Source organism: Tiliqua scincoides, chromosome 5 (genome assembly GCF_035046505.1).
Source record: "Tiliqua scincoides isolate rTilSci1 chromosome 5, rTilSci1.hap2, whole genome shotgun sequence".
Taxonomy (NCBI): Eukaryota; Metazoa; Chordata; class Lepidosauria; order Squamata; family Scincidae; genus Tiliqua; species Tiliqua scincoides.
In genome coordinates this window covers 82510574-82582662 of record NC_089825.1, presented here as the reverse complement: position 1 = coordinate 82582662, position 72089 = coordinate 82510574, and the positions used below count along the sequence as shown (strand labels likewise).

General features: G+C 46.2%; 1 protein-coding gene across 1 annotated transcript; it reads right to left on the bottom strand.

The window, feature by feature from the left end:
• Positions 1-12796: 12796 nt before the first annotated feature.
• ORMDL3 (ORMDL sphingolipid biosynthesis regulator 3) lies at positions 12797-44656 on the bottom strand. The gene is made up of 4 exons (XM_066628292.1): positions 44556-44656; positions 22175-22366; positions 16530-16681; positions 12797-15698 (listed from the first exon to the last, which is right to left on the bottom strand). Exons 2-4 carry the CDS (start codon positions 22346-22348, stop codon positions 15563-15565), a joined length of 462 nt encoding a protein of 153 aa, XP_066484389.1. The 5' UTR covers positions 22349-22366; positions 44556-44656; the 3' UTR covers positions 12797-15562.
• Positions 44657-72089: the final 27433 nt, after the last annotated feature.

Below are 72089 nucleotides of genomic sequence, written 5' to 3'. Positions count from 1 at the left end.
TTTTCCATATTACATAATTTAGCGGCCAAAGCTGCATGGTCAGGTAGACCTGGGCTCCACATCAAGAAGCCTGGTAGACCTGGGCTCTAAAGAGTATTTAGGCTGTCAGCACCTTCCCCCTACCCTATTTTGCCCCCTGTTCTGTCTGCCTCCATTGCCCCCTCCTCCTTTGGGAAGGGGCCCAAAAAAAACTTTGTACCCCCGGATAAAACATCTCTCAGAGGTCCAGATTTCAGGAAACCCATTTCTTTTGTGGTAACTAACTATTTAGGCTGCAATTCTATCCACACTTTCCTGGGAGTAAGTTCCATTGACTATAATGGGACTTACTTCTGAGTAGACAGGCATAGGATTGGGATCTTATTTATTACAGTATTTATATATTGCCTTTCTTGCAGACTTGAGTCTCACAGACTTGAGGCGGTTTTCATAGGCAGGCCGATTATAAAACCCCTTTTTTTAAAAAAAAAATGGGTTTTTACAAGTGTTATTCTGGGAATAAAATTCACAGGATCCTCCATTACACCAGATGCTTCTCTTCATGGTGCAATCGTTCTGGGTGCACAGCTCATGCACTTTCCATGCTTCCACAGGCTTTGCTTGTAGGGTTGCCAACTTTTTTGCTGGCCTGGGACCTGTGCCAACTTGGTATGAAGCAATCTAGCAGGTGAAGATTTTCCAGGACCAAAGGTGAAGACATTGTCTGTTTAACTGTTTACCTGCTGTTAAAGGAACAAAGGCAGAGCCAGTAGAAATAGTTGAAACTGCCTTCTTGTACCCCACGCATATCACTAGGCCCCAGATGGGCACCTAGAGCAGTGTATCTCAACATTTCTCCTCCACTGTACCACTTCACATGGTCTACCTATTCGAAGTATCTGTGGAAGTAACTGGCAATGACATCATCACCAGTTACTTCTGGGTTGGAAGGCCAGATGCGATGCGACAAACACCAGTAAGAGGCTCAGCGTGGATGGGAAGGCTTTTCTGAGCATGGAAAAGTATGCTTTGGAGCTCTGTCCACTAAGCCTAGCCTTAGAGCCTAGCCTTCTACTGCTGTTTGGTGGGTCACTTTCCTGGTCTTGCTGCCAGGTGTCAGAGGACCTGGGGTACCACCAAGTACCTCAAGTATCACTGGTGGTACCCATACCACTGGTTAAGAAACACTGACCTAGGGTGCAGTCCTAACCCCTTATGTCAGTGCTTTCCAGCACTGACATAAGGGCAGTGCAGCTCTTAGGTAAGGGAATAAACATTCGCTTACTTTGAGGAGGCCTCTATGAGTGACACCCAACTGCAGGATGCAGCACGTGTCCCATTGGCACCACTATGCCAGTGCTGGAAAGCACTGACATAGGGGGTTAGGCTTGTGCTCCTAGAGTGACAAGATCAACGTCTATGTACAGGGCACCCTGTGTTATCCATGGGGGTTCCATTCCAGGACCCCCTGCAGATAAGAAAACCCACGGATGATGAAATCTGTGGGTTTTGGGGGCTCTGTAATCTTCCAGAGGTGATGGGAGCTGTGCTTTTCCTGGCCCTCTGAAGGTTTTTTAAGCAAGGCCTAGGAGAGAGGTAAAGGGGGTAATTTGCTGCTGGGCCCAGGGTCAGAAAGGGGGCCCAGGAGTCAAAGGAGGGGATCCGGAAAGTTTCTGGGATCTGACATTTTCCTATCTTACCTGAACTCACTGCCTGTGCATGATGCTGGGGCACAACCACATGCATGCAGTGTTAACTGCTGCTGCAAGCCATGCACACCAGGCCCAGGAATGCATCCATGACCCTCCTCAACACAGTGTCAAATCTGGAAGGAAACTGGCCTGCCACAATAGCTCTTTGACTTGTGGATCCCATAACCATGAAGGAGCATATAGAAGCTCAGGGACCCAGCTGTGGGGCTATAGCTGCTGCAGAAGTTCATTTTGGTCCATTCTAGTGTGAGCCTAAATACGATGATGCTATTTTTCTGCAATGGATTTTCTATATTTCAAAGATTTTAGAGAGACTTAGGAGTGTGTTTGGTTTTCAATATTACTTTATCTAGCTGCCAAAGCCACATGGACTTGGGCTCTGCATCAAGAAGCCTAGCAGACCTGGGTTCCAAAAACTTTTGTAGCTGTCAGCACCTTTCCTCTGCACTATTTTGCCCCCCCCCATCTACCTGCTCCCATTGCCCCCCTCCCCCTTTGAAAAGTGGCCCAAAAGAAACTTTGTACCCCCTGATAAAATTCCTCTCATAGGCCTTGCTTTTAAGGCCTTTAAATGTCACCTGGTTTTTCCCAAAAACTGGAAGTGACCTTCTAAGGCCTTCAGGAGGCCTTAGAACACCTTCATGCGCAGCTCCAGTCACCTCTGGAGTGTCCAAGTGGGGCCATCCCCGCAGGTTCAGGACTGGTGTATAGTGAAATCTGCAGGTTCCAAATCTTCAGATGCAGTGGGCTCACTGTATTTAGTCAAAAAACGACAGTTGATGCTTTAGATGCCTTGTGCATACATGGTTGCCACAACAATGGTGTTCCAAGGAAACTCAACTCTTTGTGAAGATGCCTGCTGGCTTTCACCTGGCTCCTTGATTTTCTGGATTTTGCTATTGGCAAAGCACCTTTGGGTCTGTTCTGCTGGTGATTCCTGATTGCGCCAATGTTCCCGCTGGTTTGCCTGAGCTGCATTACTGCTTTTGTCTTGGTAGCTGTGGAGCACTTCAGAGTAAGCATAAACCACCCTGAATGGTTATCAGAATTCTAGGCCCTTGAAGCTGTTTTATCATGTTGAGATAATCCAAATGGATTTTAGTCACAGCAGATTTTTGTGAAAACTCTGACAGTTTCCCCTATCATTCTGCCCCTGATCTCCTCACTCGCATTCAATGCCTGAACAACACCCCCCACACTTCAATACCAGGACCCTCTTCACAAAGGAATGGGGGGGCAGAGCTTGCAAGCACCTCTTGTTTTTTCATTGAATGCATGGAGGGATAGCCAGCCTTATCTGAAATGACTTTTCATGGTGGTACAACGAAGACGTACCTCCACACTTGAGAAGAACCAGTGCAAGAGAAAAAAGGCAAAGCTTTCTACATAGAATGGCAGTCAGCCACCTGCAATGGCTAGCAGGTTCCTGAGAAGGATGTGAAACTAAGGGTGCAATCCTGAGAATGAGTTGGGTTGGTGCAAGCCGCTCCGCTTGCCTCAGACTTGTGCCACCTCAGGAGGTGGCACAAATCCTGGAGAACCGTTGGGGCCAGGGCACCTTACCCAGGGGTAAAGGGAAAAGTTTCCCCTTGCCTCTGGCTGAGCTGCCTTGGGTCCCTATCCTGCACTGGATATAGCGCAAGCCTCTTGGCTTGCCTGTTCCAGCGCAGGGTAGGATTGCACCCTAAAGTTCTCATGACTAATCCCTCTGACAGACATTACTGTGGCATGTGCTGCTTGGCACACTGTTGAAGTCTGCTCCCTCCCCATATGATTTTCACACTTCCAGTATTTAGATTAGAGGTAAAGCGCAAAACTTTCCTCAGTGGGAACACCTGTGAGTTCAGTCAAAGTATAACATATTAAATGAAGAATGACACTTTTGGATGTGATCAAAGAGGTGTGCTTTGGAGGAGGACCAAACTAATGAGACTGGGAGTGCATTGTTTTCTGTTTCCACTTAGCTTTGGCTGCCACATTTGGGAGGGGCAAAAAGAAATTTTTCTCCCAGCTTATTTTGGAAGGTACTGAATTTTGTCTCCAGAAGCTGCAGCAGTATGGAACACATCAGACTAACCACACATCTCAAATTCAGGCCTAGCTGGTGCCAGTGTCACACAGCACCTGCTCAGCACCTGATTATATGGGTCTCCTTTGCTGGACAGCTTCCAGGCCTGTTAAACTTGTTTGTTTGCCTTTCTCCTGCTGAGCCTCTATTGTAGGCTTTCTTTCATTTGCTTGCATTCATCTCTTCTGGTGTTGCTTCTGTGTATTGCATGCTTTGTTTATTGTTCTATGTCCTTCAGATGTATTTGAGGGACACGAAATAAATGGTGGGATATAACATAGGAAGAAATAATTTATTGTTATTAAATTGTACAGCACAACATTAGAGGTGACTCTTGAAGTTGATAATTCTCATGTTTCTGTTTTGATTTACTTACCATGCTTGAGATCAGTAGGTTTGAGCCCAAGTATCTCTTAAGGAAACTCTGCAGGAACATGATCACCTTCCCTTTTCACCCTCCCTCCAGACTGGCCACTAAGTTGGACCAAAATGCATGCTGTAATTTTTGAAAAATTGAATGCTGCATATTGAAATCAAGTTATACTAATTTAATTTATACAGGTCACAGAAGATGGCTTTATTTTTTAAGGATGAAAATGATCTCAGATAAACCGGGCTTTAACCTCATGCCCAGATTCAGAATCATGTAATAGCAATTGGTCTGGGATCACTCAAATGTGTGTACTAGTTGAATCTGATGGATGTGGTGCAGATGATCATTGTTTGTTTCCCAGATGATTAAGCAGGTATTCTAAGCAGGTTCAGCCCAAACCACCCAGCACCTGAGACAGTGTCAGAATCATGTGCCACCATTTTTAAAGCCTTGGATTCCATTTTGAACCTCTGTTCAATACTTGATTAATTTATGATGCCTATGCTTTTGTTATATTATTAATCAGTTGATTGATAACACAGGCCAAAACACATTTTGCTTCCTTAAACATTACACCAATTCCTGGGTATATTTGGGGTTCTGATTCCAAAAATGGCATCCATTTTGCCCTATCATGTCTAGTTTTGGAGACACGGCATAGCCTCTGTAGTGAATGGTTCAAGCGGCTTCCTTGTGAGGAAGGCTACACCATGGCTTCCTCATGAGGAAGCTGCTTGAACCATTCACTAATGAGGCTAAACTATATCTCCAAAACTATTCGTGATAGGGCATAACAAATGCCATTTTTGGAAACAGAACCCCAAATTCATATCAAACCACCATGAAGTTTGGGAAAAACTTTTCTGACCCTCAATTTTGTAGGCCTGTGTAATCAGAATGCCCTATTTTGAGACAGTCTTCAACCTCCATTTTTTGGTTTAATATAAGAAGAGCCCTGCTGGATCAGGTCAAGGGCCCATCTAATCCAGCTTCCTGTATCTCACAGTGGCCCACCAAATGCTTGAGGGAGCACACAAGACAACAGACACAACCTGCGTCCTGGCGCCCTCCCCTGCATCTGGCAATCAGAGGCAGCTTGCCCCTAAAACCAAGAGCTTACACATATCCACTATGACTTGTAACCTGTAATGAACTTTTCCTTCAGAAATTTGTCCAATCCCCTCTTAAAGGCATCCAGGCAAGATGCCATCACTACATCCTATGGCAAGGAGTTCCTTGTGTGTAAACTAATTACACACTGGGTAAAGAAATATTTTCTTCTGTCTGTTCCAACTCTCCCACCACTCAACTTTCGTGGATGTCCCCTGGTTCTGGTGTTATGTGAGAGGGAGAAGAGCGTCTCTCTATCCACTCTGTCCATCCCCTGCATGATTTTGTATGTCTCAATCATGGCCCCCCCGGCACCTCTTTTCTAGAGTGAAGAGGCCCAAACGTTGTAGCCTTTCCTCATAAGGAAGGTGTCCCAGACCAGTAATCATTTTGGTTGCTCTCTTTTGCACCTTTTCCATCTCCACTATATCCTTTTTGAGATGCAGCGACCAGAACTGGACACAATACTCCAGGTGTGGCCTTACCATTGATTTGTACAACAGCATTACAATATTAGCTGTCTTATTCTCAATGCCTTTCCTAATGATCCCAAGCATGGAATTAGCCCTCTTCACTTCCACCGCACACTGGGTCGACACTTTCATCAAGCTGTCCACCAGCACCCCAAGATCTCTCTCCTGATCTGTCACAGACAGCTCAGAACCCATTAGCCTATATGTAAAGTTTTGATTCTTTGCCCCAATGTGCATGACTTTACACTTACTTACATTGAAACACATGTGCCATTTTGCTGCCCAGTCTCCCAGTTTGGAGAGATCCTTCTGGAGCGCTTCATAATCTCTTCTGATCTTCACCACTTGGAAAAGTTTGGTGTCATCTGCAAACTTGGCCACCTTGCTGGTCAACCCTACGATACATCTACTTTTGTGTTGTATTTAGTGAATAATCTAGTCTTCCTCCTTAGAATGTTTGCTAGAGAGGGAAATGTCTTCTCACTGTCAGAATGCCTGTTAGTATACAACAGAATGTATTAATGACCTTTAAAAAGAGCTGCCACATTTACAAAAGTAGATACGTAGACATTTGTCCCCTTCTCTCAGAAGCATCTGGCTGGCCACTGCCAAATAGGATAGTGGAGTAGATGGAGTTCTGTTTAGATGCCAGCAAGGGTCTTTTCACAACCCCAGGCTCAAGATGCACACATACCAAGGTGTTACATGAATACTGACTTTTTATTTGTTTGTCTTGGAATACTGTAGAAAGGACTCATAAAAATAATATTCACACTTTGTCTTAGAAAGTTCTCCAGATGAAAGTTGTACACATCACAAAACAAGGAGCAAATCAGGAAATGAAAAAAACAAGAAAGAAACCAAACAACTGAGATTCTGTGCCCAAAACATGGAAGTTCCATATGAAACAGATGAAGCTCATTGAAAATGACATTCACACACATGTCCTAAAAAAAATTAAATAGATTTCACAGATAATGTTAAATTGGTACAACAGGTTACTTCACTACAATTAAAGAACAATCCATAGCCATGTCATAAAATTCAGTTTCTGATAGCAACTCTGCTGCCTTGCCCTCCTAAAGAGCGTACAGTACCACCATACTCGTTACATAGTTGGCTTATTTTAGTTTTTAAAATTAAACCCTTGTGAAGTAAGTTATGTAAAAAGAAAATCTAGACCCCACCAGCCAATCAAGGGATGCCAAGTTAACTGGTTAATGATTAAACCCACAGGCATCGGCTTCGACAGTAAACACAGCACCTTGCATGGGTGTTAGCTAAGTCACAATTACAGCTTGGCAGTTTTTCCTGTTGACAACCACCCATCAAGCACTGTTTATCCATCAGATTGTTCCCTGTGCAGTCAGATGGGTGAGGCCGGCCTAGATTAGACTGCTTTGCCTGGGACGTGTCCCTCCGTTTTGGTAGTGGGAATGCCATTCATAGCCTTACAACAGTTTGCCAATTGCGTCTACACTGGTCATCCAAGGGAATTCTTGAGAAGCCATTGGTCTTCCTGCCCAGGTTTGTTCGCTGCCTCAAAGAGTAACGAAGTACAAGCAGCGTGTTGTGTCATGAAAATACACTGGCCAAGGCAAAGTAGCCCCGGTACCCAAAATCAACCAAGCCAAGCAGGTTCACTCCACAGATTTTGCTGGGGACATCCCACTCTCTCCAACACCACTTTGGATTTGTGGCATGGAGATAGCTTGCCAAAAGGCACACTCCATCTGAAACTTCCCTTCCAAATTAACAAGGGAGGGGGGAGGAGTTCAGGCTTGAAGTATACCAGAGGAAACCTGATTTTGGCCCATATTTGCTTTAGGAGAAAAAGTCAGCTCCATTACCTTAAATGTGACCACTGAGGTCAGAAAGGAATTTGGGGCTCAAATATGTCCCAGAGTCCAATGTCACTCTTCTCTTCTCCTTCTAGGACTCATCCTCTCTTTGCCCCCAGTTGTTGAGGGGTTGCATTTAGGGCTCTGAATCTGCAAGCCAAAGGGTGGGTGCATTGTCTCTCAGCTTAACTGTGTTGGTGACAGCTCAGCCGACATGGTTACAGCCATGCTCCTTCCTGCTAGTATCCCCATTTGAGACCTACATTATGGGATCCTTAAAATGATTCAGTGCTCCATTCAGATCAGCTGGCCAAGGAGAACAGTTTTGCATTTCATGCCAACCTGCATTACTTAACCTTGACAGCACAAAGAATCCTGCTTCCTTAACAGGAGGATCCAATGAAATAATTACAGTATATAGTTACTAGGGAGCCATCAACAAGTCAATTGCATGAACCTGATTCTTGTCATCAACATCTGCAGGAGAATGAGGTGGGCTGTACCATTTCACTTTTGAATCCTTCACATTTTATAAAAAAACACTTCCTGCAAACAGGTAGCTGAACTGGATGCCCATTTGTTCCTATGCCCTATGCAAGGTGCTGGTGTTTACTTTTAAAGCCCTATGCAGTCTCGGACTAGGCTATTTTAAAGGACTGCCTATCTCCATATAGTCCAGAGCATTCCCTTACATTGGATAGGGGCCCACAGAGTCCTGCCACTGTCGGAGTCTGAAAGGGGCAGTGGCAAGAAACCGAATCTCTTCCAGCGAATTTAAGAACAGCCTCATCAATGGAAGATTTCCAGCGAGGACTAAAGACTTTTTTCTTCCAGTTAGCTTTTTGGGGAGGGTAGGAGGGTGGTGTTTTTATGGGTTTCACCACCTGCGCCACTGCTTGCTGTGGTTGCTTTTGTTTCCATGATTGGTCTTGTCAACGTGTACGTTATTTCAATCTGCTAAGCTTTTTATGTTGTCTATCTCCTATCATGTTGTCTTGTATGCCTGGAGGGTTCTGTTGGGTTTGGACTTCATATTATGTTTATTGTAATTGTTTTTAGATTGCTAGCCGCCTTGCACAGTTTTTTTTTTTTAAAAAACACCCTGGAAAGATGGGATATACATTTAAAAAGTAAATAAAGTAGAAAACTAGCACAGCAGGAAGGAAGGTTCTGCCCCCAGCTTTTTGACAGTTCTAGATTTCTATTTGCAGGGATTCAATAATGCACTAAAACCTACAATCTGCCACTTGCAGCCTACCACTTCATTCTGCTGTGCATGTAGACCAGGCCATAAGCAGTCCACATCTAGAAGCAGCTTCCTCAAACCAGCAAGAAAATGGAACATTGTGGGTTGGGCTCCATACTGACAGACTGGCTTCATTTGATGAAACGAGTTCTGAGCAACTCCTCAGCAAATCAGCCTGTGGGTTAGATCACAGATCAGGTTTTCTCCACCCAACTGTGAAACATTTTATGAAAGGTTAAATGATTGCTCCCCTTGGGTGAAGGAACCAACCAACCAGCAGAGTATTCCTCCATGGTGTTGGCCATTGCAAAAATCATCCAGCCACTGACTCTCTGAAGCAACCTTCTTTAGAGTTTTCATAGTCTGACAAGAGTGAGCTGGCAGCTCTGTAGTATAAATAATTTTTTTTAAAGAAAGAGGTAAATGTGTCTATAGAAGGACAAACACTCCACCCTGCCACTGCTTAATACTAACAGCAGCAGGATTTTCAGGAAATCTTTAGCCAAGGAGAGGCACTGTCTAGTGGCCCTGACAGCACTGTGGCTGGTGAGAAGGGCACTTGTCTAGACAATGCCTCTCACACATCCTTCAGAAGGAAGAAGGTAAAAGAAGTACAAGGTGATGGGCAGATGCTTGTACAGAAATCTTGTGAGAACTGACTGGTTTAGACAGAGTATTAATTAGCCCTTATACTCATCCTTTCTACAGGGTAAAAATTTCTACCCTTGAATAAGACGAGCATTTCCCAAGTCTGTGTCAGAGTACTGCGGCTTAGAGTCATGTTTAAGGCCTTCATCATGATGAGTCTTGGAATATTGAAAAGAAGTGTACGAGATTCTCTCTCTTGCCAGCTACACACAGCGCAGGCAGGACCTCTTCCTTCTCAGAAGCTGCCGTCAAAACTGATCGCTTCCCTCCTGTTAAGTTTGGCTTTGTCCTCAGACTGGTTTTAAATTGTGCGTTTGCTTACTTCTTACTGCTGAAACTCAACTTTTGGTTATGTTAACATTGGGGCTGCCTCAAGCACCCCATGTTATTAAAGCCTGGAAGATGAGGACCCTGGTGGGGGGACAACAGCCTTCTTCTGCAATTAGTGACATTTCAGTAACTTTTGCTACAGCAGAAGGAGGGGAGTGGGGGCGAAGAGAAAGGGAAGCCTGAGTATTGGGGGGAAAAGCAATAAATTGTACTTAACCAAAACAGTAGCCCCCCCCCCAAAAAAAAACCTCAAGTCAAATAATTAACAGTTTCTAAGTTTGCTTACTTCTTTCTAAACCTAAAAGATGGAACAAACCCCATGTTTGCAACCATCTTTCCTTGATCTATTTCACAGTCTCTTTCTTCTCATGATCCTCCCTTTTCACATATTCTCACAGAGTAAGCATCTTCAAGCTGCCTCAGGAAGGGGTAAAAATACCTAGAGTCTATTGAAGGACTTGGATGAGTAGTTTACAATGTTAATCCTGTTTGTGATTTCACAGATAGGTCTAGCAGTTGGGAAGTCTCCTTACTTCTCTCAGAGAAGAATTACACTAGGGAGGTCCTGCCTCTCTTGCTGTGCCTTTATGGCCAGTTCTGATCCAAACTTATCATCACTTGTATGTTATCTGCTTATAATTTTAAAGCTACTGCCATCTTCCTTACTGCCCGCCAGTCACATGGACAAATAGTGGGTGCCCTCATTCCCAGCTGTGCCTGAAGAGAGACCTCTGAGTGCAGAGTTCCCAGCCTTGGATCCAGCCTTAAGGTCAAACTACATGTTACATAAAGCATGCAGTGATGATGAATTGCATGTATGCTAACCCAAAATGCAGTGGCATTAGTGAGGGGGAGTCCAGACAATATCTGCAGTATGGAGGCAGGGGGCTATAACCCTCTGCTCGCAGTGCAATCCCAGTCTGGACTAGCTCCTCCACCAGCTTGTGGCTGGCTATTTGGCAGGGAGAGAGAGAGAGACTCCCTTTGGTACTTCCCTATCCAAACTGGACCTTCTTGAGGCTGCTACTTAGAGGAAACAAATCCACAAGGAAGCCCTTGCCAAGAACGTGCAGTTTGGCCCTTAGACTTCAAGCCTACTGGTTCAAGCTCCAGGCCCTGTAGCTGCAGTGCAAGTCTGGCCAAAACAGATATGAAAAATGACCTGTTGGGACCTTAGCAGATGCAGCTCCATTGTCAACATTCCCCCACCCCTTTCACATTATGTTCCTTGTGATCTGCATGTATGCTCAGAAACTATCCAGTGCAGTGCATAATTTCTCCTCCTCACAGCTATCTCTTACAAAAAAAAAAAAAAAAAAAAAATTAAGTCTGCTGTAAACACAGAAGTAGACTATGACAAATCTGGGAACAGGCAGTCACATGACATCCTTAGAGACTTCTAGTCTTGATGGGATGTGGAATAATATTTAACAAAGGAAAAATGGGGTCATTAATTTGTGCAAAAACAGAACAGAACAGCTCAGGAAAAGGCAACTGGTGAGGATTATTGAACAGGTGGATCTGTATACAATCTTTTTTTTTAAAAAACAAAAACAAAGACAGTTTCATAATTAAAGTACGGGTTGGCGAAAGAGCAAGGGATAGTATTAAAAGAGTTAAAGAATTGCAAACCTTCTCCAAATTACTATTATTTAGGGACAATGGGGCAAAGTTAGTACCTGTCTTGTGTGTTGTAACTTTGCTTTCAACTTTCTTTCTCTCCCCCCCCCAAAAACAACAACAACAACAACAACAACAACACACCATCACACACACAAATGGAAAGTTGTCTGGGACAGGACACAGCACTGGTCATGGGCTGCTTGTAGTTCTAGTGATATTCACTAAAACAGCCTATGCCCAAAACAAAAACAACAGCAGCAGTGTAAGGGCGCCTTTCAGACCCCACTTGCCCACAAGACCAATGCACATCCCCCTTCCTTTCTCAGAGCTGCTACATTAATAACAGTTTTGCTACCAGAAAACAACTACGAGACAGAGAAAAATCAAACAACTGGTAAAATATTATTTAAAAAACCAGACAGCCAAAGTGGGTGAAAAGAAGAGATGGTGTTTTCATATCGCTCCCTGCTCCTTTGAGAGAAGCATTCAAAATGCTGAGTGGTTCTAAGGCTGGAAAAGCATTTCTAGTTCCTTGGCACCAGCATCAAACATTTGTTGCTGCCCCAGTGCCCTGTTAAGGAAAACATTAGGATGCCAAATGGCAGCACTGGCATCGCTAGGGGGTGCGGGCCGCACTGGGTGACGTGCAGGGGGTGATGCGCCCTGGGGGAGGACAAGCTAACTTCACGGTTTGCAGAGCTACCCTGTCGTGCCATACACCGTTGGATGCAGAATGGCCTGCAGAGTGCAACGCAAAAAAAACAGAATTGAAATAGCTCCTTTCATTCAAAAGTTATGGCCAAAAAACTGGAAAGAAAAAATGCATGGAGCCCTATGGAAAGTGCAAGTGAGCTGTATCGCGCATTTACTCGCGAGTAGGCATATGTGCCATAGTCTGTCGGAAAGGGCAGGCTGAGAGGAATCCAACGACACCAGAATGGTCCTAATTCAATGAATGCAGCCCCCCAAAACATGAGAAGGAGTTTCCTGCCTCCCTCCCAGCTTGAGGAGGGAGCCCAAAATGGAGCCATGTGGCCACGTTTACTCGTGAGTAGGTGAACTCGTCTTAGTCCAGGCAAGGACTGAGAGGACTCAGGGCAGGCTGAGAGGACTCCAAGGACGTCAGAATGGTCCTGATCCAATGAATGCAGCCCCCAAAAACACAAAGGGAGATGGAGGTCCCTCCCTCCCAGCCCTGTGGAAAGTAAAGCAGCCTCACGGTTGCGTTTACTCCTGAGTAGGCAGACGAGCCTTGTCTGGTGGTCAGGCCAGGCAAAGGGGAAAGTGAGGACACCAGAAGGGTCCCGATCCAATGGAACTGAAGCTCAACATATGTTCCAGAAGGGAGCCCCCCCCCCACTAAAAAGGACAAAAAAAGAGGCTTGAATGGTAAAGGGAAAGTTTTCTATTTTGCACTTGCAAAGCCAGGTGGGTCTTTATCTTGATGTGCCTGAAATAGAAGAATTTTAAATTGGGCACTGGGAGGGCTGGAAATCTCACTGATACTTTTTGGGGGGTTGTTGTTGCAGGCAGACTACAGAGTAAGCTCCATTGACCACTATGGGACTTACTTCAGAGTAGACACGCATAGGATTGGGCTCACAGGCTGCAATCCCACCCACACTTTCCTGAGAGTAAGCCCCATTGACCACAATAGGACTTACTTCAGAGTAGATTCACTTGGTGAAACAAGACTGGCTCCCCCTTATTTAATTATTTCTTTTATTTCAATTAATTATTTATAATTATTTATTTTAATTTGCTTGATGAAGTCACTTCTGGCCATGACATCACTTCCAATGGGTCCTGGACAGATTGTCATTCTAAAAAGCGGGTCCCAGTGCTAAAAATTTGAGAACTGCTGCAATAAGGTGTTAGTAAGTTGACAAGGGTGTGTGTGTGACTCTACAAGTTTTCAAAATCACTAAAATCAGAGTCTGGAGGAATAATCCCATCATGTTATATATCAATCAATGTGTAATTTCATGCAGAATGCAATGAAACAAACCACATTGAAATATCTGTTTTCCAACAAAAGGTACAGCCAAAAAACCAGTGGGGGTGGGGCGATGGCACATCACCACGCCCACCACCTGGGGTGTTGCCCCGCCCACTGCATGGGGTGACGCGCAGGCCTCCTGCACTGGGTGACGCGAATCCTAGTGACGCTACTGAATGGCAGCCTTAGATTGTTAGATGTTACAAGTAAATGCTAGAACGGGCTCAACTGAGCCCTGTTTATTTCCATTATGACACTCCTCCCCACCTAGCAATTTGTGGGCATTCTCATTGAGTCTCATTGAGCCAGCGATTGGTTTTCACACTTTTCTTACTAGGCTCTTCCTTCATGAACAGGGAACAACAGGAGGTCTGGTCTAGAGGGTTGAGCCTCCATTTGCCTGAAGATAACATCCAAAGGTCGCCAGTTCGAGGCCACCGGCACCGTGCGACCTTGAAGCAGCTGACAAGCTGAGCCGAGTAATTCCATCTGCTCTGAGCGTGGGAGGATGGAGGCCAGATCAAGAACGAAACATCTGATTGTTGTGGTTTCTTGAAAGATAGAACCTTTCTAATTGTAAAAATCCCTAAGGGAATTTAAATTGCCTGCCCATGTAAACCGCCTTGAATAAAGTCCGAGGAGAAATCTGAGGACCTAGAAAGGCGGTATAGAAATACCTGTATTATTATTATTATTGTTTGTCCAAGATCTCGATTATCAAAACTTCATGTAAACATCTTTGCAGACGTTCGGATGATTGAACTGCAGCCTGCATTTTAAAAGAGTTGTTAGTCGCACGTGACAACAAACTGTGACTGGCAGAATTCTACTTTAGTCTTTCCCCATCCTACTCAAAGTTGCCAAAGCAGAAGAATCCATCTATTGGTGCATCAGCAAAAGAGAATCCTGTCTTTCTCCTCGCTATGCTGAACCCCCATTGCTGTTTAGAAAACAGGACAGTAGGAAGCACCCCTTTCCAGCCTATACTAACTAGCCAGGTCCTAGAGAATGGAGAGCAATACAGGCACAATGCGCATTTATGCCAAATATGCTCATTCCCTTTCAACCACACAGAAGGTGGGTGCTAAGGAAAGAAATGCATGATCTTAGTCCGACATCACAAGGGGAGACAGGGTATAGTTCTCTTTGAACCCAGCGCTGCCATGAATCAGTGATGCTCAACAATACTGGGGCTGAACCTCATTGACTGACTGCTGTTGGATTTCCAACAGAGAGATCTGAAATGGCCTCCTCCTCCCTTGGGTCTTCTCTACCGTCATGAAGCATCAACAGCAAGCAAACTGTGCTTCAAGAGACTTGCCACTGGCTCTCCATCGAGGAGGACACTGCAAAAAGGGTGGCAATTGTATCTGTCTCATGGTGGTACCCATTGCAACACTTTTGGTTTACATGTGTGCCAAGAACTTCCTCCTCCTCCTCACTCCAGATGTGTTTTAATATCCAAGTACTTCCCCCAAGTGGGGCACCCCACTCTCCTAACCGTAAGATAGTAAAATAGCAAAAACTTTAAAAAAAGAATTCCAAATAGCAGTTGTAACTGGAAAGTAGTTCATGACCCTGCAGAAGGAATGCAATTCCCATCTGTGTAGCACATAATTAAAGATATTTATAAATAATCAACTAAGGTTTCCAAATCAAGGGAAATCTGCCTACCTAACTCCTAATGCACATCCTAAAAATGTTCCGATATAGCCCTTTTCAACAAGCAAGTCAAAAAACCCCAAAGGGATAGATTTATGTTAAAGTGCATTTGCTAAAATCCTAAACGTCACCCTGTAACAGGCCCCTACCTTTCTATACCTGTTCAGCTTTCTGGGCTGGATGTCTTTCCTACCCAGAGATAACACTACAAGTACCTTTGAAACCTCAGTGTTGTCTGTATCTATGTTCAGATTCTCAAGAGGAAAAGAAAAATAATACAATTTAGCTCTCCCTGGTCTCTCTACAAGCTAAACTCTATCCAGGATTCAGGCCTCCTGTGGAGCTGCTGAGTTTCGTTGAATCTCGGAATCCTGTGCAAGATGTGCCCATTGAAAAATGGCCGTCGCGGAACTGTATCCCAAAGAGGCAGCCAGAACTAAGGAAATGGGGTTCTCAGCCTGGCCTCCTACAGCTCACTTAGAGAAAGACCAGCAGAACTCAGTACTTATTGATCCCAAAGATGCGAACTCCATGCAGTTGGGGCAGTTTGGGGATCAAGACGCTCATCAAGGAGATTGTGTTGATGATGAAGTGTATCCGGTCGTATTTAGTGTAGAAGCTGGTAAGGAAGTAACTGCAAAGGAAAAGAAAAAGAGAAGTCAACGGCACAGACTAATCTCAGCTAACCCAATATCTTGAGATTGAAGACATATTTATTTTCATTTATATCCTTCTTCCCCAGTGGAAAGGCTACGTACATCTTCACCTGTAATCTCCCATTCAGGCACTGACCAAACTTAGACCTGCTTACCTTCAGCAAAGTGGTGGTATTTCACACCCTCGGAATATGTCCTGGGACCAGATAGCCAAGTGCCACATGGAAGATGCTTAAAAGCTCTTCGGGCAGCTGCTAAGAGGTACTTACTGATGGCTTCCAGCCATGCAGAGAGCCCAGCATCACTATCCCTCACCCACAGCTGTTGGCATGGCAGTGGAAAAGCTGGGCTTGTAGGGAAATGAGGGCCTACAGACAATAGTCACACTAAGGAATTTCTAGCTGTCTAGGAATTCCCTCCTTTGGGTAGCCGACTTCAGCACAACTTGATGCTTGCTTTGTGACCTCTTCCACCAGCTTTTTCTAGCACAACAAAATACAGAGATATTTTTTCTGGTCAATACAGGAGCAAATAGCAGGAACAGAAATCCTGCTTGATTTCTTGTTCAAGAGAGGAGAGGCTTGATGGTTCCAATTTCACCTACAAGCTGCTGCTATGAGAGCCAGAATGATGCAGTGGTTTGGAAGTTAGACCTAGAAGATCCAGGTTCAAATCCCCGCTCAGCCATGAAACGTTGCCAGAGGCCCAAAAACTCTTGACCCTTTCCTGTTATTAATTCAGGGTAAACTATGGCATTAGTAAGCATAGAAATAAAACTTCACAGTCCCTGGCACAACTTAAGAACTCACAGTATAATTGGTGTGATGGTCAGGAACTTGCGGGAAGCAGTGAACTGCACCCCATAGTCCATCTGCTCCCAGTGAGTGAGTAGCCGGGCCTTCCCCTGATCTGGAGTCTCAAATGGCGTTCCTTTCACGGTGTGTAAGAAAATATACATGCTCTGTAAGAAAACACAAATCACAGGGTTGTGCAGGGCAGCATGAAGGAGCTTTGTTCTTTGTTGCGCTCTCTCCGCTGTATTGCTTGGAAATGTTAGGTTAAGGAGACAAATGGATGTATAAATCGATGATAAGGCTACACCTGGAGTATTGCGTCCAGTTCTGGATATAGTGGAAATGGAAAAGTTGCAGAAGAATCAACCAAAATGATTACTGGACTGGGGAACTTTCCCTATGAGGAAAGGCTACAGTGTTTGGACCACTTCAGTCTAGAAAAGAGGGGGGACATAATTGAGTCATACAAAATTATGCAGAGGCTGGATAGAGCGGATAGAGAGATGCTCTCTTCCCTCTCACATAGCACCAGAACCGGGGACATCCATGAAAACTGAGTGTTGGGAGAGTTAGGACAGACAAAAGAAAATATTCCTTTACCCAGCGTGTAATTTGGAACTCCTTGCCACAGGATGTAGTGATGGCATCTTGCCTGAATGCCTTTAAGAGGGGATTGGACAAATTTCTGGAGGAAAAGTTCATCACAGGTTACAAGTCACGGTAGGTATGTGCAAGGTAGAGGTAGGCTGCCTCTGATTACCAGATGCAGGGGAGGGCACCAGGACGCAAGTTGTGTCTGTTGTTTAGTGTGTACCCTGAAGCATTTGGTGGACCACTGTGAGATACAAGAACCTGGACTAGATGGGCCTTTGGCCTGATTCAGTGGGGCTCTTCTTATGTTCTTATGAAGGAATTGAATAATGCAGAACTGCTTTCTGTGTGGGATTTTATTGCATATGCACCGGATTGCTGTTTTTCAGCTTTGACCCCACACCAACCGCATGGAAAATAAGTTAACTGACATATCTTTTTTATTCTTTACACACAGCACCATCTATGCTCACGGTGCTTTGCACACAATGAGAAAGTAGATCTCTGGCCCTTGGAGCTCACAATCTAAAACTGACAAAAGGGAGAGACAGCAGAAAAGTTGGGGAGCAGAGGCACTGGTGGATAATATGCAAAATATTGAGCAAATACTATGCAAAATATCTTGGGCCACTCACTATCCCTCAGCCGCACCTACCTCACAGGGATATTGCGAGGACAAAAGGAGGGGAAGAACTATGTACACCACCCTGAGCTCCTTGTAGGAAGGGTGGTATAAATAAGGCAAATAAATAAAATGTTTTATGTACACTTAGGCTTAGATACAGCAGACACTCTTACAGGGCTGTTGTAAAGATTACTGAGAACGTATGCAAGGTACTTTAAGCACTCCAAAGGCACAACATAAATGTTAATTATTGTTAAAATTATTATTTTATCATCCTTATTGATTTTATTGTTAAAATCATTCTTTTACAAACTGACAACCTAGAAAAGCCCTACAAAGCATGGCTGAGGTTCACAAAGAGCAGCACCTGAAATAGGAATATTGTCGGTTCCAAGAACTCCAAAAACATGGTGGGGAGGTAGAGAAAGCTGCAGCACATAACAACAACAACAAGCCTGATTCAAGAGAACAGTGTACTGCACTCCAAACCAGTGTTTCTCAAACTTTGGGTCAAGACCCACTAGGTGGGGTTGTGAGCCAATTTCAGGTGGGTCCCCATTCATTTCAATATTTTATTTTTGATATGCTAGACTTGATGGTATGTGACTGCATTTGGGAAAATGTGACACGTCTGTACTTTTAACAGGCTACTATGTATATGCTTTTAACAATGATAGCAAGTTGGACTTACTCCTGGGTAAGTGTGGGTAGGATTGCAGCCTAGAATTGTTAAAACATTTCCTGCTTGATGATGTCACTTCCAGTGATGACATCACTTCCAGTGGGTACTGACAGATTCTTATTCTAAAAAGTGGGTCCTGGTGCTAAGAGTTTGAGAACCACTACTCCAGACAGTACACTACTTCCAGAGTTGCAAGTGAAATGGAACATTCAAGCATTGTGCCACCAGGGGAGCTGTTGTGCCTTTGGCAGGGTAGCAAGCAGGGCTTCAGAAACTGAGACAGCATCAGGCACATGAAAATGCAACCAGGACTCAAGAGGAAGATCCTCTCTCTGTTCAGTCAGGGACTCAAGGGAATATTAGAGTATGTGCTTGATGCTGGACACTCCACAGATGAACATGGATATCACCCCTAGACAGAAAATAGTGTCAGTCACACATGACAAGCACCTGTTTGACCAGGCAACACATGTACAAGCCATGGTAAATTCTCTCCCCCCCTCCCGCTTGTGCAATACTGCCAGCGAACACAGCAGAGAGAACACAGTGCTGACTGTGACACAGGGGGGGGGGGCAGCCAGCCAACAGCTTCGAGGCAACAGGTCACGGCTGTGCCAGCACACCCAGCAGGCGAAGTTAGCAATGACCTTTGCCATTGCAAACTATGCTTCTGAATTTCATGGGAGCAAAGGACACACCTCTGTGCTAAATATTCTTCTAGCAGCCTTGGGATAGAAGCAGTACCGTGCCATGACAGATGAAACCGAGCAGGGAGAAAGGAACCCACATGGCACCGTTGTCACTCCTGGTTGTTTTACGGCTACAAAGTGAAGTCTTAATTGCCGGCTGAGCAGCTCGGGTCAGCGGCCAGAGAGCTTAATTCCTCACCTCTGGTTAGGCACAGAGACACACATCACTGCGAGCAGAGGGCAGCCGCCAGCAGGCTGCCACGTCTGCACTGAGGTAGCGTCTGCATATTTGACCCTGCAGTATAGAGAACCGAGGGAGCTGGCAGCCTGAGATATGGATCATCCTAGGGGCTGGCTGATGTGCTCGTATTACAAAACCAGAGAGAAGAAAGCTTTGGCTAAGGCAGTTGGCAACAACATGCTGTTAACCCCCAACATGCTATTTGTAATGCATTTCCCTTGTGACCCTCATCTAAGCTAATTTATGAGCCTTGCATGTTGTACTGTTTACTTGTGCACTTTCTCTTCTACCCATAACAACTGATATCTTCTTTTCATTTTGATAATGGAGGGTCCCCGACCATGCCCATATAATCCCAAAATTTGCACCAAAGTAGATGCTGACTTTGTAGGTGTGAGCAACACCTCAAAGGGGGGGGGGAGGAGGAAGAAGACGACAGAATAGTGGTTCTGGCGTTGGACTTAGACCTAAAATATCAGGTTCAAATCCTACTCACTTATGAAGCTTCCTGGGTGACTTTGTTCCTGCCACTATCTCTCAGCCTAACCTACCCCACAGGGTTGTTGTGAGGAAAAAGAAAAGAAGGAAGGAAGGAATAATTTACACCACCCTGAGCTCCTTGTAGGAAGGGCAGTTTAAAAATGTGAAAAACGAATAAATAAAATTTGTTAAACGGATTATGAAAAAGATAGTAATTGCAAGAATGAGGGGGAATATACAAAAAAGTATTTCAACGGTTTGGTGAACCAGTGAATGAGAATCAAGATTTATTTTTTTTTACCTCACGAAAAACAGTGTCTTCCGTTCCTGCCAGGTAAACAGACCAGTGTGAGGTGTAAATCTACATTTTCTCTTGCTTTAGAAATGCGGCGTCTTTGGAGACTGACCAAACTGCTCAGCTTACTTGACCACAGCAGACTGTCTTGCCTCCCAAATTCCTTCCCATCGGTTTAAGGAGCATATGAAACAGACTGAGGGTCCAATCCTATACAGCTTTCCAGCAATGATGCAGCTTCATTGCTGCCCAGAGGTAAGGGAACAAATGACCCTATAAATTACCAGAGAATTGGAGGAAAGCAAACGTCATACTAATCTTTAAAAAGGGAAGGAGGGGGGGACCCGGGAAACTATAGGCCGGTCAGCATAACATCTATACCAAGTAAGATGGTGGAATGCCTCATCAAAGATAGAATCTCAAAACACATAGACGAACAGGCCTTGCTGAGGGAGAATCAGCATGACTTCTGTAAGGGTAAGTCTTGCCTCACAAACCTTTGAGAATTCTTTGAAAAGGTCAACAGGTATGTGGATGCGGGAGAACCCATGGACATTATATATCTGGACTTTCAGAAGGCGTTCGACACGGTCCCTCACCAAAGGCTACTGAAAAAACTCCACAGTCCACAGTCAGGGAATTAGAGGGCAGGTCCTCTCGTGGATTGAGAACTGGTTGAATACCAGGAAACAAAGAGTGGGTGGCAATGGGCAATTTTCACAATGGAGAGAGGTGAAAAACAGTGTGCCCCAAGGATCTGTCCTGGGCCCGGTGCTTTTCAACCTCTACATAAATGACCTGGAGACAGGGTTGAGCAGTAAGGTGGCTAAGTTTGCGGATGACACCAAACTTTTCTGAGTGGTGAAGACCAGAAGTGATTGTGAGGAGCTCCGGAAGGATCTCTCCAGACTGGCAGAATGGGCAACAAAATGGCAGATGCGCTTCAATGTCAGTAAGTGTAAAGTCATGCACATTGGGGCAAAAAATCAAAACTTTAGATATAGGCTGATGGGTTCTGAGCTGTCTGTGACAGATCAGGAGAGAGATCTTGGGGTGGTGATGGACAGGTCGATGAAAGTGTCGACCCAATGTGTGGCGGCAGTAAAGAAGGCCAATTCCATGCTTGGGATCATTAGAAAAGGTATTGAGAATAAAACAGCTAATATTATAATGCCGTTGTACAAATCGATGGTAAGGTCACACCTGGAGTATTGTGTCCAGTTCTGGTCGCCACATCTCAAAAAGGACATAGTGGAAATGGAAAAGGTGGAAAAGAGAGTGACTAAGATGATTACGGGGCTGGGGCACCTTCCTTATGAGGAAAGGCTATGGCGTTTGGGCCTCTTCAGCCTAGAAAAGAGACGCCTGAGGGGGGACATGATTGAGACATACAAAATTATGTATGGGAAGGATAAAGTGGATAGGGAGATGCTCTTTACACCCTCACATAACACCAGAACCAGGGGACATCCACTAAAATTGAGTGTTGGGAGGGTTAGGACAGACAAAAGAAACTATTTCTTTACTCAGCATGTGGTTGTTCTGTGGACCTCCTTGTCACAGGATGTGGTGACGGCATCTGGCCTGGATGCCTTTAAAAGGGGATTGGACAAGTTTCTGGAGGAAAAATCCATTATGGGGTACAAGCCATGATGTGTATGTGCAACCTCCTGATTTTAGAAATGGGCTATGTCAGAATGCCAGATGCAAGGGAGGGCACCAGGATGAGGTCTCTTGTTATCTGGTGTGCTCCCTGTTATCTGGTTAGCACAATGGCAGATTGTTATCTGGTGCTCCCTGGGGCATTTGGTGGGCCACTGTGAGATACAGGAAGCTGGATTAGATGGGCCTATGGTCTGATCCAGTGGGGCTGTTCTTATTGAAGAGGCCTCTATGACTGCCCCCCCCAGTTGCCCTGTTGGCACAGCTGCATTAGCATTGGTAAGTTTGACAGGATTGGGCTCTGAGGTGGTTCTCCCTGACTTGGTTCTCCCGCTCCCATTCTCCATCAGCCTACAACACCAAACCCTGGAATTCAATAAGTGAGGCTCTCATACCATGTTGTGAATGAGGTTGGTGAGAGTCCAGACCACCGGGACACTGAAGAAGGGGATGCTGAGAAGGACCACGTGCAGCAGGCCAATTCCCAAGACATAAGACAGCCAGATGCCCCGGCTGTTCATGACCCGGGTATTGGGGTTCACTTCACTGTGAGCTGTGCCCACATTCATTTCTTCTGCTTGGCACCCCTGGAATGGAACACAGAGCAATAAAACCAAGTTAGGAGGATATACAACTCACACATGTCAGCAAGTATGCACTCTCTCTTTCACACTTACAACATTATTACATGCATAAGCCATCATTGCTCTATCCTGGAAAGAACAGCAGTGTACACAGAGTTCCCTGGCAGTCACCCATCCAGGCACTCACCAGGCCGAGACCTCCTTTGTTACACCACGGTGGCTGAATCAAGTAGCCTGGCTCAGACCAAACCCTCAGGACCCACTTGTGTCCCATTGTTCCCACAAAGAAACAGAAATGGGAATAAATGAAGAGACCCACATAAGCCTGCATTCTCGGTCTCTCCCCAAAAGGGAGATTTGTGCCTATCCATAGATTCTGAATGTTCATGCAGAAAGGAGAATCTGGGGATCCTTGCTTGGCAGGTTTGCCTGGCTAGCACAAATCAAGAGATGTGACTGGCTTCCCCTACGTTCAAAGCTCCATGACAGGCCTAAATTTTCAATGCAGGCTTCAACATACGAGCCAGGCATAAACAAAGATCTATGCGTTTGGCTGCACAAACATGGAACACAGTGTTGGGTGCCAAATTCAGTATCTTTAGAACGTCCACTTACATTCTAGCTGGCACAACCATGAAGACAGGCTTGAAAGCTTGTGGCCAATGCCTGGTGAAATCTCAGAAGCCCAATGAGGCCAGATCAATTTCCCACCAGTCAGAAGGACAAGGGTTCTGCTGTCTTACAAGTCTCCGTGCTCCCCTCCACAACCAGCATATACAAAATAAGCACATGTCCATACATTTGCACAATTTATGTATTAACACAAGCTATATTTTCCTGCTGCAACCTTTTGATATTTTGTTAACATTCCAACATACGCGCAGCTCTGTAGATTGTCAGCTTTACTTAGGCCCTCCTAAGTTAGGAGACTAAGGGCACAATCCTAACCAGGTCTACACAGAAGTAAGTCCCATTTTGTTCAATGGGGCTTACTGTCAGGAACGTGTGGTTAGGATTGCAGCCTGAGGCTACAAGCCTACACACGCCTCCATGAGAGTAAGCCCTCTGAACACAGTGGGACTTGCTTCTATGCAACTTGGCACAGGACTGTGCTACAAGGTGATGTTATCAAGGCAAAGTTAACCTAGGCACAATGAAACATGATGGCGGGGGCTATGGCTGAATGGCAGAGCACAGGTTTTGCGCAAGTAGGATCCTGGGCTTAATTCCTGGCATCTAGATAGGGCTGGAAAAGGCTCTGGAAAGACACTCTAGGCAACATAGACAATACTGAAATGATGGACCAATGTTCTGATTCTGTATAAAGGAGACAAGGCAAAAGGTCCAAACACAGCAATGGCAGGAACAGGAGCTAGCCTAGGATACAATCCGATAAGACTTTCCTAGGAGTAAGCCCCACTGAACACAATGAGACTTACTTTTGAATAGATTTGCATGGAACTCTGCTGCAAGACTAGGGCAGTAGGCAGGCCTTATTGCAGGTCAGATGGTCTTCTTGTAGTTCCCTCTCTTGCTTAGCACACTGCAGTGATGCAACAGTAGTATATGAGCTGTGCCAATGGGGCATGTGCTGCATCCTGCAGTTGTGATGCATCCTGCAGAGTCACAGAGGCCTCCTCAAGGTTAGGGAATGTTTGTTTCCTTACCTCGAAACTGCATTGTCCTTATGTCAGTGCTGGAAAGTTGGTTAGGATTGCGCCCTAAGTTTCTACCCTGCATTCCCTTGGTCAGGTTGAGGATTCCACACTTCAACATTGCACAGATGAAGATGGGGGGGGGGCATCCTTGTGTACACGTAAGGCCCACTATTCTCAGACCAAGGCACATTGCCTAAGCACTCCCCATCCCACCCCTCTTGCATATCGCTCCAGCTACTGCATTTGCTTGCTCTGCAACAGACCATCCTGCACTGGCTTCTGACGCAGATGTCAGGAAATAGACCACAGCTCTCACAACAGACAGACCTATAGTATACTAACTATAGAATTGCTGCAAATCCAAACACAGGCAGCAATATCTACCGTCCAGGAAGGAGATGATGGAAGATGAACAGTGTGCTGGCATTACATGTCCATTTTCATGTACACACACTAGTCTCAAAGGGTTGTGTCCAAAGAAAGCAAGCCCTGACTAAGCACCACCAAAACTGCTAGAACTTGAGTTAGTCACAGCCAAATTATCTCATTAATTTCCATGGTGCTTAGACAAGACTCACTTGCTCTGGATATAACCCGCTGCATATCAACCCCTCCTCTAGAGACTTAGACCAGAGGACTAATGCATGTATATAGGGAAAGGACAGTGTTTCACCAGTGTCTTCAAGAAGCTAAGAACTATCCCTGTTTAAAAAGGGTAGCTGGAACACATGGGTTTTGAGAGGCAGTTTTGCAAGATATCAGCAAAACACCCTTGTTCCTGCCCTTTCATTCACAACACCATCACCACTTGACATTTATAGGGCGCTTTTGCATATTTGAAGTGCTTCTCATAATCTCGCCACGGTCTGTTAACCTCACGGGGTGCGTGGGGTTTAGGGTGAAAACCAACAAGCGGATCGACAACTCTGCACCAGGCAACAGAAAACAGAAAACTCCTGCCCTAAAGCTGGGCACCTGGAATGTTAGGACAATGACACCTGGCTTTTCTGATGACCTACAAGAAAGAGATGACGCACGCAAAACCGCTGTCATCGACATGGAGCTGAGCAGACTGCAGATGGACATCATTGCCCTTCAAGAGACAAGGCTGCCAGATTCAGGATCTGTCAAGGAGAGAAATTTCTCATTTTTCTGGCAGGGAAAACCACCAAACGAGACCAGGGAACATGGCGTTGGCTTTGCGGTCAGAAATACCCTGCTGGAATCCATCATCCCACCTACTGCGTAAAGTGAAAGAATTTTGTCCCTGCAGCTCCACTCATCAGCAGGACATGTCACTCTCATCAGTGCATATGAACTGACTCTGCCATCTCCAGCAGAAGATAAAGACAAATTCTACGACGACCTGGCCACCACTATCAAGAAAGTCCCCGAGAAAGAGTCATTGTTCATCCTTGGCAACTTCAATGCTAGAATTGGTGCTGATCACAGTTTGTGGCCCACTTGCTTAGGTCAGTTCAGCACTGGGAAGATGAACAAAAATGGCCAACACCTGCTAGAGTTTTGCTGCCATCATAGTCTCTGTGTCAGCAACACGTTCTTCAACATGAAGCCCCAACCCAGTCTCTTGGAGACACCCACGATCAAAGCACTGGCACCAGCTCGACCTGATTCTCACCAGATGCTCCAGCCTTCCCAGCATCAAGATCACACGCAATTGTCAGGATGCTGCCTGTGACACTGACCACTCCCTGGTGTGCAGCAGAGTGAAACTGCGAACAAAGCGACTGCATCACATGAAAAAGGAAGGAAGACCTCGCATTGACACCAGCAAGACCCGGGATCAGGGAAAAGTGGAGGAATTTGCACGAGCGCTTGAGGAAATTCTTCCAGGCCTGGCCGATGCAAATGCATCCAACAGATGGGAACATTTCAAGAATGCTGTTTACAATTCTGCCTTGTCTGTATTCAGCAAGAAGATCAACAAGACGGCAGACTGGTTTGAAGCCCACTCTGAGGAGTTGACACCAGTCATTGAGGAAAAGAGGAGAACTTTAGCAGCATACAAAGCCTGCTGTGAGCACAACCTGCAAGGTCCTCTGAGCTGCTCGCAGCAAAGTCCAGCAGATTGCCAGGAGATGTGCTAACGACTACTGGCTCCAACTCTGTTCCCAGATACAGATAGCAGCTGACACAGGCAACATCAAGGGAATGTATGATAGTATCAAGCAGGCCCTAGGTCCAACACCGAAGAGAATTGCCCCTCTGAAGTCTGCCACAGGCGAGGTCATCCAGGACCGGTTGCAGTAGATGGAATGCTGGGTGCAGCACTACTCTGAGCTGTATTCCAGAGAAAATGTAGTTACTGAAGAAGCACTGAACAACACTGAGTGCCTGCCTTTGTTGGTGAAGCTTGACAGTGAACCAACCCTAGAAGAACTTCACGTGGCCCTGGACTCCCTTGCCTCTGGCAAGGCACCTGGGAAAAACAGCATCCCTGCTGAGGTCCTAAAGTGCTGCAAAGAGATCATTGCCACTGAGCTGCATGAAATACTCTGTCTCTACTGGAGAGAAGGTGGAGTACCACAGGCCATGAGGGATGCAAACATCACGCTGTACAAGAACAAAGGTGACAGGGGTGACTGCAACAACTACCGCGGTATCTCTCTCCTTAGCGATGTAGGAAAGCTGTTTGCCCAAGTTGCACTAAAGAGGCTCCAGGTACTTGCAGAGAGTGTCTATCCAGAATCGCAGTGCGGATTCCGAGCCAACAGGTCCACCACTGATATGGTATTCTCCCTTAGACAACTGCAGGAGAAATGCAGGAAACAACGACAGTCACTCTTCATAGCCTTCATAGATCTCACGAAGGCTTTCAACCTGGTCAGCAGGGAAGGCCCCTTCAAGATTCTCCCCAAGACTGGATGTCCACCCAGGCTCCTCAGCATCATCAGGTCCTTCCACGAGGACATGAAGGGCACTGTAGTCTTTGATGGCTCCACATCAGACCCCTTTGACATCTGAAGCGGAGTGAAGCAGGGCTGTGTTCTTGCTCCGACCTTGTTTGGGATTTTCTTCGCTGTCCTGCTGAAGCATGCCTTTGGAACTGCAACAGAAGGCATCTATCTCCAGACCAGATCAGACGGAAAGCTCTTCAGCCTCTCCAGACTGACAGCAAAGTCCAAAGTCCAGCTGAAATGTCTGCGTGACTTCCTCTTTGCCGACGATGCAGCTGTCACTACCCACTCTGCCAAAGATCTCCAGCAGCTCATGGATCGTTTTAGCAAGGCCTGCCAAGACTTTGGACTGACAAATCAGCCTGAAGAAAACATAGGTCATGGTTCAGGATGTGGACTCACCTCCCTGCATTACAATCTCTGCGCATGAACTGGAGGTTGTCCATGACTTTGTGTACCTTGGCTCAACGATCTCCAACACTCTTTCTCTCGATACCAAGCTAAACAAACGCATTGGTAAAGCAGCTACCACGTTTTCCAGACTCACAAAGAGAGTCCAACAAGAAGCTGATGGAACATACCAAGATCCAGCTCTACAGAGCTTGCGTCTTGTACTGCAGCAAGTCATGCTGCTACTTCGCTCACAACAGGAGAGGAAATTGAATGCTTTCCACATGCACTGCCTCTGACGCATCCCTGGTATCACCTGGCAGGACAAAGTTCCAAACAACACAGTCCTGGAACGAGCTGGAATCCCTAGCATGTATGCACTGCTGAAACAGAGATGCCTGCGTTGGCTTGGTCATGTCGTGAGAATGGGCGATGGTCGGATCCCAAAGGATCTCCTCTATGGAGAACTCGTGCAAGGAAAGCGCCCTACAGGTAGACCACAGCTGCGATACAAGGACATCTGCAAGAGGGATCTGAAGGCCTTAGGAATGGACCTCAACAGATGGGAAACCTTGGCCTCTGAGCGGCCCACTTGGAGGCAGGCTGTGCAGCATGGCCTCTCCAGTTTGAAGAGGCACTTGCCCAACAGACTGAGGCAAAGATGCAAAGAAGGAAGGCCCACAGCCAGAGCGACACACCAGGGACAGACTACATTTGCTCCCAGTGTGGAAGGGATTGTCACTCCTGAATTGGCCTCTCCAGCCACACTAGACACTGTTCCAGAACCACTTTTCAGAGCGCAATACCATAGTCTCCTGAGACTGAAGGATCCCAATGGTCATAATCTCAGCATTCTTTTCAAGAGTCCTACCAAGAGAAACAGCATGTTCTGTCCGATTTGCGTACAATGGAGTTGCAGCTGGTGCTCTCCCACGTGTCTTCCTCCCACAAGTAGGAGTTTTCCCAGGGCTCTCATCTGCAAAAGGACTGATCATTTGTTCTCTGCAGCTAATGAGTCCCAACAAAAAAAACCAGGTTGTATCATTTGATAGCGTGGCCACTGGACATTCTCAATTAAACTGAACTTGGGCCTGAACGGTTCTGGAGGCTGCAGCTCTGTCATTTGCATTGTTGCTGTCCATTTATTGAGTGACTGAGCCTGCCTGCTTGCTTTCTGCAGCTGCTATGTCCTTCAAGCTTCATGTAATCTTAGATCTGAAACATCTGGCCTGTCTGAGAACTGCTATCTGCACAGCTGGGCTTCAAGCCAGGCACAATTTCTACCACTATTTATAGATTCTCCTATTCTGAGCTAACAAAGGATTAGGCTGATTGAGCCAGCAAGGGTTTTCTAACATGTCCACAGATCAGTCTATTTCAGGGGTGCCCAAACCCACTTGCGGCCCTCAGGTGCTCTCAATCAGGCCCTCAGGGAGCCCCCAGTCCCCAATGTGTCTCTGGCCCTCTAGAGACTTTTTGGAGCCCGTGCTGGCCCAATGCAACTGCTGTCAGCAAGAGGACGACTGTTCAACTTCTCACCTGAGCTGTGGGACAAGAGCTCCCTCCACTACTTGCTGTTTCACATCTGTGATGCAGCAGTGGCAGTGAAGGAAAGGCTGACCTTGCTTTGTGCAAGGCCTTTTATAGGCCTTGAGCTACTGCAAGACCTTCATTCATTCATATAAGTTCAATCTCTAATATATTCATTTATGTAAATTTATTCAAATTTGAAATGTAAATTAATTCAGCCCCTGGACACAGTGTCAGAGAGATGATGTGGCCCTCCTGCCAAAATGTTTGGACACCCCTGGTCTATTTCTATAACCTATTATAGAAATAGGTCTATAACCTATTATAACTGTAGGTTATAATCCCCCCCTTTTTATAAGCATTTATTCTGTAAGTTTTTCTGGGGGTCCAGCCAGATACAATTTATTTACTGTCTTGGAACTGACATGGTAGTCTGCCTGTTTTAACAGATGATAGTTCATATGTACTTTTTGTCTGCACAGGTTCCTGATTTACTGAATTCCTCCTTTCTCATGCATATGGAAAAGGAACAGCAGGGCAATATTGGCTCTCCCTGAGAGCCAGAGTGTTGTAGTGGTTTGGGAAGTGAACTTAGACCTGGAAGAGCCAGGTTCGAATCCCCCCACAGCCATGAAGCTTCCTGGGTGACCTTGGGCCAGTCACTTTCTCTCAGCCTCACCTACCTGACAGGGTTGTTGTGAGGACAAAAGAAGGAGAGCAGCTGTGTAGACCACCCTGAGCTCTTTGGAGGAAGGGCAGTATAAAAATGTGAAAATAAATATTTTTACATATTTTTGTCATTGCTATGTGAACCTTGCTGTTTAGAAAGGTGGAGAAAGAAAAAGAGACTTGTTTGCAGGTCTGTACATCAGGAACATGTGCAGCTTTAAGGAGAGCGGGCGTGCATTTCACAATGTGTGCAATAACCACCAAGAACATCTCTCTGTGCACCTTCCTATCCAGTACGTGAATCAGATCACTAATCAGATCAGCATCTGTGGTCAGATATTCAGAGCTCTTTTTTCATCCCCATTCATGAACAGTTGCCTTGCAGAGACTCCTGGGATTATGCTGGAACTCTAACAGCCCTTGGAGGTTTATTTGAAAGGCTCTAAAAACACAGACACACACAAAGAGAATGAGATCAAGCTATAAAAATTAACAACCTCTTTCAGCAGGCTTTTATGGTCTTTTAAAAAAATTTACAAGTGGAATTTTGCTTAACGGACACTGCAGTACAATGCACATATATACTCTTGCACCAGCGAGGGAGTACAGAGAAGTGGAGCTCAGGAGATATGTGCTGTGGAGATACTCGACCCACTGGTTTTACAACCTGTCACTGTGCCTCCCGAACAAAGACAGCCTGAATGGATTTCCTTAGGCTGGGGTTTCAAAGTTTGGATTGGAGACAATGCCGAGAAATAGCTGTTGTGGTGGAGATCAAAGTTCAGGCTATCAATTTGGAGTATGAGAGATGAATACTGTTCATTTGGATGGATTTCTGATGCAGGGAGCTCTGCTCTAAACACTGCAGCCAACCAAAGACTTATGCAAATTGCACAAGTGTTTCATAACCTCTCAAAACTTTAATCCTAGCTAACCTCTCCAGTAGGGCCTAACAGAAATACAGTCCTAGGGTCAAACTAGACACGGTGATCACAATTCCCTGTGTTTAAGCAAAACAGAAAAGGAAAGGGAGATTTTTTTTAAAGAGCAAAAGGGGCATGTGAAATGTGCCGAACTTGCACCCCCCCCCTCACCCTCCCCCAGTTATGTTCTTCAGCTTGACTGGACATTACCTCAACTTTTGAGGTGATTAAAATACAGTAAATAATTAAACCCAAAGTTCAACCCAACCCAAAAAGGTACCAAAACCCAAATATCAACCCACAGAAACAAAAGCCTTTTGGAATACAAAGATCGATCTTAATATGTTTTCTATAAAACCAATAAAAAGGGAGCTGAGAGTCCCTCTCTTGGAAGAAAATTCCACAGGAAGGGGGATGCCACCGAAAAGGCCCCGTGCTTGGTAGCTGCCAATTGGATTTCAATCGGTGGCAAACCACAGAGCAGACTGATCTTAAGGCTCAAGACAGGTTCATATGAGAGAAGGTGGTCCTTAAAGTAACCTGATCCCAGAACATACAAGGCTTTAAAGATTAAACTAACACTTTGACTTGAGCTTAAGAGGCACAGCAGTAACCAATGCAGCTAGGCCAAGCAAGACAGATGTTCCAATCTGTCCTGCCCCCAATAGCACGCTAGTGGTGGCAATTTCTAACAACGGAAGTATCCAAATCATCTTCAATGATAGTTCCAAGAACACCGATTCTACATCCAGACTGGACAACTGTAAAGCGATGTGTGGATGACTGAAGCCAGGTCTGAACTTTTCAGATAGGGCCATTATTCAGACAGGGCCATTAGTGGCATTCGGATGAAGCTGGTAAGAGGCACTCCTGGGCCCAGCAGTCACCTAAGACATGCAGGAACAACATTGGGTTAAGGAGCATCCCCAAGAATTCACTTGATCCTTCAGGGAGCGTGTAACCTGACATAAGCCACATCAGTATCTCCACCTAGCAGGGCAGGATCACCCAACTTGCAACACCCAGCATCCAACAATCAAGAATCAGGAGTTACTTTAGCAGGGTTCTTATCCTATAATAACCATTACTCAGAAGAAGCAAGGAATTTCAGCATGTTTCAGTCATATCTTTCATTCCTGAAGACACTCTTGGGCAAATTCTGTACAGGTCAGCGGTATCACTAGAGTTTGCATCACCCAGTGTGTGGGGCCAGCGCATCAGCCCCATGATGGACCTCCTTCCATGCAGTGGGCGGCGCAATGTCCTGGGTGGTGGGTGTGGTGATGCACCATTGCCCTGCCCAACTGGTTTTTTTGGCTATAACTTTAGACAGAATAGAGATATTTCAACATGGTTTGTTTCATTGCATTTCTCGTGAAATTACCCATCCAATGATCTATAACATGAAGGTATTATTAGAAAACACCAAGATTTTAAAAATTTTGGCTAGTAGTGATGTTATCCCTCCGTGCACATCACCTGGAACACCACTGGTACAGGTTGTTCTTTGGAGAATGAACATGATGTACCTACCAGAAATAGTAATCTTACTTTTGTTGACATGCACCAACAATCCCTGGCCTTGCCAAGGTGCGCAATGCTTGTCAGGCTGGTCAGTTGCATTTGCCTTGACAGGTGACATGTTGCGCAAACTTGGATTAATATCCAACTCTTGCAACTGCAGTGAAGCTCCTATACTGCATATAAACAAACCAACAGAGGCAGTTTGCACTCCCCGACATTCTTCCTCCTGAACTATCAGTCAGTCACATGTGCCAACTCTTTCGGTATTGAACTTTGCAGTAGAGAGAGAACACCCATTTTTAGCCCATGTTATGGCCTTCATGGTCTCTCCCAGCAGCAAAGGATAGCAAGCATGGTGGTGCCATTATGGGAATTTGTGACACAGCACATACAGAACAATGTACATGGATGATCTGGTCACCTGCTTCTAATAAAAAGGAGGTTCTGAAAAAGATGCACCAGGATAACCAAGATGCTCAAGTGCTTGGTGAACTTTACTATGAAGATACAGTGAAGAGTTTCAGGATTTAGTATGAAAAGGGCAAGCAGGAGAATAAGAGGGACTAGTACAATTATGAATGCTTAGAGAACTCAGGAATATTTTCTCCTCTGTCGATACTCATATCAACAAAAAGAAAGGCCTTCATCATGCAGCATGCAATTACGGGACCACAACTTGGCTACTAAAAAAGCTTTGGGGAGAACAATTAGTCACAGTGCTCTCATGCCCCACTTTCAAGTGGCAAGACGTTCCAGAGGTGCAGTGCTACCCAAGAATTGAATTTCTGCGGGGGACAGAGCACTGGAACCTTATGGCATCCTTTAGTATCCATTTTGTTCACCAAAATGTGCAAGTTGAGGTAGATAGCAGATCATCTCTTACAAGTAGTAGCAGCTAGCTCAGTTTCCCAGCCTTGTATCCCAAGGTGCTTCAAATTTTGATTTGCTGTCACCCGTAGTTCTCACTGCAACCTCTGACTCAGCTTGTATCCCCATCTCACACAGAAGCTGCCATGACACTCTGCCTTTTTAATTTTAATCAATGACCACATATCTGAAAAGAGGAAGGAATGGGTCACCTTACATCTCTACTCTCCCATCATATGGAAGGCCTTTCCACCTCCCAGGGAGATCTCCCATTAAGGAACATATCCTGATCGTAACAGTTAATTCTTATGTGAAATTCCAGGCACGTTTGCTAAGCATTATTTTTGGGGCCAGCTCTAGTGCTAGGCTTATTCATACATCAGAATCCAGGTTTGCAAGGACATGAAATTTGAAATTCCAGGACTGGAAGCAATATGCTGTCTTGGACAAGCAGTTTCCCTAAAAACCTCCCCTAAACCAGCTGTTGAGATCAGGGTTAATTCTATTCCCTGGATCTTCCTGCTCACTCCAAAACCTTGGCTCACCTTCTATGGTGCAAAAAAACGAGCTGTTGAAGTGAATTCAAGGGGCTGATAACTGCGTAAACGAATTTTAAGAAACCCATTTACACAGTACAAAAGATGGGGGAGACACCCCCCCCCCCCCGTAATACATTCTATAAAAAGCATATACTGGGGAGGGGTCAAAAATATGCCTTTCACTTCTATGAAGGCCATCTGTAGGCGAACCTCCGCATTCTGGGGCAGAGGAGGCACTTAATTCTCTAAATAGTGGACTGGAGGCAGAATTTTGCAACACAAATTAACACCTTCAACAGTGATCAGGCAGCAATAAGGGCTTCCCACTTACAAGGCTTATCTACAGCTGTGTATATTACACCCATGTTGCGTACAGAAGCCAGAAGAAGGATGTGGCCTGGAATGATATATATGTGTCGCTGTTTCTTATAACTTTGACCAGATCCCCGTTTTCCTTTCAAGTGAAACTGTGGGTAACTTTTCAAAAACCTAACTCAGTTATGTCTTGGTGGGGCTAACAGAACAATCAAGTGCTTGACCGCTCCCATTCCTGGGCTTTAATGGCTGGGACACTCTCATCAGTCCAGCCACCTCCTTGTGAAAAGATCTCATTCCAGATTCCCATTCCAAAAGGGCAGCATATGAAACAAAAACATCCAGATTATTTCTGTTGGCTAAAGATGCCAGTAGAACGACTCTGGTTCTCCAAGTGTAGTCAAATTAAACTCTGCTATAAAGCCATCAGATTCCAAGTTTCCAGAGAGGGGGAGATTTGCCAGTTATGGGGCAGTGCCACCTTCTCAGTTGTGGTGTTGACCCAGGACACAGAAAGAGCAATTTTGCTGAATTCTTCATTTCTTGGCTTGGAAATAAACATCTTGCAAATTTACAGTACTTGGCTCGTTGCAAATACACGGCCAGCCTGGCTCAAGGTTTCCATCTGAGATGGAGAAAAAGTAGTGTCTTCTGCCATCCACCCACCTTCTTTGCCACTCCAATGGTTGCAAGAGGGTGGAAAGTCTCCCCCTCCTGTCTCTGGAATCTGGCATGCTGCAGCTGCTGTAAAGCAAACAACAGGAGTGCTGGAAAAATATGCTTTTCCAAACACTACTGACGTCCATCCATTCTGATCTTACCACTAAGTAAGCAGGTTAGTGGGAGGGACAGCAATGGGGTGCAACAAATGTCCACTTGAGTTTAAAATAATGTTTCTCAACTAGTGGTACTAGAGGTGGTGTCTGATGGCATTTGCAGGAGCCCTGGACCCCTGCTGCCTGACAGCAAGACTCCAAAGCATGCTTTTCTGTGCTCAAAAAAAGCCTTCCCGTCCACCTGAGTTTCTTACTGGTGTTTATTGCATCACATCTAGCCTCCCAACCCAGAAGTAACTGGCAATGATGCGATTGCCTGTTACTTCCAGTGGAACTTTGGAAGTAACTTCACTTACTAAGTGGAACTTAGTAAGTTACTTTGGAAGTAACTTTGGAAGTAACTTTTGGTGGACCTCAAATACCTGCTGTTAATTGGAGAAGGGGACCGAACTAGGCACTTCATGCACATGCAACACATCCATGTGCAACAAGACCTTCCCAGGCCTTGATCCCTTCCCAGATCTGGAACCATGCCCAGAAGTTACCCAGATCAGAAATCAGAGCAATTGCCATTGTTGTGGAAGTTCACAACAAGGCTGCTGAGTAATGATTGGGGTAGGGGTGCAACAGGTTAGGAAAAACATCTGTTTTAGGGTAGAACAAATGTTTTTTTTGTTTTTTTTAAAGACTACCACCACTTCATGGGGATAATGCTGAAAATGTCACCATGTATTAGGTTTATCAGGTGAAATGGACCATGGCAAACAGTCCAATCCATACTTGGACAGCCATCTAGTACAACTTTCAGCACACCCCAGTGGTATTTCTTGGTGCACCTCCTTGCTCGTAATCCATATCACTGACTTGTGATACAGGTGGCAGAGAAGTGCAGATTGCACTAGTATCACGACACAGGGTAAGTGTTAGCAGATTTTACCGTCGTGGGAATCAACATGAGGCTGCTGTTTTCACTAGCAGCCCCATGCTTCCTAGAACAGATGGCACCACTTTTGACGGCAGCATGTGGCCCCAGCCTAATGCATTAGTGCCTAATGCAATGCTCACACATGCAAGAAGTTCCCTTTTTTAGAATGAAGCTCTTTTGTACTTTGTGAGCATGAGCAGCTAGAAGCTCTCAGCCCAAAGCCTTCCACTACCACACGCTGGCGACAGGGAAGACTCCAAACCATCCCATCCTCATGCGCAGTTTTGACTTCAAGCACAGAATGGTGCAAGATTGCCCATGTGCCTGAACTTCTTCCTATTTTCCACACTGTTCTCCAAACACCTTCTCGCCTGCCAACTTCTTCTGTACAACTGCCCTTGGTGGCCACTCATAAAACTAGTTCTGGTATTGAGCAACAACTGGTGGCTGTTGGCTTCTGAAATGATAATTAATAAAATGAGATGATGACACTAACCCTATAACTACTGCTCTCCTTGGAATTTTTGTTTTTTTTTAAAAGAATGCACCACTGCTGACTTTTCCACAGGCACCTGGAGGAGCTGTAGGAATTAAAATAGATTTGGAAAGCAGGATTAACATCTTTGGTTGTGCAATGTAATTGATGGTTCTGTCCATATCAATATGGTCGATCATACCAGCCGAAAACTATGGGCTGAGTGGAGATTTAGGGTGGGGACGTAGTGTCCAGACTGCACAGCTAATGTCACTCATGCCTTTCCTCTTAAAAAGCTGCATGCCTCGATACCCAATACTCCTACTGATGTGGTAACCTGTTTATCAGATGAAACAGTCCATGGCAAACAGGCCAATCCATACTTGGAGAGTCAGAGTGTTGAGCCTCTGTCCCTCCACCTCCTCCCACAGGGGGAACTCAGCATCAAAGGGATGGGGTACAGCAAGTTGGACTCGTCATCCCAGGACTAGCAACCATGTTATACTTGGACTATGCTGCAAGTGGCCTTTATTGCACTTGTGATTCATATCAATGTCACTCTTGAGTTAGATCTCTGAACTCCCTAGTTCCTGACACTGGGGGCTTTTCCTGGAGTGCTCACTCAGAAAAACTCTCCCCAGGGTAGGGAGGCTTGCCTGGGAGGAATGGCCAGGCCCAACAAGTACTTCTTTTAGTATGATGCCAGTGACTTTGGGGGTCACCACAGCCAGACCCCAGTGCCTTTAATCATGGGATAAACCTATAATCTGTTCCTGCGAGTGGCAAGGTTCTGCTACCTTCCCCTTGCCTAGCTCCTTTATCATCTAGCCCCTCCTCATTGCTCCACTCCTTCTGCCCCTTCTTTTGCTTTTCCTACCTCTCCTTTTCTCCTCCTCTCCTTATCTTCCCTCTCTCACAACCACTACGACCTTCTGGCCACTCTCCATCTTGTACCCCCCTCCCCATATCCTGCTTGTCTATTTGCCTCTCCCGTTCCTCAAAGCCTCTACTCACCTGTCCTCTCCTTCCCTGTCAGTCCCTGCAGTTTTCCTCAGCCAGACACCTCTGCTGGCTCCACCCTCTCCCGATCAGCTGCCCTGGCCAGCCAATATGGTCTCCCAATGGCTCCACAGTACCCAGTGATAACATCATCATTAAGTAACCTGGATCCAACCAAGTATAAGAAGAGTCCCATGGGTCCACCAAGCACTGGATAACTCCACACAGTGTCTGAAGGATCATGGCTTGCTATTCTGGGATGCTTTCTTGGCTTCTCCTTGTGGCAAGTTGTGGTTATCCTTTAAACATTTCTTTTAGCAACCACAGTGCTTGAGTTCAGGTCATCCTCAGAGCTCCAAAGCCATCATGGGACAGAAAAGGGGCCTCCCTCAAATGGATTAGACAGGCTGGAGGCGTGGGTGTAGGAACCTCTCTCCTTGTTTACCATTTGATTCACCAGCTTGACTGGGCAAAGATGAGAGTTGTAGCATGTATTTATTTTTACAATTAAGCCTAAAGTGGTATGACAGAGGCCCTGTTGACCATAGTGCACACACACACCCTGCGATCACCTCTGTCCACGGGGTTGTGTTTTTATACATAAGTCACAAAACCTGTTTGACCAGATGTGTGACAACATAGCACAGAGAAACAAGCATCTATACCAAAGATGCCACTATCATATAATTTTCATCTGGCTTAAAAGCCATGGCCCGTCTCTAGTATAATTTTCATCTGGCTTAAAAGCCATGGCCCGTCTCTAGTCTTTGAAGCACTTTTCTCCCACATCCCTTTTGCTTAGGGGATGTTGTGAACTGGAACTGGAACTGGGTGTATTAGTGAATTAGCAGTTCTTCCTTTCAGAAAGATTAGATTAGGTGGCATTTGGGCCTCTTCCAACACTTCAGTACTCACTGCATTAGAAATTTACACCTTGCGGAGGGACAGGGTGTGCACAGTATCATATTGATAGATTTAGTGAGTAGCTTGTGGTGTTTTTTCCATTGCTCTAGGAAAAATTGCTATTGCCCAATTTGACATTTCTCATCTTAAAACCAGATTTATCAACATTGTACCACTTTTGCAGTTGCATAAACCAGTGGACGAAGGGCCAAATTACACATGATCACGCAGTTGTATCGAACTTTGATCCAACTTTTGTTTTTTTAAATGAAAAGTTGCTAGGGGAGCCAACTGTCTTAAGCAAGACAACTGGTGGTGCTTAACCTTTTAAACTCAAATTATTTTTCCACTCAAAATCATACCCCCAGCTGCTTTTCTCCCTGTAAAAGGGAAAAATAACATGGGATATGCACAATTTGGTCCCCAAGAAAGCACTGTAAAACAGCTTAGAGGGGGGCTCTCCATTCCAGATTTCATGGGGTCGTGTATGGAGAGAAACAAAGAGATTCCAGAAGCAAAGGAATAAGAGCCTCCATAAGATTTTAAACAGTCCGCTTCTGAAAATATTCCAGATTGGATGAAAAAGCTTGCAAGCATTTGCTGTGGTTATTTTTTCAGCCCCATGTTGCAAAGGATAAACAAGTGGCTGTATTAAAACTTTTGGCCTCTGAGCGGCCCACTTGGAGGCAGGCTGTGCAGCATGGCCTTTCACAGTTTGAAGAGACACTTGGCCAACAGTCTGAGGCTAAGAGGCAAAGAAAGAAGGCCCATAGCCAGGGAGACAGAACAGGGACAGACTGCACTTGCTCCCAGTGTGGAAGGGATTGTCACTCCCGAATTGGCCTTTTCAGCCACACTAGACGCTGTTCCAGAACCACCTTTTAGAGCGCGATACCATAGTCTTTCGAGACTGAAGGTTGCCAACCGCATGTATTAAAACTTATAGATGTAGCATGGCTGGTTATGCAGAGCAGGGGAAATCAAAAACAATTCCATCCAAGAAAGGCTGGTTCTCAAAAGTCTTAGAATCCATTAAAAAGAGGTGAAACAAACATACAGAGTGCAAGTTTTTTTTTTTTTTTATAAAGAAGTTGGCACCAGAATAGTACATTTGATGAATAGGCTCTTGTCTTAAGTTACATTAACCAGAAACTACAAGGACAGATGATACAAAGAATTTATTAACTTTGTATTGAAGTACAAAACGATGACTAGCGATACTGAATCAAAGCAATGTTTCAAATATAGACATATATTTGATGATATCACCTGTAATATAGAGATACACAAGTTTGTATGAAACTGTAAAATAAAGATAAGGAAGAAAAAAGAAATCATATTTACTTTCTATGCCTTATTGGTTGTTGCTTTAAAAACACACATACTGTGTATCGGAGCAGCCAACCTTTCAATTTTCAGGCTCCTGGACCTTTAACAATTGTGTAAAAGCTGCAGCAATTATGTAGAAACTAACAATTGTGTAGAAGCTGCTCCTGAAATTCCCTCCTCTGCACAATTGTTACTAGGTCCAGGAGCCCTAAAGTTGAAAGGATGACCATCCCTATTGTACACACAACTCCAAGCTATTTGTGTATCTATGCCTGAAACATAGGCCTCTTTAGCGGTCACACTGTTTAGAACCAGTGAGCTGGTTTTTGAGGTATACCTACTGTTAACTACGCAAAGAGGCAGCTCTTATACTTGGTAGAGGGAGACTTACAAAATCAGGATATACCTTTAGAATTATCTGACCATTGCAACCCTCCCAGTTTTTGTTTTTTTTCCTGGCCCTTGCACTTTACTTGTGATTCTGAATCCCTTTGGGAAGAAGTCACCTTCCAAATTCTTTGGTGACATACACCACTTTGAACATGCATTTATCAACAAGAGATAATATAAATCTATTTAATTATATATATAAATAATAAATAACAATAATACACAGCATGTTGCAAAAGCACAAAGGAAGCAATAGCTCCCTGAGCCTTCCTAAATAGTAACCCTGATCCAGAAAATGATTTGAGGAGTCAGACTGTGCTCTTACCAGAAATACATTGGTTTTACTTGGATCAAGTTGCATAAGCTGGGTTCCTGATAGCTTCATCTAGAGAAACCAAGACCAGCTATTGGGTAGCTTAACTCACCCAGAAACTGAAACTTTTAAATCTCACATGTTGCCTTTGTTTGCTAAGCTAATTGTTTCAAGCAAGAATTGCCTTCAATTCCAGGTCCTAGTTTTTGTTTAAGATAGCAGCAGTGAAATATTTTGCACTGGTTTAGTGTAACTGGGTTTTAATTGTGTCAGCCACCTTATCGATGCTCATGGATACAGCATACCTTTGTACTCCACTGGAAGGAAATTCCAAGCTAGCTCTTCTTTGTTGATATTTCGGGGGGGGGGGGGATCAAGATGTTTTACCCCAGCTTTTCAACAACTGACTTTTTTGATGGGTTATTTTACTGACTCTGTACCGCTGTTTATTTTTAACTGTTTCGTTCAAGCTAGTTCATGTCATTTGTTATTTTAGTATTATCTATTGCATTTAATTTTATTTTCATGTTGTTCTGGAATGTTAATGAAACATGAGCTGCCTTTAAGCTCAATTTGTGGAATAGAAAAGGATGTAATATGAATATTTAAACACACACAATATGGGTTGGTGCTTTGAAAAAGAAAATAAAGTGTTTCTTCATTCAAAAAGTGGTCATATTTCAGTAGAAATCATTTTTGCAGTTTTGATAACTGGTAGATACCAGTCTAAACAATATTTCAAGCTCTCTTTGCTAGTATGTGGCTATGAAGCCCAAGTCAAGAAGCTGGACTGAGCCACTTTTACACTCAGTAGCAGAGCACAGGTGCTGCATGCAGAAAGTCTCTGGTTCAGTTTCCAATGGAAGGACTTCAAGTTGCAAGACTTGGAGACATCCTGAAGAGACAGTGCAAGTCACATGTTCCTATGGCCCCAGTCCTGCCTGCTTTTGGCCAGTCACAACTGATGAAAGGCATTCCCTACTCAGAAAGAAGATGTACCTGTGACAGGAATTGTGTGGAGACATTGCATCATATATTTTTTTACTGCCCACTCTATGATACCCTTCGTAAGATCTATCTGGCTCCACTGCTGAACAAAATGCAGGGCTGGGAAGATTCATTTAAATTACAAACTCTTCTTTCCATAGAGGAAACTGACTCTCTTGACAAGGTTGCCAACTTTGTTTCTGGGATTCTGGCAGGATGGAATTCGGGGTCTTTCGCTATATTATGGTGAATGGGGGGAGGGGGTATTGGATGATTACGAGTGCTTTATTTTTATTGTATGTGTTCTGAATGTTTAATGTTTGGTTGTTGCTTCGTATTTCCATTATCAATGCCAATAAAGGTCTTATGTATGTATGTATGTATGTATGTATGTAACTGATGCAAGGTCTTGCATGACTTAGGGCGCAATCCTAACCCCTCTTTTCAGCACCGACATAAGGGCAACACAGCTCTATTTTGAGGAGGATTCAGTGAGTGCCCCCCCAACTGCAGGATGCAGCATTTGTCCCACTGGGACAGCTATGCCAGTGCTGGAAGGATTTGGGCCTTAGTGGAACTGCAGCTAATTGACAGACAACTACTTGGAAGTTTACAGAAGGTCAGAGTTCTAATGGCTCATACACAAGTCATTTTTTACAGAATGTTTCACAGAACATTCAAAGTCTTGTTCTACTTTGTTGATCTTCAGGTTTTTTTTAACTGAAAACTTGTGATCATGGCAACTTTCTTTGGACTTGGCCCTTTCTAAATGACCTTTTAAACTACAACTCTGGTTATCTGAACTGGATTGTAGGAGAGTACCTAAAATGTCTGGATAAACAGAAACATATTACAACCTGACTGTACCAACAAATCAAGGAAGGGGGCATAGTGCAATTAGGATCCCCCAGGAGATTACATTGACTTTTCAAAATTCAGAAACAGGTCTCCCCTTTCAAGAAATCCTTTTACATCTTGTTTCACAAAAATCCTTTTTTCCCCCCCTCCAAACCCTTCAAGCTCACTGTGCACAGATTCTGACCAATGCGAAGATGGTCCTTGTTTGGAAAGAAAGACACTGCCTTTCTTTGAGACTGCTTTCAGAGAAACAAGTCTGTTCCCAGCAAGCCTCCATGTAGTAATAGACCTGGATTGTCTGAAAGAATCCGTCAAGCAATGGAATCTTCAGCTATCACTTGTTGGACATGCCATCCCAAAAAAGTTCTCCCCGCTGAACACTAGCTTGTACAAATGATGCTTGTGAGTTTAACTTCCTCAGCCCCACCTCCTGGATTTATCTTGAGCTAACCTTTGGTCCATACATGCAGCAGAATGAGGTGGAATTATTATTAACAGTATTTATATACCGCTTTCAACAAAATGTTCAAAGCAGTTTACAGACAAAATCAAATAACTAAATGGCTTCTATCCCAAAAGGGCTCACAATCTTAAAAAAAATGCAGAACACCAGCAAACAGCCACTGTACTAAGGTGAAAAGGGTCAGTTACTCTCCCCCCCCCACCGCTAAATATAAGAGGACTTGAAAAATTGCCTCTTGATCCATTAGCAGGAATTCTGAGGATTCAATTTTTGACTGCTCCTCCAAGTTTTAAAGAAAGAAAAACCCTTCCTGCAAATAAAAACTAGCCCACTAGGGAGAAAGGCTCTAGCCCAGTTCTAGTTGTAGGGAGTTTTTTCCCCCCCTTGGGGAACAAAAGCTTGCTTTGTGATCCAAGTCTGATGAGGTGCAGCCTATTCCCCCACTTCCTTCTGCTACATGTATTGATTCAGGCAAAATGACTGCAAAAGTAACCATTCATGGGGGGCATGCCTAACTCCAACCTTGACCACTTTAGAAGTACTGTGGTTTGAAGACTTCATGCAGCATTTCAGCTCCATGTCAAAGAAGGCATGGTGAAGATGACTGCAACTAATCTCTTATTCTGGGAATCCTGCTGGAGTTTCATTCACAAGATTTCTGCCTTATATAGCTATCTTTTGTTTCACTTCTCTTTGAACAAAAAATCCAACTAAGCAGACATGAATTTGCAGCCAATGTCCCCTGTAGCTTCAGTAATGCACCTCCCCCCTTTTATTATTCAGGGCTTTGGGGTTAAACATTTTGCATATGAATTGCACAGCTGGCCTCCAGCTTTCTCTCCCATATTGTGTTTCAAATATAGATTCCAACTCATTTCAGACAGCATTCCCCCGCCTCCCAAGCCTGATCCTCTTAACCTTTTCAAGGCTAGTCTATAGAGTCCTCCAGAAAAGTATGATGGGAAAGAAGCCATCAGTTGACTCTGGGTAGGGACAACATTTCATTTTCTCCTGCAACACTGTGAGAGGTTTCTGACAAGGAACATCAACACATATAGCATCAAAGGTAAAGGGGATTTTGCCTCATCACTTGAGATGTCCAACTTTGAAACCATGAATACACACACACACAGGCCACAGATATAAACACTGGGGAAAGGTCAAAGGGCAGCAATGTAGTGGCAACTTGGTCTCCTGCTACCCATCCCACATAAAAGGATGGTGGGTGGTTCAAAGAAGTCACATATGCACTCCACCCAAAATGCCAATTCCTGCCACCATAAACACCCAGTATTCTGGGATATTAAATCTTCTGAAGTGGGGGTTCCAGCATGGCTCTCTTAAGTCTTCTGATGCTCATTTAGTAAGGGACACATGTAACAGTTTTCGCTGTTGTGGCACCCACCCTGTAGAACACCCCTGCTACAGGAGGCAAGACTGGATTCATTTCTGCCAACATTTTCACTACTGGCTGCAGGTGTGCTCTTCCAACAGGCTTCTTCTAACAAACTGTCTCTGCTAAGTTTTTATGTTTTCCCTGGTTTCCATTTTTACTTACTGGTATATTGTACAATTTGTTGTTTTTTTTTTAAAAAGACTTGTGAACCACTGTTATTATAATAAACACAGAATGCCCCATTTTCCCATTGCCACAGTCAAAAAGTGAAACTTTGTTTCTTTTCAGACACAGGGCGACAACACTCTTCCCTTTCAATCCAAATCGCTCATGATTTTTAAAAAAATTATTTTTCAGGTTTCTCAGTATTTTGTTCTGCTCCCCTTCTGGCTCTCTCCAGGCATTAATCAGTCTGATGGCTACACAGACCAAAGCGATAAGGCGCGAGGTTAAAATTTTATGGGGAAAAAAAATGACTCACAATTTCCAAGTTCTAAATTAAGTAATGGACTCCTGACACATAGAAACATGCTGGTGTGAGCACAACTTGGTGCAAGAATGCCTCAGGGCAATAACATTTCAGCTCCGGACTGTACTCCGATCCACTGGTCCCGACAGCCCAGGGGGGTGGCAAACAAAGGCAGACTCTTTCAACTTCTCCAACTCGAGCCCCATCATCCCTCTCCTGCCTAAATTTGCAATCCCCCATCAGCTGCCTGAACATCACTTTGGTGCTACTCCAAGTTCACAAGTGCTCAGTTCACAAGCGCCCAGTGGTGAACACACACACTGTACCTCTTTCCCAAACAGCTGTTCTTCATCCAGGCATCCCTTCTCTGGAGCAGTGGCACAGGGCTCCCCCTTGATCCAAAATGCTTCTTCCACCACCCAAGCCCCAGTTTTCAAACCTCCCCTTCTTGTCTTCTTGCCCAGCCTCTCCTGTCCCAAAATGTCCAGCACACACCAGAAAAGTCCCCCCAGCTGTGCTTGGTTCTTTCTCTCCAGCTTTCAACCAGCAGCAGCCTGCCCCAGGCATCTCATTTACCTTGCAACGCAGGTAGCAATGAGACTCTCCTCTCTACCTCCTGGATCTGGATGCCTGGCAGAGACTCGTTCTCTTCTTCGGGAGACCCCCGCAGGCTAAGACTGCTCTCTCCCAGCAGCAGACAACCCAGCAAGCAGCCTTTGCAACACCTCCCTCCCAAACACATCATCACCAATAGCCAGCGAGGAATGTTGGGAAATGTAGTTCTCAAGGGGGTGGCTGGTATTCCCACATGTCCCAAATTTCTGGCATGCTGTTTTGACGGCAGGCAGGACAAGCAGGGGGTTGTACTGCGTTTTTCTCCTGTTCCACCGTGATGTATGAGGGCCCAATCCTATCCAATTTTCCAGTGCTGGTGCAGTTGTGCCACTGGGGTGTGCATTGCATCCTATGGTGGAGGAGCAGTCATTGGGGCTCCTTTACCACACGTGTTCCCTTACCATGGGGCTGCATTGTGGCTACATTGGGGTTGAAAAGCTGGATAGGATTGGGCCCGGAGACTCCTTTATGCTTTTATGAACTCACTAGGGTGCTAAACCTGTGTCTGGGCTGCACTATTTCAGAGTGCAGGTGAGGGCTCACTCACCTCATTCTGTACAGAAACATTTTCTTTGCATGAAAAATGAGATTTTAGGAAGGAGGAAGAACCTTTGCCCCTGTACATTTTCTGTGTACAGGATGGTGGTTGCTTGTGAAAGAGTCATGCTTTCACATGGAAGAGTTCTGTCATGTCAGCTTCACCACCACAGCCTAAAAGCTACAGCCAAGTCAGACACAGGTTTACCATCTCAGAGAAAAGAAGACCTTTTCAATGGCTGACTTAACAGAGTCATGCTGATCACTTCTGTGAAGAGCAAGGCTGCAATCCTATCCATATGTACCCAGGAGTAAACCCCATGAACTATAATGGAACTTACTTCTGAGTAGACAGGCATAGGATTGGGCTGTAAGACTGCAATCTTCTCAGGGCTGGACCAAGAACTCCTGATGCTGTAGGTGGCATGTCCCCCTTACCTGATGATGTGCCAGTCTCTGGTCCTCCTACGTTCCAGTGTTCCAGCTCAGCACTCTCCTCCCAAAGTGGAGCTATGGGAGGGCGCAGTAAGTACAGCACACTCTGCAACGCACTGTGTAAGCACCCCTGCCCCTCAGCATCAGAGCCATTCAGGGCAGCGATGGTATGTTGCCATCACTGCCCTGAATGGCTTCGACGCCGAGGGGGAGGGGCACTTACACAGTGCATTGTGGAGCACGCCGTACTTACTGTGCTACTCCCGCTTTAGCTCCACTTCTGCTCCCCTCCCCCCCACATTTCCTCTTCCTCTCTACCCGTCTCTTCCTTTCTAATCTAGGGAATAGAAGGAGCAGTGGAGGCAAGTAAGCAGAGATGAATGCCCCCCCATCTATTTGCTCCCTGAGGCAACTACTTCAGTTGGTCACATGGATGGGCCAACCCTGAATCTTGAGCCCACTTGTTTGGTAGCACATTCTACTCAATATAGTGGGACTTACTTCTGGGTAAACATTCATTAGATAGTGCTGCATGTCTTAGGTCATGACAGAACTATGTTACAAGGAAAACAGCTCTAAGAAATGGTATTGAGAGCAAAGGGGAACATTTGTACAATGATGGGCAAGGAGGAGGTACTTAATAGAAACCATCCTTCCCAATCTGTCAGTCCTCTTGCTCTGATTTCCTTCAATGCCATTTTAAATCTGTTTTAACCACCAGCCAACCCTGAGATTGGAAATAAGCATTGCTGAGGGGATAGCCAAGAATCTGAATTTTAAAAAGGAGAAGCAATGCTCAGTGCTGAAGCAATCAATCTGCAAATAAAATCACAGTCCTTGTCATTTATGGGGAGGACTTGGAAACCCCTGGCGAGTAATGCTGAGGTAGATGGATTGACCCAGCAAAGTGCAGCTTCTTTTATACCCATTTTCAGGAAAGCATTGGAGGGAAAAGAGGAGTTAAGCACCTCCCACCTTCCAATTCTCCCCAACAAATGCCTCCAGCTTAGATTGGTTTTCAGCAGGAAAGGCAGGATGTGAAGCATAATAACAGTATTGTTTGTTTATGTTTCACATTTTTATACTGCCCTTCCTCCAAGGAGCTCAGGATGGTGGACATAGTTCCTTCCCTCTCTTTGTCTTCACAACAACCCTGTGATGTAGGTGAAGCTGAGAGATAGTCCCACCTATCTCTAGATAGCGACTGGCTCAAGGTCGCTCAAGAAGCTTCATGGCTGAGGTGGGTTTTGAACCTGGATCTTCCAGGTCTTGTCCAACTCCCAAACTATTCACCATCCTGATTTTGAGTAATAATGTTACCACAGCAGACATGGATAGAGCGAAGTGTGTTTGTTGTTGTAACCTGTGATTCTGCCCTTACTGTGCAATCCTTACTGTGCAATTGCAAAAGTATTGCAATACTGTGCAATACCTTGCTATGTCAAGGTAACATAAGTGCAGCACCTATCATATGCTAAGCCCCTTCCACATAAAGCGGGAGAGGGAGACAAGAGCCCAGGCACACTCCATGCTGGTGCAGCCCTCTCAGTAACTCTGCCAGTGTCTGTGGACGTCAAGGGATGGCAGCCCGACATTGGCCTGATAGAGATTTTAGAGGGTTAACTTATCTTCTCTTGTTTGAGAAAAAATAACTGAAATTGGAGCCAAGAGAATGACTATTGTTTCCCTCAAAAACAGGATAGGAGAAGTCATTATGTCAAGGTGACCTAAAGAGATCGTGATTGGCAGAACATGTAGATCATAACTTTCCCAAAAGGAAAATTCCAGGGTCTCGTGTAACCAGAATTGTGGGCCAGGAACTTTTTGTGATGCAGGGCAGAATGACCTCCTAGTTAGAGCTGAGACCATGCACCAAACCTGTCATAATATGCCCAATAAGGAGGTGGAAGTGACATACAGTGTCACATGGGTAACTTGTTTGTTTCAGGTTATTTAATATGATTTCTGGGTGTGATTCTTTGAGAAACAGAGTGGCAAATGAAGAGTGAACATTTGTATCCAAACTGAAATTAGATTGGCTTGTGTGTAAGTAGTGTAAATAAAGCCTTCAAAACCCTTTTAAAAGGTCTCTGACTGTTTAGCATTGCGTCAGTGAAAAGAATCTGAAAACCTTTCCAAAAGGCCCAACATCAGCCTGATGCCAACCCAATATGCCAATGAGCCAATCCCCATACCTTCCTTCCCCAGTGCCAGCAGCCAGAGAAGTGCTGTCAGAGTTAACCAAGCAGAGGGCAGATGCAGTCCAATGAATGGCCACTGCTCAGGGTGCAGTTCCCAGGAATGAGTATGGCATATTGGCAAAAGGGCTCTTTGCTCCCCTGGCAAAAGGGCTCTTTCTAGTCTCTCTCTAGGACTCTTTCTGGGAGTCCTAGCAGTAGCTACTACCACCACCAACCATTGGGAGATGCTCTCATGACACCACACACATGACACACATGCAGCTTCACTACTACTGTCCCAAGAACGGCTGTGGTGCAGAAAGCAAGAGCAGAGAACTGCTAGGACTCCCAGCATCTCAAGATTAAGTTCCCTTATGCCACTCAGACATGCAACTCCAAAGACTGATATAGCTTTAGGGCTGTAGTAGACCAAGGGTAGCTCATGTGGGAGATGGCAGCCTTATGAAGTGAACCCCTGTGTCTTTCTGTGGCAAGGGTTTGAGTCTCTGTAGCAGATTTCACCAGCTAGAAAGAGTCCTTTTGCCAGGGGAGGGACTGGAAGGCATCACAAGTGGAGCCTCCACAACACTCAAGCAAGCCAGGGTGTTCATATCCCACTGCTCTGGAAGCCATGCAAGACTGGTTTGGGCCCAGTCAAGGAGCTTGCCATAACCAAGAATGCAGTCATCTTTTGCATGACTGGTCAGAAACAGTCACGACCAGCCTTCCCTATAAGCTGCTCGGCTGTGCAGATGCACAGCTCAGATTAAAGCCCCACACATCTTGCAGCTCCATGGTTGTAGAGCTCAGTGATGACAATTATGTTGTTGCCAAGTGCTCTGGATGCCTACAGCTGCTTCCATGAAGCCACAATTGTGCTCTGCTTGGTAAAAATAAAAATAAAAATTAGAGGGAACATTGCCCACAGCAGGGACAGAAGAGAAGATGATGGGTCTCAAAACTACTCTGACCAGTCCACAAAGCTGCTTTGCAATCACAGCCAGAGACAGGCAAAGAGCACCTCAGGGAAATTTTAGCATCCTGCAACACCACAAACAGGCACACCTGGCTGGGACACAGTAGCATATGGGCCAGTTAGAGAAAGCATTGCACGGGTCAATCATTGGGTTTGTAAATAGCACAATGTCCCATTTGCCATAGCCTGCCCATTTAGCCACATCCACACACACATTGGAATTGGAATGCACACTCAGTGAGTAGTGCTGCAGTCCTGAAAACCAAAAGGGCTCGGGACCAGGAGGGGGTGGGATCCGTGGGGCTTGAGTACTACATATCCTATTACCCTTCCCGGGCCAGATCTGCTCACATGCATCCACTCAAACGTGCACCAGCAATTTAGCAGGCACAGGTCTGAGTAGACCTGTTGCCACAGTTAGGGCTTTCCCCAGGGCAAGAGGTCAAATGTCCCCTTAGCTTGAGGAGACCTCCAGACTGCAAAATTCCCCCATGGATACAGTGCAAGCGGTACTGGCCCTGCTGCATCGGTGCAGGGGAATTTCAATAGGATTGGGCTTTTAACCTTTTTACATCAGAGCCCTTGATCTATAGAGGAGCCCAGCCATGTACACATACCCTCTGCCTCTATAATTTTTTTTTTTTTAAGAAAAGATACTTTTGTCAGGAACAACAAGAATATGAATCTTCTAGTCCATTAAGATGAAATAGGGAGGCTCTCTTGCACGTCTTGCTGCCCTCTGATGTTTGGTTGGCAGTGATGTGCAAGGGAGCCTTGCTTCCCAAATTGAGAATTCTCTGCCCGCTAGTATGCGGCTGTCTCCTTCCTTGCTGGAGTTCTGCCAGAAGCGAAAGAGCTGGCTATTTAAACAAACATTTCCTGAACTCACTTGAACTCACTTGAACTCCTGAACTCACTCAAAACCTCCTTATGATTTTGTTTTGTTTGTTGCTCTGGTTATTACTGAATTTTTGTGTTGTTTACCTTGTTAAGGAACTGCATTTTTAATAGATAGTGTATAAGCTGCCTTGAGGGCAGCTCCAAAGGGAGACGGGGGGGGGAGATATATATTTTTTAATAATAATAATAATAACCAATAATATCTTCCGAATTGCTCATTCTAAGGGAGAGTTTGTGCCAAATACAGCTGTCAGCTTTCTTTACCAGCCCTTGCTCCCATCCTTTCAACAGCAATGGTTAAATCTGCCGCCATTGGTGGATGATGATGTCTATTCTAATTTGCACATGTCAAGGACCGATTTGTGCAAATCCATCTGCTATGGCAGGTACAGGAATAGAGTGGGTTGGTTTCCCCCCCCCCCGTCAGGTGGTAATCCCAGTGGTGACCATCTGCCTTCCCTAATTTTTCAAGGCATCCCCAATTGTTTTTTGCATGACAGAAATCACAGGCCTTGTGTAGCTGGAGGCCTATGAAACCAAAGAAAGGATCACTTTCAGAGAACTACAAGGGCTGCTAAGTAACAGTTACTCTCTGTGATATTTTTCTTGGATCTTGCCCCTCAGGCCCGACTGAGCAAATCTTTCCCTTTCACACCATGTTCTCATTCCTGAAGAGGATACAGTTCCAGCTGATAATTTCTTTTCAGTTCTTCAAGCTGCGTCAAGCCTCGGAGGCGTCCATTGGCTGGAGTTCATGTGCAGTTCCTGGGGTGTTCCTAGGAACAAGGAGAGCCCTCCTGCCATCCTCCCAGCTGTTCACTGACATTTCATTGCTCTTTCCTTGCTGAGCGGGACTGTGGCTACCCATGGACCTTCCACCTGGTCCTCGTTGTCCGAACGGACAGGAGCCTGATGGCCTGAAACTTATCAGGACTTTAAAATCCAGGTCTGCTGACAGGAAAGGATTCCCTGAGAGCATGAAGGGAGCACACTTGTGTTGTTATGAGAACTCATGAGGCAGAGGGCCTGAGCAGTGGTGCAACTTTGGGCACAATCCTAACCAACTTTCCAGCATTATTATAGCTGTGCCAATGTGGCATGCACTGCATCCTGCAGTGGCAGGTAGTCGGGGGTGTGTGTGTGTGTGTGTGTGTGTGTGTGTGTGTGTGTGTGTGTGTGTGTTTGTGTGTGTGTCCTCAAGGTAAGGACTTTTTTGTTACCTTACCTTGGGCCTGCATTGTGGCTAGGTCAGTGCTGAATATTGGTTAGGATTGAGCCCTCTGAGTTATAAAGTGAGTTGTGCCAAAATGGCACAAAGTGGGCAGGGTGGCAAATTTAACCAGAGACAGGGGACAGGGGACAGGACTGGGCAAAATTCTTCCCCTCACACTTCTCAGAAGCCTCCCCAGGCCAGCCCTTTTTTTTTTTTTTTTTTTTTTGCCTAGTGGGGCTTTTCTGGGGTGGGTGTTGGAGCGGGAGCTCATACAGAAAGTCCCTCTTTCAACCCATGGCATTTCATGATAGTGCTGGAAAAGACTAGTGTCCAAAACCTCGAGAGCTGCAACTGCCATTTCCACCATCACCAGCAGCCAACCATGGTCAACAACTCTGATGTGGATGGACGAATGGCCCATTGATCAACAGAAAGCAACTTCAAATGTTATCAGAGCTCACCCAGGACAAACACAGTTGGGGGAGAGGCTCAGGGCCCAATCATATCCAACTTTCCAGTGCTGATGCAGCCATGCCAATGGGGCATCCTGGGGGGACAGTCATGGAGGCCTCTTCAGCCTCCTCAAGGTAAGGGAACTTTTGTTCCCTTACCTCCGGGAGGGGCTGCATTGCAGCTGGATTCAGCACCCTCTCCCATCTACCTCCCCCAACGTCAAATCCCACCCACCCACCCATCCCATCCTTATCTAGTGCTGTGTCTGGTGAGATCCAGGACTGCATGAGTACAAAAGGCCGCAACAGAGACGTGGTGGAAAGAAGGAAATGTGGTTGAGTTTGTTTAATTTTAAATTGTGATTAGTTAAGGGATTTGGAAAGGGCTTGCTACACCTGATTACTCGTTGCACAGGCTTGTTTGTTTGTAAGACACGGGCGTGGTAAGCAGGATGGTATTCATCATTCCAGCACCCAGGAGATTAGACTGCAGCCAGTCATTTTCGACTTAGGTGCTCGTTAGTTCCCAGATCCCTCTGCACTTCTCCTGTCTTGCTAAACATCAGTAATTAAATATCCACGCGTGCAATTGCATGAAATAAGCCTCACTGGACGTGCCCAGATTGGCACACCTCCAGGCGGCTTGTGTTGAGTCGCGCAGAGTTCAGCATACATCGACCTGGTCATATGATTTCAGGAACAAAACAAAACATGTCTTGCTACCCAAAAAGGCTTTCATGTGAGTTCTGCTCATGGGTTGAGACTTTTGTAAGGATTCAAGCCTGCAGTGAGTTCAATATCTGTCTCGCAGCAACTGATAACGGACAGATGATGTTAAGGCCCAACCCTTATCAGAGCTTTGGGTTAGGCTTACTTTGAGATCTGAGCCACACACTGTAGTTACCTCGTCTCCTCGCTTTATCACTGGAAGAGTTAGGGGTGATGGCCTTCCTCCCTCCTGCTTCTCCCTCCTCTTGAGGAAAGGGTCCTTTTTTCTCTAAGCACGAACACACTATATATACGGAGGCTGACCTCAGAATCAGCCTGTGCCAACCTCAGTGTTGCACATCGCACATCATATTGGAGTTGCATGACTGTCTGGTTTCACAACACCCCTGACCATAATCTTCCAGTATCCCTAACTGGATTTGGCTCACACCTAGTCATTGGACCAGTCTACTCACTTGACCTGGGACCAGGGACATTTGGAGATCCCTTAATTTCAAACCACCCTATCAGAGCTGGGGGGAGGCTAATCTCCCAAAATGAGATAAAAGAGAGCTGATTGGCTCTGTTAAGGGGTGAGAGACATGTTGCGATCTGTGCATTGACAGCTGGGAAATGCCAGTAAAGCCAGGATGCTGTCCATCCAGAGAGAAGATCTTTCTCTCCTATGCAAGGAGGATGCTGTTTGTAAATGGAGTTCTTTCCATTGGGGACAGTTTTCTCTTTTCACTTTATTTTGGACTTTGCTTCTTGATCTCGAGGATCAAATTTGTCTGTCTGTCTGTCTGCCTACCTGCCTGCCTGTCTCTTGTCCCATTTGTTTTCATTTGTTTTGGTTAAAACAATCCTCCCTAGTTCATTAACCTAAACAGCAATTGCTTCCCATCTCAGAAGCCTTATTCAGCCTCGGCACAAACCAGAGAAGGTTGGAGTGTGTGTGTGTGGTATGATTGAATGGACATGTGCGGATGGGAGAAGGAGAGAAATGAAACAAGGATATGGGTTGAGATGCTCCCCCTCCTTCTCCTTCCTCTGGTAGTTCAGCAAGAGGGCAAACAGTAGGCAGACAGACTCACATGTGTGGAAGGCATGTAACTTGGCCTCATTCAGGATGCTGGCGGTAGCTAGAAATTACCCCACATGTATGGCAGTGGTATGTTGTGTGTGTGGTTTTGACATGATCTCAGGGTAGGAAGAGCTATAATGGTAAACATGTTTTCCGAATTGCCTGCCACAAGCACTGACTGATGCCTGCCATTGCAAACCTTCCAATTGGCATTTGAGTAGCAATATGAAAACGCTTAGCTTTGTGCTCATGCCAGACAATGCCAGTGACCTGCTCACCTCACATATAGCTGGCCAAGGGCAGGGATGAAAACCTGCCATCCACAACCAGAGTTACAGCTTAATCCTATCTGGGCTATATGGTGGCAGGTCTCACAGTCTGCCACCATAAGGCTGAGCATGATGGCACAAAAGTATCTCTGTCATCCTGCAAGCAGGACACACCGGCACAAATGGCCAGAGGCCATGTGCAGATGCCACTAGCCCACTGGAGCAGTAGGTTTGTGGATGGTTGGTTTGGGGGAGGGTCATGGGCAGTTTGGCATGGGGAATGGATCGAGCAGGTAGTGGTTCAGGAAAGTGAAGGGGAGGCTCTCAGTGGCCATTGCACACCCCAAGATCCCATCCTCCCTTCCTGGCCTGGTCCTGCTAGCATAGCTAAGGGGGAGCTGGGGGTACAAGGGCCCTGGGTACCACACCTGAGGGAGTGACAAGAAACCTCCTGGATGCAACCAAAAGTCCCTTCTGGTCACATTCCAGAGGTGTTCTGAGGTGCAGAGAGGCCGTGAATGGCCTCCCCAAGCCTCAGAAGGCCTCCTGGAGTCCATAGAAAGGTACTTCTGGTTTTCAGTGAAAACCTTTCAGAAGGCTCCAGAAGGCCTTCTGAGGCCCGGGAGTGTGTGTGGATGGGGTGCCAAAAATGTATGGCACTCCCACCCCAAATTGTGTGCCTCTGAGTGCCAGATGCCCTAGTTACGGCACTGCCTGGTCCAGCCCCCAGAGTCTTGACCTAAGCCAGCTAAAGAGCTGGCTTAGGTTGGAGTAGACCCACTGGAAGCCAGATGGCCTATGCAGAGGCAAGTAAAAGAGATTTTTATTTGTGTCCCTGGCTGTCTGGCCACACACTCCCCACCATAGCATGCAGCATGCACTCTGTCATCAGCACTGCATGCTATGGGCTGGTGGGGAGATAGGATTGGTCCATCAGTGAAGTGAATTAGTCCCGAGTTGAGCAGATGTGCTCTATTTTGGAGGGAGGAGGGGCTGTTAAGCAGGTGCACTTTACATGTGGTTGAGTGGAGCACTGGTTAGGTGTTGAAGCAAACATTTGCCAGCCCTCAGCACTGGCCCACCTGCACCGAAGGATTCACTCAACCTGTATCCCCAAGGTTTGATCTCGCAAGCTGCCCGGACAAATGGCTGAATTGAGAATACACCATGTGCTTTGTGGTCTCTTAACTCAGAGAAGCAAAGTTTCTGTCCTTCTGGTGATGTTTGCTTGGATAGGCTGCAGGGACTTGCTGGTAAGGCACATAACGTCACGTTGCCCTGTGATCCAGAAATGACATCACTTCCAGTTCACCTGTGGACCAAACCCCTCTAACTGCAACTAGAGGTGTTCTAAGGGCTGAAGAGGCTGGGTGCAGAAGGCCTCAGAAAGCCTTCCAAACACAACCACACCAGGGAACATAGATGCACTGAGGGGCGTGCAGTCAGGGTCAGGTGAGGCAGAACCTGCCACTGCTGTTCCTGGGAGTCCCAGTGCCCAGGGCAACCCCCCGTTTTCTGCCCCCTCTTCTCCACCCCCCCACACCTGACCCGGAAGTAATTGTGGTGACATCATCGTCACTGCAATTACTTCTGCTCAGTTACCTCTTCTGTTCTCCCTTTGAAAATAAGGTCTCCATTGGAGCGGTTTCGGGCAGCTGGAAACAGCCCCAGACCACTGCAATGGAGACCTCCACACTGCTTACAAGTGGTGTGGAAGGCTCCATGGGGGCCTGGGAAGCGGCACACATCTCCTCCAAAATCAGCGGGGGTGCATGCTGCTTCCCCTCCGCCTCTAAGGGATGCCCTCAGAGCTGGATGAGGGGCGCCCATGAGCGCTCCTGGGAGGCAGCGCCTCAGCACCAGACTGGGCCATCCCCCTCCCCTTCTCCTTTATCAGAGGATAGGAGATGGGCAACCTAGAGCGTCAGCACGATGGGAGATGTGACTCCCGTCGCACTGACACTCTAGGGCACCCATTTCGTATCCTCCAGAGGAGGAGGGGCACCCTAGAGAAGCTTTTTCTCTAGAGCACCCTCCCCCCTCCCCAAGGGGATACAAGATGAGCACCCTAGAGTGTCAGTGTGACGGGAGTTGCATCTCCCAATGCACTATCTCTCTAGGGTGCCCAACTCCTATCCTCCTATAAAGGAGGAGGGGAGGGGGCGGCTCAGTTGGCGCTGAGGCGCTGATGGAGAGACAGCTTATCACTGCCTCTCCACAGCGTTCCTGGGCACTCCTCCTCCGGCGGGAGGGCGAGGCTCAGGGAAGCGCCCCTGGAGGGTTGGCACCTGGGGCTTTTGCCCTGTTTGCCCCCCTCTAGGAACGCCAGTGGAACCTGCCTCTAATAACCACATGTCCCTGATAGGCCGACCCCCCCCCCCCCCCCCAGTATTTCTGAGAGTGCAGAAATTCTAACTTTTGAACATGCGGAATACAGTTTAGTATGACGTCATTGTACAGAGGTGGGTCTTTAAAAAAATGATTTGCGGCTTGATTTTTTTACTTGGAAGGAAGTGTCCAACTGATTCCCAGGTAAGTGTGCATAGGATTGCAGCCTTTTACCTTTCACAAGAGCTAAGATTCTCTTATCACCCTTTAGTCTAGCAAGGTACAGATGTACAGAATGGATGCCTGCAGAAAAGGACTTATGAAATTGTTCCATGGGCAAGGCTCAAACCATTTCATGAGCATTTCATGAGCATTTCATGGTCAAGGGTCAAGATTTGTAGTGTCATGGTGAGTGGTGCAATCTGTTTGCAAGTGCATGTGTGTGTGTGTGTGTGTGTGTGTGTGTGAGAGAGAGAGAGAGAGAGAGAGAGAGAGAGAGAGAGAGAGATTGGGTAACCTCTTCTTTTTTACACAAGACTAGTCCTGTTGGCTCAGGCCAAAGGTCCATCTAGTCTAGCATTCTGTTTCCCACAATGGCTCACCAGCTGCTTCTGGGAGTCTCCCAAGCAAGAGAAAAAGACATTCTTCTCTCCCACCACTGCTCCCCTGCAGCTGGTATTCAGAAGTAACCTTCTGTTTCACCTGGAGACAGCACACAGGCATCATAATGACAGTAATTTTCTCGGGCATCACGCCTTCATCCTCTTCCCTAAGCTAAGGAAGTTCAATGAAACCCATCATATATACTTCCTGTTTACTCCAACCCTCCCCCTCCATGGCTAACCTTGTGTCAACATCTAGATTGCAAGTGCCTTGGGGCAAGGAATTGTCTTTTTACTCATCATACGCATATATTAATAAAAACTCTACCTTAATAAACTCTATAATCAACAAACAACAGGAGCTCATGCCTGCCCCACTAAAAAGTTATCACCATTAGTTAGAGCAGCCATTTTCAACCACTGTGCCGTGGCACATTGGTGTGCCGCGAGTGGTCCATAGGTGTGCCACAGGAATTTGGGGGATGGTCATTTATTAGTAGGGCCAATTGGGGGATGAGAGCCCCCAATGACAGCATGGTATGCCTTACATAAGAACATAAGAACAGCCCCACTGGATCAGGCCATAGGCCCATCTAGTCCAGCTTCCTGTATCTCACAGCGGCCCACCAAATGCCCCAGGGAGCATACCAGACAACAAAAGACCTCATCCTGGTGCCCTCCCTTGCATCTGGCATTCTGACTTAACCCATTTCTAAAATCAGGAGGTTGCGCATACACATCATGGCTTGTACCCCGTAATGGATTTTTCCTCCAGAAACTTGTCCAATCCCCTTTTAAAGGTGTCCAGGCTAGACGCCATCACCACATCCTGTGGCAAGGAGTTCCACAGACCAACCACATGCTGAGTAAAGAAATATTTTCTTTTGTCTGTTCTAACTCTCCCAACACTCAATTTTAGTGGATGTTCCTTGGTTCTGGTGTTATGTGAGAGTGTAAAGAGCATCTCCCTATCCACTCTGTCCATCCCCTGCATAATTTTGTATGTCTCAATCATGCCCCCCCTCAGGCGTCTCTTTTCTAGGCTGAAGAGGCCTTGTCAATTGTTAAAAGCCTGATGGTGTGCCTTGACCATTTTAGTGTCTTGTCAGTGTGTCATGAGATGAAAAAGGTTGAAAATCACTTAATTAGAGCAGTGGTTCTCACACGTTTAGCACTGGGACCCACTTTTTAGAATAAGAATTTGTCAGGACCCATGGAAGTGATGTCATGACCGGAAGTGACATCATCAAGCAGGAAAATTTTTCACAATCCTAGGCTGCAATCCTACCCACACTAACCCAGGAGTAAATTCCATTTACTATCATTGTTAAAAGAATATACATAGTAACTTGTTAAAAGTACAGGTCTGTAACACTTCCCAAAATGCAGTAACATACTTGTAGCATCAAGTCTATTAAAAATAAAATATTGAAATGAATGGGGACCCACCTGAAATTGGCTTGTGACCCACCTAGTGGGTCCCGACCCACAGTTTGAGAAACACTGAGTTAGAGAATGACAGCCCAATCCTATGCATGTCTACTCAGAAGTAAGCCCATTAGAGACACACAATCACAATCGACCTTTATTAGGCATAGAACTTAACAGTTGCCTGAGCAGCTTAATTAGAGTCAATGGGGTTACTCCCAGGAAAGTGTGGATAGGATTGGGCTCTGAGAAGAGAGTTTCCTGTGAATGTTTTGGTCTTGCCAAGCAGATCACAAATGCACCCTCCCATCCAAAGAAAGACCTGTTTGCTTGCCTGCTTGCTGTGTGTATAGCAGTTTTCCTGGTGGGCAATGCACACAGCATGAACGGGAGAGGGTGCAGGGCTGCAACATCTCCCTGGTGCTTTTGGAGGTACACATCTCCCCTTCCTCACACTTGGCCATGTATCTTCCCCACATACAGCAGATGCTCCCAAGCCAGCCGTCAGATGCCTAGCAAAGTCATTCTCTAGCTATTCCGGATGTAGCCAATAGGTGGCAGCACATCCTATCATTTTTTTTTTTATTGCCACAATGGCAATGGGGCGAAGTGGCTCTGAAACATGCACATTGATTGAATGTGAGGTGACGTCATGCTCTCCCAGTGCAGAGAGGATCCCTCTGGTGGAGATTTCCTCCCAGCTGCAATTGGCAGCGTTCAAGGCAGGGAGCTGCTGCCAGCCAGGTTGTTAGATGTGTCTGTTTTGAGAAGCGTTCCAGCTGGGAACTCACCACAGACAGCCACATCGACCACACTTCTGAATCGTGACTCCTGGCTGTGATTTGTCATTGATACAGATGCTGAGGGGAGGGGGGCACCTTCAATTTGCCTAGTGACATACTGGCGGTGGATCGCAAACCCACTTCTTGGGAGACTCAGAGGTCACTCCCAGCTAGGCTGCCATCCCGTCATGGGGGATGATGGGGTCAGGGTGCTGGGGGTCCCTGCTGGGTATCAGGGCACACAATTTGGACACAAGCTCTGGCCTCTTGCTCTATTGGGCTGCCATTGCACAGCTGGGTGCCATCCTTCTGTGCCATTTTGCCTTCTTTCTAATACATGGTGGGTCCAAGAGGTCATGACCCATAGCACAGAAAATGGTATCATTTGGGGGGTGGGGATGAGGCGACCAAGAGAAGGGCTCGGGGACTCTCATAAGTCTGGATTCTGAAAGGCAAATATGGATTCAAGGAGGGGAAAGGGAGAATCAGTCTTCCTTGTTTCGAGAGAAGGCAGAACTCCAGACCCAGGACTACTGAGTCCTAGAGAAAAGGCCTAGCAATTTTCAACCTTTTTCATCTCACGGCACACTGATAAGGCACTAAAATGGTCAAGGCACACCAACAGGTTTCTGACAATTTATAAGGCACACCATGCCGCCAGCGGGGGGCTTGCATCTCCCATTGGCCCTACTAATAAATGACCTTGCCCCAAATTCCTGTGACACACCTGTGGACCACTCGTGGCACACCAACGTGCCATGGCACAGTGGTTGAAAATGGCCCTAGACAATGCCCCCGGGGTGGGTATGTTCCTATCTGAAAACAGTGCCTTTCAGTATTGCAGGAGATCTCCCCCCCCCCCGGCCCCCAACATTGGTTCATTCATTCATTCATTGAATGAATGAATGAATGAATGAATGAATTCAGCATCTTGGGAGGCTTATCTTGGGAGGTGAATGCACATCTGGAGCACTGATCAGTAGTGGGGAAAGGGGAGGAGGATTGGGGGGGTTGCAGGAGGAATGATGAGGGAAGGCTGCACCCATGCAAAGATCCAGGGGCATCCAGATGCTGCTGGCTGCAGGGAGGGCTTTTCAAGGAGATCTCTCTCTCTCTCTCTCTCTCTCTCTCTCTCTCTCTCTCTCTCTCTTGCCTGATCGAGCAGAATCCCTTCTCTGCGCTGACATCCAATTTAGCAGTATCCCTGCTGGCTCAGCACGTGAGGGGGAAACCGAATGCCGGAGCTATTTTCAACCTCCATAAATATTCATCTCCTTCAGGCAGCAGCCTGGTGCTTTTTTTTGCTGTGTAGGAAACCAGGCAATGGGGGGGGAAGTGGGGGGGGGATGCCGGGATATCTGCTCTCCAAAGGAGGCGGCTGTTTTCATGCGCCTTGCTCCTACATCTTCAGCTCTTTCAAGGAAGGAGGCCAGGAGAGGAGTATACAAAGCTACCTCTGGTCCATTTCCCCCATCCAGGGCCGGCCTTAGGAACTACAAGGCCCGATTGGAATCACTTTTGTGGGGCCCCTTCTACTATTTTTTTTTTTTTTAGCTCTTAGCTTGAATGGGGCCAGACCAAGAAAAAGACAACTGTTGCTTTTGTGCAGGTGATAGGACTCCTGTGTCTTTAGTGGTTATACAGAATAGGCGGCTGGGAGGTCAGCCGGAGAGTAAAGGCAGTATGCGCCCAGCCCCCAGTGCTCCCCAGCTCTTGCCCATCACTGCCCCATCCACAGCAGTCTGCCCCACAGCAAGTTGGGGGAAAGGATGGCGCTGGGAGCTGTGAGGGCAGGGAAAGAGTGAGGCGCACATGCTGCCGCATGCACGGCGCCTGTTTTGGGCCAATTGGAAGCAGCAGTGGGTGGGAGCTGCTTCCAAAGTGACACAATTTTAGACCAATTGGAAGCAGTGGTGGGCGGAAGGGCAGTGGAGGCCCCCACCATGTGCAGGGCCTAATTGGGCGATATCTCCCCAATTCCCAAAAGCGAGCCCTGCCCCCATCCATACAGCAGCTGGACTCCTCTCCCACTGTTGTCTTTCTCACTGTAAACTTTAGGTTGTAAGTTCCTCAAGAGCAGAGGGCTGGCAATTTTCTTCTTATTTTTTCCTTTTTGTTTATGGACCTCCTCAAAGTGCTATATACATTGATGGCTATATTCATTGAGGAAAGGGTTGGAATCAAAAGGGTAAGGAGTAGATTATCTCTCATTAGGGCTGCTCTATGTACTCTTAAGTGCTCCTAAGTGCTCTTCTGCAGGGCTGCTCAGACCTGGCATTGGGCCTGGAGCAAGATGCCCGATTGCCCTCCCCCTTCCCAAATTTGTTTTATACTGTATAATTTGTTCTGATGTGACCTGGAAGCCTAGGGGGGAATTTTGCCTCCTTCCCCCCCATCTCCTCAAGCCTGCTCCTATGTACTCTTAAGCACATGCTGAGAAGTAACGATCACTGAGCTCCACAGGACCGACTCTCTAACAAGCATGCAGTAGGCTGCAGTTCTCTAGGAGCCGAAGTTCTTGCTTGGGAACAGGGTCAGCCCATCCATGAGGCTGGCTAAGGTTGTCATCTCAAGCAGAAAATTGGGGGTGGGGGGGGGCTTGTACCTTGCTGCCATCACTCGCTGCTGCTGCTCCTCCCACTCCCTGGGGCATTTGGTGGGCTGCTGTGAGATACAGGAAGCTGGACTAGATGGGCCTATGGCCTGATCCAGTGGGGTTGTTCTTATGAAGAAGGGGATGGAACAGAAGAGAAAGTGTGGAGGAGAGGAGAGTGGTGGGCTAGAGCATCAAAGTCACTCTAGCCCACTGCTCTCCTCTCCTCCACACCTTCTCTTCTGCTCTGTTCCCTTCTTCCTTTTCCAATCAAAGCAATGGGAAGAGTAGAGGCTGACACATCTCCAGGTAAGGGGCGAGCAGCATTTCGCGTGCCGTTTCAGGTGCCATGAGGTGCTGGGACAACTCTGCTTGGGAGTCCCAATGAACATAGTGGGACTTGCGTCTGGTTGCATGTGATTGGAACTTGGAAGTCATTTGAACAAGAAGATACTGTTGGATCAACTGCCTCTAATTAATCAAGCAGTAGATTTTTAAAGAAGTGTAATTATTGTTAGTATAAGTACTTATTCCATCCTAATGGAATGGAGGCCTAATGGCAGGAGGTCTGGTCTAGAGGGTTGAGCCTCCATTTGCCTGAAGATAACATCCGAAGGTCGCTGGTTCGAGGCCACCAGCACCGTGCGACCTTGAAGCAGCTGACAAGCTGAGCCGAGCTATTCCATCTGCTCTGAGTGTGGGAGGATGGAGGCCAGAATGTGTGACCAGATCAAGAAAGAAACATCTGAATGTTGCGGTTTCTTGAAAGATGGAAACCTTCTTTCAAATTGTAAAAATCCCTACGGGGATTTAAATTGCCTGCCTATGTAAACCGCCTTGAATAAAGTCTAAGGAGAAATCTGAGGACCAAGAAAGGCAGTATAGAAATACCTGTATTATTATTATTATTATTATTATTATTATTATTATTATTATTATTAATGTTGTAGAGGCATTCTTTCGTCGATCACCCACGTGCGAGCGCAGGGAATGCCTTTTCTAAGATAGTGGCTGTTGCGACAAATGTATGCATCATCTAAAAATAGGGAAATAATACTCTTTTCTTCAGAACTGTTGTTTTATTCATATATAAAGATGTGCAGACTTAAACAATTCATTATTCAGAACTCATATGACTGACTCAGATTTCTTAAACTGGATAGCAAGACTGACATTAATGGAGACAGAGATGTAGAGTTGAACCAGTAAAAATTTGTGTTCAAATCTAGCCAAGATTCACCAGTACTTTTTAATCCTCTGGTTCTATTCCAGTTCAGACACTAACTTAAAAAAGGTGTTCTATAATTGGTTCAGGCTGCAATCCTATGCATTCTTGCTGTCATACCTAGGGGGACCAGGGGGGACAGGCGCCCCGGGTGGCATGCCTGCGGGCTGGCAGCGCCATCCACTGCCCCTACAGTGCCCATTTGTTTTTCAAAGCGAAAGAAGCAGGTGGTGCTCCCGCTTCATTTGCTCTGAAAAACAAGCAAAAAAAGCAGGCACCGCTCTGAACAGCTGCCCAGTTTTGAGCACCCATCCACTTCTTTTCCTCCGAAAAACGAGTGAAAAAAGCAGGTGCTGCTCTGAAAGACCCCCCCCCCCAAAATTTTTTTGCTTAAAAAAGAAAGAAAGAAAGAAGAGGGCCTTTCAGAGCAGTGCACAAGCACTCCAAACATGCTAGAAGTAATTGCGGTGACATCATCACGTCACCACAATTACTTCCAGGTCAAGCAGGGGCAGCGTTTGTGTTTCTGGCCCCAGTAGCGGAAGATCCACTAATGCAACTGTGCACGCTTACCTGGGAGTAAGCCCCCCTGAATATAGTGCGATGTAGTCCTGAGTAAACATGTATGGGATTGCACTGTCACATATTTAGAACCGGTTTTGAAACTGATACATTTCATGCAGAATATTAAGCTCTCTTGCTTGCAATGCAGCTCTATAAAACTAATGCAGTGGCAACTATTTAACTAGGGAAAAAATAGTTTTATTTTTTTAAAAAAAGAGTTATATTTTTAATTTTTTTAAAGATTGTAACAAAACACATGCAGCAGGACAAAAATCAGAAAAATGAAGCATTCATCATACATACTGAAAACAGAACTTGAAACCAGTTGCCACTTTTTGTGTTTGGAGATTTTTTTTTTTTCTGGTTCAAAAATCGGGGCAAGCAAGAGATCTGAGGTTCAATTTCATTTCACACACAAAAAGCCACTCTGAACTGGTTTCCGAGTTTCGGTTCCGGGGTCAGTTCAGTTCTCTGATATCCTTCCTGTCTAGGAGGTGGTCCTGGGCTTTTCCGTGCCGAAGGCCATCTCTGCCTTTGCCTCCCCCCCACTCCTGACCTGGAAGTAATTGTGGTGATGTCATTGCACTTCTGCATGGCTGCCTCCTCCATTCCCCCTTTGAAACAAAGGGGGAAGAAAGGAGGCTGCCCAGGCTTTAACAGAGCCTTTTGCGTTGTTTCTAAGCGACACGAAAGGCTCCATTGGAGCGCTTTGGGGCCACTGGAAGTGGCACACTGGACAGAGACAAGCACCACTTCCAGGAGTCGGGCAGCATACACCTCCTGGGTAACACTTCCAGCAGCCCCAAAGTACTCCAATGGATCCTTTTGTGCCGCTTAGAAGCAGTGCAAAAGGCTCGGAGCCAGAGAAGTGGCATGTGTCTCCTCCAAAATGGGAGGAGGTGTGCGCTACTTCCCATTGCTCTGAGGGCCACTCTCCTCCTTTTCCCTCCCCTTTCTTTAAAGGGGAGGAGAAGGAGGTGGCCTCAGACACAGATGGGAACTATGCTGACAGTGGCTTCAGGAGTGCACTGGCGTGGTTCCTGGCTGATCAGAGGAAGAAAGGGGAGGGAAGGGGGCTATCCTCAGAGTGCACTCCTGCAGCCACTCTCAGTGCAGTTCTTGGCATACTCCAGGGTTGGGGAGGTGGGTCGCAGTGCTGCCCCCCCAGTGCAGCAACAGGGGTATTTGCCCCCCTTGCCCCCCTGGGTATGCCACCGATCTATCTACACTGCTCAACTGGTAAAAAATATCACCTGTTTGCAAAGCATTTGAGGAAAGAAGGAAGCAGAACTCTGAAAAGCCAGTTGGAAGGGGGAAACAATGATAGCCAAAGGTTGGCCACCCATCCTTACGATTGACACTTTAGAGATACTGGAGCCCAATCTTATGCATGTCTACTCAGAAGCAATTTCCATTCAGTGGGGCTTACTCCCAGGAATGTGTGGATAGGATTGCAGCCTTAGGGCCCAATCCTATCCAACTTTCCAGCATCAGTGCAGCTGCAATGCAGCCAGGATGTAGCACACATCCCATTGGCGTGGCAGCACTGACCCTGAAAAATTGGATAGAATTGGGCCCTAAGCCTGCACTCAATAACAGCTGTGTTAGATAGCTTTGGCTACTTCTATAGAACACACAGTGAAAGCCTGGGAATTAAAGAGAAACAGAAACTTGCCCAGGGTCATTTGGGAAGTTGGTGGCAGAAGCAACAACAACAAAAAAAAAGGTCTTCCATGCAAGTCCTTGTAGTGACATTGCAGATTTTTCATCAGTTGATAAGCACCTTCCTGTTTCTTAAGCGCTCCCTTACCGTGAAGGCCTGTTGTTTTTCTTCACATGTGTTCCCTCACTGGCCCCCCAGCTCCCTACTACCCCAGAGGTCAATGCTTCATCTGCTGCTTTGGAGTCTGGGTCAATATACGTTGCTATATTTAGCGGGAGCTGCTTCAGCGACATCGACTATTTATAAACCTCCCTGCCAGCCTCCCACGCACTCCCACCCTGTCTGAATGCAGAATGAGGGGGCTTTTCAGCTGCTGGGGAAGGTGTGCGGCACAGTCATACCGCACTGCAGCCTTGCTTGGCAGGGGCGGGAGGGGAAGGAGGGGGGGAGAGACTGATTTATCTGTGGGTAGCTGCAGAGGGCTTCCCAGGCTCTTGTAATGAAGGTGGTCATCGAGGAAAATGGACTGCTTTAAACTAACTGTAATTAACAGGTAGAGGAAAGGCAATGCAAGCATAAGGGCATGTCTGGGAGGAGAGAGCAAAAGGAAGAATTCAGGGACAGAAATCCAAGTCTGCCGGAAAGAGCGGAGCTCAAGGAAAAAGACATTCAGAGGTTAGCTTTATATTCCTGGCAAGTCCAAGGCTGGACACATGCATTTGTAGCTTGACTTTTTCTTCTTACACATAGCTGTCTAGAGATACTGTTACAAATTAGCACCCAGCACCCATAGCGGTGGGGTGACCTTAATTGTGTGTTTGCAGCTATGGCCAAGGCCAGACCATAATAAAGCTTATGATCCAGATTCAAAGCACCCTTTTCCCCTGCTGCTTCCAAGATCCCTCCAACTCAGTGGTGTAGAAAGCAGGGTCAGGGCGTGGGCTGCCTCGGGTGCCAGGCTGGAAGGGGGTGCCATGTGAGTAGCAGCCAAGCAGCCTGGCATTGGCAGGAAAAGCAGCAACCTTGTACTTGCAGGTAAGTAGAGGCTGCTGTCGCTAGAGGACCTGATCATCTGCACCTAGAGGACCTGATCATCTTTTAAGATATTGGGAGTAATTCTATGCAAGTCAAAGTGAGGCCCTTTGGTGGCACAACAGAGCAATAGACTCAAACCCTGATCACGACCCACCAACAATCAGGTCATGACCTCATTTATGGCTCTCGACCCACAGTTTGGGAAACACTGCTCTAGTGTACTTGTTTTGGGTATGTGTGTAGGCCCATTGCAATGTGTTCCTGAGCAGGTGTGGTAACAATACGTAAAGAAGGTCCTTGGGGTAGACGTGTGCAGAGCAAAACAGAAGGAAAAGGCAGTATCAGTAAACATCTCCACCACTCTCTTCTCCACACTTCTGCTCCATTCCCCTCTTCCTTTTTGAAATCTGGAACTAGGAGTAAAGGTGGCAGATACGGGGGGGGGGGGGAAGAGAAGGATATTACCAGATTCGCTCTAGCCTATGGGTGTAAGGAGCTTTTTGGCTGGGTAGCTGATCTCCCTATAGTACCATCTGTGGCCAGAGCCCTGTGGTGGTGGATAAGTTGAAACTCGACTGGCCCCACCAATTCAAGGCCTGCTGTGACATCAAGAAAAAAATACAAATTCATATTCCCCCTGGAACCCCTGACAACTACAGTTAGGATAGGACACTAAGGAATACTCAGCCCCTCACTAATCTATGGGATTCATTGGAGGGAGGGAGAGCCAAGAAGTGGTCAGAAACAGGGCCGGCCCAACCATGAGACCAACTGATGCGGTTGCCTCAGGTAGCAGACTGGCAGTGGGGGTGCCCATTTCTTTCTGCCAACTTGCCTCCGCTGATCCTCCTTCTTCTTTCCATTTCCACAACTGGAAACGCAAGAGGGGAACAGTGAGGAAAAGGAATTGTGAAGGGGAGGAGAGTGCTGAGCGAGATCATTGGAGTTGGGAGGTGCGGAAGCGCAGATAAAGGGGGCAGCATTTGGCATGCTGCCTCAGGAATCAGAAAGTTTGGGGCTGGTCTTGATCTAAAAGGACAATACTGTATGTTTATAGTGCAGTTGTGCCTTCAGTAGTCTTATAGTACCATCCGGCTCTGTGATGTTGTTTTCACCGATAACCATGGCTGCTATTTTCAACCTCTTTGGAAAATGTGACTTTGGAAATAACTGCCAATACTTCAGAGGGAACCCAGAGCCCCACTACAACTTCCTAAGTATTTGGTTTGAATAACAAGCCGACACGGCCCTCCTGCAGCCCAGGAGTTGCATAAGCTTCTCTTCGACGCCCACCATCTCTATTGTTAGTGGAAGCCTGAATCCGTGCCAGCAGGGGCACAGGTTCCACCCCCTCCTCAGCTTTCCTGGCACTCTGCTTTAGGACCACAAGTGTTTAGGTGAGACCTTTTCCTGTGACCTCCGGAGACAAATGGTCCTTTTCTCCCATGCCTCACAAGTGTGCCTACAGGGAGAACACCACTAAACTGTTTCATAAGAACAGGGACTCCTTGCTAAGGAAACCACTGAAAACATTCCATGTGAGTATCATGGGAGATGCTGCTTTTCCCTTGCCTTTGTGAGAAAGGAACGCTTTCAGAACAGGCCTGCACACAACTTCTGACACACCAAGCCAAGTCCCGGCCATCAGTTATGTATTGGGGGCTCAAGAACCCTCCTGTTGCTGCTGCAGCAATGGGCTATACATGGTTGTGCGCATCACAATTTTTGCATTCAGCTTGGTGTACCACAAGTTGTGTCAGCCTGCTTCAGAACATTCTTGGATCAAACATGAGGTTTCAACTGGTGGTTCTCCAAAAGATCCGGCCACATCTTTTGTTGGGAGGGAAGGCTGGCTCATTCACAATCCTTACTCTCAAGGAGATGTATTTTCTTCCATGCCTCTTAGTGCAAATGTATTTGGCCCTCAGTCCTCAATGAACACTATCCCCATCCAAAGAATTCCAATTCATGTTCTTCACAACATCAAAAATTCGTCAAATGGGCAAACGTATCCTACTTAACTCCCCAAGCAGAGATGTAGTGACACCAACATGGCGTCTGCTGTAACCTGTGGACATTTCAGCATGTTGAAGCCTCCTTGGGGTAAGGCAACATTTGTGCCCTTGCTTCCAGGGTAAGCCCCAGCAGCTAGCATGGGTCAACTTGGACCTGTGACAGTGATATCACTGGCACAAACCCATGCTGATCTGTGAAGGTGGATCAGGCCCAGGAACGGGGTTAGAATTTGGCGAGCACTGCTGCCACTGAACTTGCCCCCTTCCGGGGCCCAATCTGCCCTCCATCTGCCCCCATCTCTTCCCTGTTCCACCCACTCCACCCTCTGCCCTGTTCCATCTCCCTGCACAGCCTTATCTGCACTGGCAGGAATCCTTGGTCCCTTGGAGCACGAATCTAGCCACATGCAGCAGTGGCTAGTCCACACTTACTGGCATAGTTGTATTTGTGACTGCCATAAAGCACATTATGCTGTTGGAATGCATGTTCTGCTGGCATAACACACCCACAGGATTGAGCCACTAGAATGGTGTGAACAGAGTGGATAGAGGGAAATGTTTCTCCCTCTCTTATGAATTAACACTCAGGTCAGGCCCCAAACATGTTGGGGGGGGGAAGGGTCTAGGGTAACCAGCCTAGGTGACAAGCCCATTGCTGCTTGGAAAAAACACTGAAGCTAAACTGTGGATCGTACCTAAGGATGTTAATGATGTTCTGGTCTTAGTAGATTTACTGGAGTCATAAAAAAGCAGAACAGAATAAGTGATATTTTGAACAGTGAGGTACTGATTGAGATCTTTCTCTAGAACAGGGGTCTCCAAACTTTTTGGCCAGAGGGCCGCATCAAATATCTGGCACAGTGTTGAGGGCCGGAAAATAAAATTTAAATATAAAATTTATTTAAATAAATTAGAGATGGAACTTAGATGAGTGAATAAATGAATGAATGGGCTCATTCATTCAACCTCTCTGGCCCTTGAACACCCTCCAGACGCAACCAGAGCATAGTTCCTGTCATGTTCAGCCAAGTGGGCCAGAGGCTTTCAGGGGACAAGAGGCTGGCCGCGGGCCAGATAGAGGCTTGCCGCGGGCCGCATCTGGCCCCCGGGCCGGGGTTTGGAGACCCCTGCTCTAGAACACTCATGTGCATACACACAAACAGAGAGAGAGAGAGAGAGAGAGAGAGAGAGAGAGAGAGAGAGAGAGAGAGAGAGAGAGAGACTAGATCTAATTATCTGAGAAGAGCAAGAAGTGGGCTTCCCACCCTATTTGACATGCTCTCACAACGACGTCCTAGAGTTATGACATCTGATTGGGCAGCAGGAGGGAGGGACAAACACCACCATAATTAGGGACATGAAAATCCACACTGGCACCACCCAACTTCTCTCCAACAGGTGCATACAATGTGGCTCTGACACCCACCATCTCCAGTTTCTCCCTCTTCCAGGCATTCCTCAGTCCAGCAGCTCTGCCCCCCCCCCTTCTCGTGCTATCCCCTTCTGCTTTCCACATTGTTGCTGTGAAAAGGCCAATTTCAAGCCACTGCTCCAATTATGTGGAAAGAGGCAGGGGGGCTTGAATGACATTCATAAGCCCCATCTTCTCATGCCATCTAATTGTCATCGAATCATGGGCCCCTCTGTAACCTTCTGCAAACAGTGGCTCAGGGTGGGGTGGGGGGGCTCGAATTTGAGCCACTGTCTCAGGCCATCTCACATTGAGCTGTACCACATTCCACTTGGGTGTTTTTTTTTTCTTTTTCTTCTTCTGTTAATTTGTACTGAGCCCCTATTCTGAGTTGACGGAAGAGGGCATGGCCAGATCCAGCCCCTAGTAGCAATCTCATCGAATTCCTGTTCATGAGTAGGAGATCTATGCATAGTGGATCTTCTCAGCAGATTGCTCATGCCCCAGGTTAATTAGTGTGTGTTTTGGGGGACGCTTTTTGGATTATCCGCCTCCAGGCACCCTGCCAGGTCTGGGGTTGGCCCAGAGAATTATTTCTTAACCACCTCGATTACGTGAGTCAATGCAACCTTCCCAATTAAAAGCTGCTTGCCTCCCCCAGCCCCCCCTCCCCTTCTGTAGCTCACAGATTCTCCCTCTCAAGCCCAGAAGCGACAGGGCTCCCCGAAGGAAAGTTCAAGTGTGTTTCCCTGTTGCCTGGAAACCAGGGATTTGCAAGAAGAGATCAAACAAGCTTTTCATGCTTCTCCCCAATGATTCTGCTTTGGCCCCCCCTCCCCCAGGCCGCCATCACTAGAAAGGGCAGCACGTTCTAAAAATAACTCCTGGTGGGAAAGTGCTGAGTGCCTGAATGGAGGGAAATCCTAACAAGGTTCTGGAAAGGAAACACCTGGGACTGCCATTGCTTCAGATTTAACCGAAACTAAAAATATAGCCGGAATCTGTGATGCCGGCTTTGGAGATTGGCATTTCTGGGGCCTGTAGGAATAAGGTGCTACCGTGCCAGAGAAGCCTTTTTCAGCCCCTTCTCAAGATTCTGTTTGTAACCTATAAAGCCCTAAATGGCTTGGGACTATCTGAAGACACCCCCCCCCCCACATGAACTTGGCCATTTTTTAAGATCACCCTTGGAGGCCTTATTCCGGATGCTTCTGCCCACAGAGGGTGGTGGTGTCCAGAGAAAGGGCTTTCTCAGGCCAGGACTATGAGTTGGCAGAGCAAAGTGTACCATTTCAGAATGCAGGTGGGGGGGTGACACTTTTTCCACGTCTCCCTATGCTAAACGAAAACATCACTATGACCACCAAAGGACTCCATGCAAGTTGAATATGCAACGACTGGGTGAAAGTCGTTCTATCTGATGTGAGAGTGTTGTTGTTATTTGCAGGGAGTTCTTATGTGGGGGAGCTTTGTGGCTGAGGAGAAGGTCAACTTGGGTGTCTCAGTCCCAGTTCAAGTCTTGAACCTCTACAGACGGCAAGATGGAAGGTCTGTGTGGTTTCAGCCCTGGTGGTGTTGAGGTAGCTTCATTGGGGCCCTGGGGAAATGTGCAATTACTGTGGAATTTCATGCATCAGCCAAGGAAGATTGAGGACTGGCAGGCAGTTACAGCAGTCACAGAGAAAGGATGAAGAAATGTTACAGGTGTGCATCACCATTGGTTCCCAGGTGGCTTCTGGCTAAATGAAAAGGGCTATTTTTGATCTTTGAAGTCCCCTACTTAGGATACTTTGAAGACCATTCAGGTCACAATCCTAACCAACTTTCCAGCACTGAGATAAGGGCAATGCAGCTCCAAGGTAAGGGAAAAAATATTCCTTTACCTTGAGGAGGCCTTTGTGACTGCCACCCAACAGCTGGATGCAGCACATGCCCCATTGGCACGGCTGTGTCAATGCTGGAAAATTGGTTAGGATTTGGGCCTCAGTGACATAAGAACCTACCCAAGTGTTAACATCCAATTTGTTTCAGGTGCTTCTACTGTCTGCAGTACAGTGAGTGGAAACACTGAACAGGGCCTTCTCTGTAGTGGTACCAGTGAAATCTCAAGTGCCCTAGAAAAGCTTGCCATGCTCAGTCCTTCCTGGATTGTAGGTGCTACACTAAAGCAACCTGTTTCTAGTGGTCTTTTGTGGGGTCTATGCACTGAACACTGTTAACTATTGCATGCTGGAATTTTAGCTGTGATTTTATTAATTAGGTTTGTTTTTCAAGGTGTTCATTCTTTATTGGTTTTTAATATTTCTTAAGCTATCTTGAATGTTGTACATCAATAGGCAGGTTATAAGTAGTTTGATACATATATTTGCATTACAAATCCAATTGAAACTTGGGTGCCCTTCGGGGAGAAAGGTGGAATACAAATCCAATAAATAAATAAATAAAATAAAACAGATGCGAAAATGGTGATGCTGCTCAATCCAATGAATCTTAGAAAGCCCAAGTGTTCAATAGGGTTTACTCCTAAGGAAGGGTGCATAGGATTGCAGCTTTAGTGAGACAAACAGATATCTGAACCTTAAAGTCCTGGCAAGGGTTGCCAATCTTTTGTTGACGGCCCCTTAGCTCCCTAGGAAGTGAACAGAAAAATTGTATCCAAGCAGGTACCTTGTTCAGCAGGGTTGTCTAGATAAGTTGCTTCATGTTCTTACTTTGTTCAGTTTGCCTCTAACTTATACTTGTTTTTATTTCGTCCCAAGTGCTTGTTTGCCTGTTTACACCATCCCTTTCCTTAATAAACTTTTATTTGTATCATTCCCTCTTCTGTTCAGAGCAAAAAACTAACTCCTCCTGCCCTGACAACCTCTCAGGGCTAGCATGACTCAGGGCAAGTGTGAATGCTGGGGAGCTGGGGTCACCAGCTTCCATGCCAGAGGAATCCCAGTCCTTCAGGCTCACCTGGATAGGAAGTGGAGAGAGAAAAGGCATCTTGTGATCACTTCTGGTTTTTGGCAGTTGGGGGGCAAATTTTCCTTTCTGGTGGCAGCTAACCTACCAAGATTTTGGTGTTACATTACCCCCTACCCCCCATCCAG

Excerpts from the sequence above, each read along its gene's own strand:
- ORMDL3 (XM_066628292.1), bottom strand. The coding sequence starts at position 22,348 with ATGAATGTGGGCACAGCTCACAGTGAAGTGAACCCCAATACCCGGGTC. Across the intron at positions 16,682-22,174 it reads CCAACCTCATTCACAACATG|AGCATGTATATTTTCTTACA; the intron begins GTATGAGAGCCT and ends GTTTTCTTACAG. Across the intron at positions 15,699-16,529 it reads ACCATCACACCAATTATACT|TTACTTCCTTACCAGCTTCT; the intron begins GTGAGTTCTTAA and ends TTTCCTTTGCAG.